Genomic DNA, 72,089 nt, shown 5'->3' on the forward strand with positions numbered 1-72,089 from the left:
TATTTAAGTGTGTTGGAAAATCTTTCCCTCCCTTCTTTATGTATTTATTTATTTATTTTATTGCATACATGCTATACGTTCCTGTGAAGCCTCTTCATTACCAAACAAACACAACTGCTAAATGAAGGAAGTAAAATTTTCCACAAAGTGTGGGACGTGAACACCTTCCAGGACCCCACATCAAAGATATATTTTTAAAAATGGTGTTAGATAATTCATTTTCTTAATGATTTAATCCCTTCTGACTACATAATTAAAGGGTCCAGATTCTTCTTTTTCTAACAAGATTGGAAAATTATGTATGTACTTTATTATGTATGTACTTTATTATGTATGTATTATCTGGACAACATTTCTCTGCCTACCTTCTCTCCTTCTTGAAATACACTGTTTCCACAAAGAGTCAGAAGTGTCCCCAGGTGACAAAGAAACATGACTTCCATTGGCTTCTTTAGAAGCTGGGAATGAACCAGACCACCCAGAATCAGAATCTTAAAGAACAAGATCTCTTCACTGAAGAGAAGCTTATTTCAGGCTCCTTTCCAAGTAGGAAGTGACCTTTAAAAATAATCTAACAAACCACTCATGCATTGCTAACTTAAATAAACACTATAGCTTCAGCTAAACCAGAGAGTATACTTCCTTCCTGCTGATTTGTTGCCAATTACATGTTGTAACAGAGGGGAAGTGGAAGATCCTCAAAGGAAGTAAGCAACAGATGCAAGATGTTTGGAAAGTTACTATGATTTGAGTAAACATTATCCCTGAATAAATCAAGTTGTAGTCAAATAAGGGGCATAAAGAATATTCATAACCAGCAAAGCTGATCCATGTTACAAATGTGGTTGCTTTTCCAAAACAAAAGATAGGATCCCATAAAGAGTCCCTTTGCTTCCACTGAGTCACTAGAAATTAAGAAATGCCCTGAGAAGGTTGCAACTTGGCATGCAGATAGTGGTCTCTCCAAGCTTCCCAGAGTGAGAGTTTCATACCTAAAAAAAATGTTTCATTTATACTGGAATTTATACTGAAGAGTTCTTTTTCTCTTCAGCAGGTAATTGCATGTGATCCTTCAATCCTTTTTTTTTTTTTTTTTTTTTTTTTTAATGACCAATTAAAAGAATGAAGAAAAATATTTACTTCTCTGAAGACTTAAAATTGGTTGGAAACCTGGGGAAACAAATGGGACTATGACAAGACATCACTATTCAGTTTCAGTACCCAGGAAATATTCCAATTCATGGAAGGTTACTAAGTCTTTTTATCAGAAAACTGAAGTTCACTATGAGGCCTTCAGACCTCCCCTGGAATGTTTGTTTTTAGACCTTTATATGTCCAAAAATATTGAGATAGTACTTCAAAGACATAGTTAAGCCCACACTGCACACCAAATTGCAGCTCAGTCTCTCTCAAAGGAGAGAGAGCTCATCTACTAAAAGTCACTAGGTTGCAACAGCATGGAGTAACACCAATTTGTGACTGTACATGAATAAGGTAGCTCAGAAACCTTGACAGCAGCCTGGAAGCATAGTTAAAGGAAGCAGAAAGCTTGGTGTGCTCTGTCCTGACCAGCTTGTCTTCCACCCCATTTTCAGTGGTTCTCAGGTACCTCTTCAACATGTCAAGCGCTGAACTCAAACACATCAGATTGCTCATGATTTGAAGCACAGTTTCTGGTTAGATCTGCATCTACCTTTGTGGTCTGATAACCCTCATGACAGTCAAGTCTTTTTTTTTTGTTGTTGGTTTGGTTTGGTTTGGTTTCGTTTGGTTTGGTTTGGTTAGTTTGTTTGTTTTTGAGATTTCAGGGCATATAGTGTAGAGCTCTGGTAACTAAGGTATGAGAAATCTTACTGATATGAAAAGCTTACTCTAGTTCCGGTAGCTTTGCAGGCCCCTGTGGAATAAAATAAAGCAAAATTAACAGGCTTATTTTTCCTACATTATACCTCCCATGGACATCTACTATTCATTTATGGATTTCACTGGAAAGCTGCAGATTGACATACTAGATTCTAATTACACCTTTAGTACAACTGAAATCTTCTATTTACTACAAAGCCAAATTAGTCCTAACTAATATGGATCCTACACCAATCTCTGTCTGTGCACAGAAAATATTTATGCATTTATGTAAAGAAACTATAGCTATACTTGTAAATAAAACAGACCCAGAGCTGTTTTTTAATCAATGGGCACAGAAAAGTTCATGTTGAATCTATTAAACTCCCTTCCTCTGCAAGAGTAAAGCAGACAGTAAGGACCTGTAAGGTTGGTGCAGGCAGCTGCTTGGGAAGAGGTGAGAGTGTGCCAGGAGGCACGGGCCAAACTCACAGCTGAGCAGAAAGGACATCCATGTTCCACTGCCCAGGAACATTCCCAGACACTGTTTAATTTACCATAATAAAGCTTATATTTATTTTGTATCTGCATATCTGTATTTATTTTAGAACCAAACCCCAGTTTGTGTAATGTCAGCTTTAAATCTCAAGTTCATCCATCAAATATTATGTAATTAACAGCAAACACATAGGGCCCTCTTCTTCTGTCACTGAGTACAGTGGCATAGCAGTTGCTCTGAGTATAGCAACAAACCACATTTCTGCCTTGTCATTCCTTATCTGCTTATCATTTGATTGATTTTGTTGGGTTGAGTTTTTAAAGCCATTTGGGTTTTCTACCTTTTGGTTTGTTTCTTTTCCAAAGGAAAAAGCAATCACAAAACATACATGTGTGCTTGTATATGAGAGCACAAAAACATATATACATCCATACATTTTTGATGAACATATTAAGTTTTTGCTATTTTATTAGAAACAGGCAGCCAGGGAAAACAAGGTGGTCTGTGGGTCTGTGTAGTTCTACCTAAGAAAAGGCTTCATAAAGCCTTTAGTATGTTATTAGATACCAGTGAAAGGAGAAATTCTGCTTCTCATTCTCAAATAAATGGAAAGCCTGGAGCCCCAATAAAGAGAAAGTCATAGGAAATTACCAGTCTGAGTGTGGTATTTGATTTGGCTATTGGCTCCTGTTTTATGCAACTACAATCTTGAAAGAGATGTCTGATCTTGATACCACAGTATCTATGCTGGCCCCTGTACATCACAACACTGCAGTTTCTCTCTTGAAGTCCATTGTAGTCTAAGAGAATGGTATTAATTCACTATAGGTCACTATCTTAAATATTGTGACTTATGAGTAGCTCAAAAACTCTCCCACATGCTTAGTGACAGGACGAGGGGGAACAGGCTAAGGTTGTGTCAGGGGTGTTTTAGGTTGGAGATTAGGAAGAACTTCTTTACTGAGAGGGCTGTGAGGCATTTTAATGGGCTGCCCAGGATAGTGGTGGAGTCACCATCACTGGAGGTTTTTAAAAGACGTTTAGATGTTGAACTTAGTGATATGGTTTAGTGGAGGACTTGTTAGTGTTAGGTCAGAGGTTGGACTCGATGATCTTGAGGTCTCTTCCAACCTAGACAATTCTGTGTTTCTGTGATTCTGTGAAAGTCAGAAAATCACAGGAAATACAAAATGCTAATTTAAACCTATCTTCACCCTTCAAGAATAATATTCTTGACACACAACTTAAAAAAGCTGCCCATCCAGGCTCCACCTAGCACACTGAGATTAAAGGCATGCTCCAGAGAACACCTCTTGTTCCAGAATTCAGACACAGGTCTCTTCAGATGAGAATAACAACACTATGGCTGTTCCTCTTTGCGGGCTCCAGCAGGGATCAGGGTAGCAATCTGAGATGCGATGCCTCATTTTGAGATAGTTGCTTAGAAGGATCCCACACTGATATATTTTTTTTCATGTATAAAAAATTAGCCAGTTAAAAGCTTATTAAAAACACACTCACCATTAATATCTGTCTGCTTTACAGATACTCTGCTGAAAATTAATAGCCTGCATTTTTTACCCTTCTTGTGCACATATTGATTTGCCAGAAAGAGTAGAAAGTTTGTCCACAAGGTAATTTATTCTTCTTTCTTTGATATATTTAATTTAATCCACTATTTTTTATGCTATTTTGCATTTTAAACATATTGCTTTTTTTTTTTTTTTTTTTTTTAAGAAGTATGAGGGCAACATCATTAAAAAAGTATGCAACATCAAACTAACATGCAATATGTGCTTTATTAGTATGCAGAAAACACATGAGTAGTCATGCAGAGATCAAAATTGAGAGCTGCTCCCTTTTTTCCTCTCAGCTTCTCAGTGAAAATTTCAGTCAATAAGTTTACTGAGAATGCTACTGAATTATACCATCTCATTAGTGCTTTCATATGTTCACCTGACCCCTACTTTTGCTATCTAATTGCTAAAATTGTTACCTATAGTAAGCTTTTCTCTCTTAAAATAAATTTTATTCCTGTTTCACACACACACACCAACAGTCTTTACTGAAACAAAACAAATAAACTGATCTTTTTTCTTGTTGTGCTTAAAGTAACATTTGTGACTTTGAAGCTTTCCCTTTATGGAATATTTCTTTATTCCTCACATAATTTTGCTGTCAGTTTCCCTTCCACATCACTGATGTTTTCTGGCAATGCTTTTACTCTGTACAGTCTAAACTAATGAAACCCCATTCAACCTGTAATTATTGTTTCTCTTTAGGCTATTAATTGACTCCATTCTTCTCAGCCTCAAGAAGGGGACAGTATAATATTGTGAGAAATGGCATAGTCTTCAGGAATAAAAAATTGAGTGTGAAAACAGGAATGCCATTGTTTCCTTACCTGGATTGAAATACGGACTCATTTGTCCTGAATAATCCCCTCTCAAGAACACTTTTCTGAACTGATTTTCCCATGTGTCAGTTGAGGATAATGTATTTTGTCCCAGTGAGGATTTGGATAATTAAAGCCTTTAATGAAAACCTTATGTAATAATAATTGAGCCTACTTTAATGAAAATGTTTTAAAGATGTAAGTAACTAATAACTAGTAACAAGTAACTAATCAATCAACAGGTTTCAAATATACAAGGCAATTCTTTTTTGAACTCTAGCAAAATAGAAACTTCATCAGAACAGTTGAATGAACTGACTTCTGGCTCACCAGATGAGCCAAAATAAAATGTTTAAACCTGTTTTTTTTTTTTTTAATTATTATTATTATTATTATTATTTTGCTTTTGACTTTTCTTTTCTGGAAGATACACTCAGATAAAACTGAAAATTTTATTTTGAAAACGAAAGATTAAATATTTTTGTATTCTGAAATTCAGCTTTCAACATGTCCTTCCCATTTCATATACATACATCTGACATTACAAATCTGATGTTTTAAACAAACACAATTTTATTCAAAAATTGAAACCAGTCATGTTCATCCAAAAAAGGCTTAAGACTATATTAATTCCTGGAACAATAAAAATTTAGGCAGGGTTTTCTTTTTATTTGTCTGACTGAGTCACTTTTTGAGTGATTATTGTAATGCTGCTGGATTACTGTAATCACTGTTGCGTGATAGGGCAACTAATGTCTTTCTATTATTTAAGTCCAAATAAGCAACAAATAGAAGTTAATAAATAACATAAAAAATGTTAACAAATGAAAGCAGCTGTGTTACACTTCACTATATAAAGCAAAATTTTACCAGCCTGAACATTTTTCTTGCACCCTTCAAACTTTCATAGAAAGTACACTTTGGGCTGCTAAGTGAAATGCTGTCAAAGCCTCCTTTGGATCACTAGGACAACCTTTTATACCACACTGTGATGGCAACAGCTAAAATCATATTTCAGTGGAGTTGGGAGGAGCAGTTTGAGGGGCCTGATCAGTGTCCCTTGCTGTACACCCACCTCCATCCATGCCAGTGCTGTAATTCCTTTGGGATGCTGAGGGGACTCTGCATTTCCCAGTGGGGTCTGCCTGCACAATGTCACGCCAAGGAGGTCACCATGCCTTGCAGAATGTCCCTGCGGACAACCAGATTTGGGTTTTCAGGAAGGAAGCTGCTGAAAAGGTCCTATGTCGGTATGGCAGTGAATGAGCTCATCACTACTGGATTGAGTGTATTTGTTTTTGCCAGAATTTATATGATTCATGAATTGCTTATTTTTTTTACTATTGGAAAGAAGTGTTAAATAAACAAAGCCTGTCTCTTTCCTCTGACTTCAGCCCAGCATCTAGAATATTCCCATTTTAGAAACCTTCCTGGAATTTCTGAGTTTGTGGACAGAGCTTTGAATTGTGTGAGGTAGCCTGAAGAACAAGGAAAAAAAAATATATATATATAAAATAAATAAATAAGGAAGACGCAAACCAGTGCATGATTTTCCACCACAGGGCAATAGTCTCATTTGCAGGAGCTTTCATGTGAAATGAGACGTAAGCAGTGCTTTACTGATAGGCATTCCTGCATGAGAAGCTCCCATAGCAATATGCAAAGATTTCAATTCTACTGACTTTTGAAATTTGTTTCATTCCAATTTATTTATTTATTTTTGTAATTAGTTCTAAATATCTCTTCTTACTAACTTTGCTGATTTTATTTTTATATCCCTTACCACTGATTTATAATGGAAAGGGTCAGAGATATCACAGGACCTAGACACCTAAATATATTGCCTATACAGCACAGGAAGAAAAAAAATAATCTGAAAAAGACCCCTAAAATCCCTAAGTAGTATACAGGGAACATCAGACTTTCAGAAAGAAGGGAGTTTGAATGAATTGTATCCTCAGGTATGTGGCTAAACCAACCATGTCTGGTGATTGATGGAATCACAAAGCTACATTTCACATAACGTAGCAACAGCATGTTATGTACAGAGAGACCTGACAGCAGACACATAGGTCTTGCGCTTGCTTTTGCTCGCTATATGATCAAACTGAGCTTGTATTCTTTCATGCACCTTTTCAACAGGAGGGCCAGACAGTAGTTTCTATCCAAGATAACCTGAAACCAAGTTTGCCAGTGTCTGAAACTCCATTTTGGGGAGGATGAACTTAATTCTGAAGGGCAGAGTAATCGAAACCTGTGTGTAAAGTGAATTCTCTCTTCTGCACCTCAGGAGGAAGAAGGCCTACTGCTATATAATACACTTTTATTCTCTGGTATTAGGATTAGGCATTATTTTATTGCCCAACTTTCCAGCTCAGTGAAAACTAAGGTACTTCTGGTACTTATGCACTTAAAGAGCTTTCTCCCATCTTCGTATTTCTTACTACCAAAGATAAATTCCAACAGGAGTTCAGAAATAATCAGGTTTTGACATTCACTTGTTTTCTCAGTATCTCATCTTTAGAAATGTGGTCTTGGACTCCCTGTGTGTATCACTCGTGGTGCGATCCCTTCCTTACAAGACATAGGTTACTGTCTCTGTGCATTGCAGCCTGAGGATATGTTGGAGCATCTCTGCACTACACAGTATAGAGGAGGCCATCATTTCAAACATGGTATGCGGTTAATCAGATTTTATGAAACATTTTCCTATTTTGAAATACGAACATGCCAATGTCCAGTACAACCCCTGATAATAAGCTTAAATAACAGTGCAGCACCCCTGCCAAGTGGAACAAGGTATAAATGCCCTAAACTTTCATTTTATTAACACTTCTTGACATGCTCTTTGTATTCATATTGATTAGTCCCAGCTGAATTCAGAACAACAATTTACAATAGCAAGCACTGAATTTGAATTTTGCAGGGGAAACAATGTCATCAGCCAGAAGAAACTGATATGGAGGAATTGCAACACAGCACAGTCTCATTCATGTATGGATTAATTGTGACAAGGTGTAATTTAATAGGCTAGTTTCTGTCCCTCCTCAAGCCAGCATGGTTATCTGTTGATAGCAAGGTTAGGTTTGCCATGACCTTTAAAAAATTGTTGAGATTTTCTATCACTGTGTCCACGACAATAAGCAAATATGAAAACCTTTATATAAAATATCCAAAATACTTTAACCAGTCACTTGACCCTTCCATAAAAGTAGGAAGTCTTTCCATCTGCTTATCTTAACCAGGAAAATATTTGTCCAGATGACCTGTGCCAAGATGACAGAGGAGAGCAACTCTGTATGGTTTCTCTGGGCTCTTCCAGCCCTCATGCTTTTGTTGAATTTTTAGGAAGACCTTGGTACATAGTGACTTTAACAGATACACGTTCATACTTTTATAGGAGTGCATATTTTAACAAGCTTAAAAATACATGCAGAGTTGTGTTGAGTTTTCTCAAACCAAGGCTTTAAAATGTCATATCTCATCATATGAGAGAGCCTGCCAATATTGAAATAAATGAGCACCTTGCCATGTCCTCATTTCTACTTCTTTCTTTTAAAAGAAGTTGCAATGATGCACAGTCTTTCCTCATTAGTCCAATTAATTTTATGTTCAGGCACATTCAAAAAAATGAGAGAAATGAAATGAGAGAAAAGGAAAAAAAAAAAAAAAAAGAAAAAAAAAGGAAAAAGAAAAGAAGAAAGTAAAAGAGAATAAAAAAGAGAAAAGAAGAAAAAAGAAAAAAAAAAAAAAGAAAAGAAAGAAGAGAGAAAAGATAGAAGAAAAAAAAAGTTGATTTTTATTAATCAGCTAATCTTACCTTTCTATCCATCTGTAATATCAAAATCCTTCCTATCTCAAAGGGGGGCATAGGGAATAACAGCTAAAGCTGGAGCTAAAGACATAGGAAAGTATTATAAGTACTATTGTATGGAGGAATCTGTGAACAGAGGCAAAAGAAACAGGGCTCCCGAGGGCTCTGGACTCAAGCCTTTTTGTGAAGATTGTTGAAAATTTTGAGGGATTGGCAGAGTTTGTGAGGTGAACACATGGAGTTCAAAGGTCTGTCAACGTGTCTTACCTCCTTCTTCCAGAGGATGACCCAGTTATCAAAACTGGGATGATCAATTGCTCTGAAAAGCTGTCCAACAGAAAGGGAAAACAAAACAAAACAAAACAAAACAAACAAACAAAAAAACCAGAGAACAACAACAAAAAAAACCACAGTATATTTAAAGGCGATAAATATGAAAGCAGCAAAAAGCTCAGAGAATCAGAGAATCTGAATGTCAGAGCAGGGAGATGAGGGCACATCAGGACTACTGTGCTAGAAAATGAAATTTGCACACACCCTCAAAGAGACAGTGAGACAAGATTAAAAAAAAAAAAAAAAAAAGTAAACGGCTCAAGCATAAAGCAGATGATGATATGAGCAGCTTTTCTTCTGCTGGAAAAAGAAAGCTTTGCCTTGAAGAGAGCCATGAAGCAAGTAAAATAGAATAAATATGCCAATACATTTTTATAAAAATTGAAAGCACATGTGTTTAGTTAAAACATACATTTTAAAGAAAACTTAACTTATAGGGATCTTTCCCTTGAAGGAGAAACTGGGCTGGTCCTACACCAGGCTGGTAGCAAGGACTGAAAGTGATCTGCCCACCACCACTATGGCACAGGGGAGGCCCCTTCCCTGCAACCCCACAGATCCATTGCAGCACTGCTCTGCTCTGCAAGGAGCCGCAGTCCTGTCACCAGTGCCTGAAGGAAACACGGGGAAGGGAAAGCTGCAGTGCTTGTGGGTTTTATTAAAAGTACTACAGTTTTCTGCTTGTCCATATCACACCAATGTGACATATTTCTTCAACTATCTGGCTATATGTATGCCATGATATAGCAAGCTCAAGTCCCAACTCACCAGCTGGCCACTCTCTGCTTAAGTAGAGGGTAGAAGAGAGCATCAATGGAATGGGAGAAAAGCTTGGTTCTTGAGGCAGGACCCTCTCTCAGCCTCTGTGAAGACACCTGCAGCACTATGTTTCTTCTGGTGCAATCCAGGTCCTCTCTTTGCCCTGGAAGCAAAGATATGTCACTGTCACCAGACAGAGAAAACAGCTCTGGGTCCAGCCAAGAACAGTCCTGGTGGTGCCTGCTGTGAGACAGATGGGAACTGTAGTCCCTGGACACCAATGTCCCTTCTATAATCAATATTAATGTATGGACTCAAGATACCCTTAGCACTTCACCTCTGTGAAATTCAAAAAAATGTAGTCAAATTTGATTGCTTTCAGAAGTCAGCAGACACAGCAGTGCATCTCAAGACAAGAGATTTTAATGTATTTTCCATAGATTCTGCAGAGAGCAGGGAGAAGGGGCTGTTTTGTCTGAAAACCCTCAACTCGGGTGATACATTTAAAACTTCTTTGCAGACATATGCTGAGATTGCCACAAGCAACATTGTGGGGCTGTAGGAAAGTGATTTGTACCCGGAAGTCCAGATGTAAATGCAGTCCTTTATGAGCAAATGAATCCTACTGAAAGTGCCAATTAAGCAATTTATTGCCTTATAAAAGCCTATCCAACACCAAACTCAAATCTTGTGCAAACACAGTACAGCATATAGGTTGAAATGTTACAGTACCACCTTACAGCTTCTTTTGCCCCTTGCTCCTCTTTAATCTCTCTCCCAAAGCAATTTTAATGTGTCCTCACTCGGCCTAAGATAAAATATTCTTCAGGCTCAGCATTGGCCCACATTATGTCTAGTCTTTAAGTTTCCACTGGTTTCAGACCCAAGGCATTATGTGTCTCCATCTCTCTGTTACTTCAGTATTTATGGCATCCAAAGCTGGATGTCTCAAAGTTGCTTAAAGTTCAATTCCACTCCCATAAAAACTGGAGGCCCTCCTTTGGCAAAAGGGTCGGCTTGTCCACAGCTCCTCCCACCTTTCCATTCAAATGGGAATCACTGCATCGCTACTGAAGGAAGCAGTCATTTTAACACTCAATGAAACTTTCGATTCAATGCCACATGGGGTGCTTAAAAACAGTTTATATTACTTTACCATTTGAGAAAGAAGGCCAGAAAGAAATGGGTTTTCCTCCCTGCTGTTGCTTGCTAATGATGCCGGTTTATCACATCACCAATTTACTCTTAGGCTGACTGCTCCATGCTAACATTTGGCTCCTTGGAGGGCAGGCAGGAGGCTCCAGCCAGCTCAGTACTCAGAGGCAGGTTAATCACTTGTTCAGGAAACTGTTTTTGCTTCAATCATTTCTCGTCTTCCTTTTCATTTAGCAATTTAGCTCGTTTACAACACCACCTCCATCCTTATATTGGTTTCTATTCCTCATTTCTAAGTGGAAAACAAAGACATCCCCTCCAGAGCAGGCTGCAAATATCACAGGTCAGGTGGTCAAACCTCATCCAAGACTCCAAGTCCTTTTTTTCTTTTTTTTTTCTTCAAAATATTTGAGAACCCTAACTGTGGTTCACAGTTTTTATTGCTCCAATTGTCCTTCTCTTTTTCCTACAGAAAGTTGAGAAGTTAACTAGCATACCAACTACAGAAAGTGTTGTGTGTGAGCAATATGGAATTATTCACAGTATATCTGATGTGTGGCATTTGGTCAGCTTATGCCTCAGAGACCTGAAAGGTTTTGTACCCCACCTGGAACCGGCTGCCAGAATGCAGCAGCATGTCTGTGTCTGTATCCCAGAGCAGATCCTTTCCTACAGCCAGCTCTGGGCTCCAGAGCAAATCCAGCTGATACCCAGAACAAAACTCTGTTGTTTGCAGGACTGGAGGGTACACAAAATGTTAAGGGGAGGTGAATATTATTGGGATAATTAAACATGGGACTGTCCTTAAAACCAGGACTAGGAAAAATCCTGTTCTGACTTCTAAGTATTAGAGGACAAGTTTATTTACGTATATCCTTTGATAACTGTATACTGAGTCATTAAGAAATGAAAAATCTGAAAGATCATGATTCACCTGTGAAGGAGAGGCAAGAAAAGGACTAGTTTACAAGAAATCAGTACAGTCTGGTCTTTAAAGAAAAAGATTTGGTGTTTCTGAATGAGAGCTGAGTCCATAATTATAGAATAATAAGGGAAAGTGCTCTAAAAGTGTATTTACATTATATTAAAAAATGGAATCATTTTCCTTACTGCTTATTGTGAGTCACAAAGAGTGTTGTTTGGGATATTTCCATTTGAACATTTTATTACTACAAAGAGCTTTTGAAAGAGTAACTTATTTAGAGAGAAAAAAAAAAAAAGTATATATATATATATATACATATATATATATATATGGACCTGTGCAGAGCTTGACACTGATGTCCACTAGCACCAACAGGCACAGTCAGTCCCTGTCACAGGCAAGGCCCAGCATAATTTTCCATGACTTTGAACTTTGCATCATTGCTCAGACAATTCACCCTCTTTCTGCCATTGCTCTTTACCATTACCAGAAGTAGCAAAAAACTGGTCATTGAATAGAAGACAGTGCATTTTACTTACCTGCTCTACTACTTTTCAGAAGTAGTAGATATTGTATATGCATGAATAGAGGTTCAAGAGGTTCCATCCTGGAAACCAAAGGGAGAAAAATACAGTAGCTTAGTATCTCTACATGACACTAAAATTTGGTATCGTCTTATACACAGCCATGTAAGGAACCCTAAGGGTCTCACTGACCTAGTGGATCAACAGCCAGCTCCCTTTGTTTTTTCTGGGAGCTTACTTACCTGAAACCTTATCTACAGTTCATTTCCACAAAACTGAACAGTATGGCTAACCATGTAGGGAGATTCCTTTTCTCCTTATCTTTTTCACTGGTTTTATGTAAAGTGTCTTTTCTACCACAGATACAGAAGGTTTAGATCATAAGCACAAAACACTGTCCTTTTTGCCGTGGTGAAATGGCACAAAATTAGTGCACTAACAAACAAAAAGCAAGAATCCTATATTTCCACAATAGCAGCCTTGCAGAGAAAATTCTGAGAAATTTTTGCAGCTGCTTTTTTCTTGGTATTTTAACTTTTATGTTCAAATTTCATCCAGGTAAAGAGAAAAAAAAAAAAAAAAAAGTCAGCAGAACTTCTGGAACAAAAACTAAACTAAAATAGCAGGCTCAGAAGCCCAGACTGAAGATTATAATAAATGAAAGAAATAAACAGATCAGTCTCTTTGCATTCTTTTTGACGTTGTTGTTGTTGTAGGTTGTTTTGGGAGTGGGTTTTTTACTATTATGCACAGGTTTTCATATTAAAAGCACAGCGGGGGCTATGCACAGCATTCCCAGTTTTGTTTGTTTGTTTGTTTTTTCTTCTTCTTTTTTCTAATTTTTTTCTTTTGGTGCACCAACCACAGCTTTTTCATTTCACAGGTCATTACAGATTTGATAGGGTGATTATACAGAGACAAATGACCATATCCTGCCACATTTTCCACATGTAGGTTGGTTAAAACAATTATTTTTCTTGTCTGGGCTGAGGGGTGTATTGTTCAGAGGGACCTGTAAGTGGTGATAATGTATATGTTCTTTTGGTAGGATTAAATTTCATAGTGTTTATTATTACTTAACTAGCAATCAGTGTTGAGTTTTTTTCAAGTTAAATCGTAGCAATATCTTTCCCCCACTATTACATATTAAAAAACAACAAAAATGAAAATATATGAAAATTAAAATGAAAAATAATAAAAAAATTAAACTAAAAGTAAATAAAAATAAAAATAAAAGAAATCTTAGTTAAATGATGTAATAATTACAACTAATTTATGTCTTCCAGCTCTGAATTATGTCCAGTAGACTGTAGTTATGGTCTTTCTTTTTTTACTGGTAATTAATTTTACATTTTCTCTAATAGGGAGCTGAGTTTCAAAGGTGAATTAGACAAATTTAAAACTGTCATATGAACACAGTGAATAGTTCAAATAAATCATTCTGTGGACATGGAGATACCTTAAACTCAAACTTTAACAATTTCTCACAAAATCACTGAAATTTCCTCATTATTCTTCTTCTCAGAGTGGAAAGAAGAAATAAAAAAAGGAAAAAAATAAATACATTTTCTCATTTTTCCAAAGCTGCTATAGTTCCACATATATGAGAGGTCATTGGAACTGTTATACAAAAATACCTTGAAAAAATATTAATAAAGGCACTTGAGCACTTGGCAACAAGTTGGAAAACATTCATAGAATATTTCTTGTTACTGAGATAGCAGATTAACATAGACTCAGAGGATTTTGTCATATCATGAAGCTGGTATTTATCAGTGATCTTAAAATGACAACACAATGTTATTTAAAAACAATCAATTTTAAAATCATCAAATATTTTTTTTTTTTCAAAAGATTTGTAAACTGCAACTAAAAGCATAACCTACAACAACATTACTTCGAGATGAAAATTCTTCAATGCTGTTGAAATGCACTGAGCTTATCTTTAAGCAGAAGAGCTGTGAAGATTGTACCATGCACTTTGGAGGAAAAGTGGGGGTTCGTGTGTACTGGGTCTGGCTGGGATGGCATTATGCAAATGCTGTTCTAGTTACAAGTGCAGAACATAGCACTGTATGGGCTGCTGCAGGGAAAGTTAACTCCATCACAACCAGACCTGGTACTTCATGTTACTGCTGAAATACATGTAGTATCATACAGCTGCTGCCAATCATCTTACACAAATATCAGTTCTTGAATTTAAAGTCAATGCTATTTGCTTTTTATAGGAAAATGTATTTCTATGTCATGTTCTGTTACTTCAAAAGTATTGAAGGGCAATAAGATAAACACGTTGTGAAATCAAAGTCAAAGACTATGGTATTTATTGCCTATAACATTAGCAATCCATGCTTTTTTTTCTTTTTTTTTATTGGTTTGGTTTGATTTTTCATGTCTGGTCTTTATGGCTTATTATTTATTTATATGGTGCATTAAGGGGCAGTATCTCTCTTGATACAGGGAACTTGTATATTTTTTACAGCAACTCAAGAGTACTCCATGTCTTTAAACTAAATCAAATTAGCTCCACCAGAAGCGTTGAGGATGTAGTTATTTGTGTCAGATGAGAAATGAGCTTCGGGAGGGAGAGGGGGAAGACCCAAACTGACCTCCAGCATAACAGATCTCATGAAACAGGTCAACATCAATTGTCCGGTCTGAGGCCAAGCTGGGTGCTTAATATGGCTCCTGTCTGTCGCAGGGCTCTAATTTCTGAGGAAACCAGTGCATTTGGGACTACTCTGTACTCGAGCCTCACGCCAGCATGGAGTAAGGGGACAGCCAAGGTGTATACTTGAGAACTCACTTGGGAGCCCAGACCTAGCCACTGCTGGCAGCACAGTCATTTAACACACTTACTCATGTCATTATGTGCTTTTCTTTCCCGTCTCCAGCAGTTCAACAGTATCTGGAATCTTATGCATTGTTTTCACTGAGAGCCAGGTAGCAGGATTTTCCTTGATACAACCCTGCTCATCAAAGTAAACAAATATTGAATCCTATTTGCCAACATAAATATTGAGAAGAGTGTCTGTTAAAATAATACATTTGTTGTATATTGTCCATGAGAATGCACAAGTTGTGAAACAATGAGGTGTTTGGCAGTCTGCACCTTCTGCCCATCACTTCCCTCACAAATGCCTCCTGAGTGTCAAATGGAGCATATCTGCAGCAGGCTCCGTGTCTTGGTCTTATGCATGCCGAAGGAAGGGACAGTGGATTTGTAACTGAGAGATTAGCAGCATGATAGAGTACCAAGAGGACACTGTGTGCTTCTGCTGAGACCTTTCAGTGTGAATTTAGCTTGTGGCTTATCAGTTGCCTCAGTGAGAGGGTTGAAGGATCGGTATTTGGGATGTTGGGTTATTCTGAAGACTGTGTGACAAGTATCCTGGGATAGGGAACAGAAGAAATTCTCCACGATTCAGGTGGAAACAGTTAGAGACCTGCTACCCCACCTGGACTGTCACAAGTCCATGGGGCCAGATGGGATCCATCTGAAGGTGCTGGCAGATATGATTGCTGTGCCACTTTCCATCATCTATCAATGGTCATGGTCATCTGGAGAGGTCCTGGAAGACTGGGGACTTGCTAATGTGTTACTCATCTATAAGAAGGGTCATAAGGAAGACCCATGGAACTACAGGCCTGCCAGAACTGTGCCAGTGCCAGTAAAAGTGATGTAACAAGTCATCTTGAATGCAATTTTGCAGTATGTGTGGGACAACCAGGGGATCAGGCACATTCAGCATGGGTTCATGGAAGGCAAGTCCTGCCGGACCAACCTTATCTCCTTCTATGAGTGGGCGACCCATCTGGTGGATGAGGGAAACAGTTGACGTAGTCTAGCTAGACTTCAGCAATGCCTTTGACACAGTCTCCCACAGAATTCTCCTGGAGAAACTGGCAAACCATGGCTTAGACAGGTACACTCTTTGTTGGGTTAAAAACTGGCTGGAAGGCTGGGACCATCGAGTGGTGGTGAACAGAGTGAAATCCAGCTGGTTACTGGTCACCAGTGGTGTTCCCCAAGGATCAGTGTTGGGGCCCGTCCTCTTTAATGTCTATTGATGGTTTGTATGAGGGAATTGAGTGCACCCTCAGTAGTAAGTTTGTAGACGACACCAAGCTGGGGGGAAGTGTCAATCTGCTGGAGCGTAGGAAAGCCTTGCAGAGGGACCTGGACAGCATGGGTCAATGGGCAGAGGCCAATGGGATTCAATGTGGCTTAGTGATGGGTCCTGCACTTTGTCCACAACAACGCCATGCAGTGCTACAGACTTGGGGCAGAGTGTCTGGAAAACTGTGCAGAGGAAAAGGATCTGTGGATGCTGGTTGATGCTCACCTGAACATGAGTCAGCAGTGTGCCCAGGTGGCCTAGAAGGCCAACAGCATCCTGGTTTGTATCATGCATAGTGTCACCAGCAGGACCAGGGAGGTGAGCATCCCCTTCTATTCTGCTCTCATGAGGCTGCACCTCGAGTATGGTGTTCAGTATGGTGTTTTGAGCCCCTCACTATAAGAAGGACAGCGAGGCCCTGGAGTGTGTCCAGAGAAAGGCTACGAAGCTGGTGAAGGGCCTGGAACACAAGTCCTATGAGGAGCAGCTGAGTGAACTGGGGTCATTTGGTCTGGAGAAGAGGAGGCTCAGGGGAGACCTTATTGCTCTCTACAACTACCTGAAAGGAAGGTGTGGGGAGCTGGAGGTCAGCTTCTTCTCATAGATAACCAGTGATAGGACTAGAGGGAATGGCCTCAAGTTGCACTAGAGGAGGTTTAGGTTGGAAATGAGGAGAAATTTCTTCTCAGAAAGAGAGATCAGGCATTGGAACGGATTGCCCAGGGAGGTGATGGAGTTACAGCTCCTGGGGGGTGTTTAAGGAAAGGTTGGACCTGGTGCTTAGGGACACGGTTTAGTGGAAGATATTGATGGTAGGGGGTTGGTTGGACCAGATGATCTTGGAGGTCTTTTCTGACCTTAATGATTCTCTGATTCTATGATTCTATGCCAAGTAAGAGAGCAGCCCTTGCAGCTGGTGGCATAAAAGTTATTTTTTGTCCTGGATCTTAAACATGATATTATTATTATTATTATTATTATTATTATTATTATTATTATTATTATTATTATTATTATTAAAGCCAAAAAAGACTCAAGAATCAAGTTTACAAACTTGGTGTCAAATGTTAGCATTTAGATGGAGCTACAGAGGTAGCTGGGGAGATCTGAATACAGCCAGAGCAAAAATATTCTTTTCATCAGATTGCCTGTTAGGAAAGATTTCTAAACTTGATAATAGTAGGTGGAAGACAGCTTTTAACACAGATTTTGGTAATAAGACTGACATCGGTATAACTTTGAATAACGCATACTAACAACTACATCATAGCACATGCTAGCAACAACATCAACAAAACATAATGACTGGAAGTTGGGTGAACTTCTCATAGCCTGGGGACATATTTAATAATCTAGTAAGAAGAAAAAGTGGAAAGACTCTATTAGATTAAAGAGTAACAGGTAGATGAATAAAAAGCAATCATATGTGTAGCAACTGAACATATGTTTTTGTGATTTCAGTCCAAGAATTTTACTTCTCTGCATGAGTTTAGCCATCATTTCTGTATGTCATTATATGTGTACCAAGAGACTTTGCTATGTGAAAAAAATAAAAAAATAAAAAAATCAAATAATTTGAAGTACTTATTTGAAGTACCATTTTTGAAGTACCATTTGAAGTACCATTGCAAAAATAACCTTAATTTTGAATTTTCAAGTGCAATATAACTGTATGTGAATATGTACTCATTTCTTAAACAAAATAAATTTCCATCTTAAAAAAATAAATAAATGAAAAGCCTCTTTTGAGCAGCTTATATCATTCAAAGTCTTAAAAGGATTAATTTTTCTATATATGTGACTGCAGTTTGTCTGAGACATGGAAATCTTATTGAATTCAGCAATTTAAATACAATGGTATGACTGACTTTTAATTAAATATGCAAATTAACAAATAAAAGACCTAATTATAAGTTTTCTTCAGAACTATACTAGGCAAACATCTAATTTACTGCAAGACATCATAACTGTAAATACCAGTATATCTGTATATCTGTACTTTTTTTTTTTTTTTTTTTTTTTTTTTTTTTAATAAAAGGTTTTGCAAAGAGCAAACTGCTGTTTATTTATTTAATTAGGAGAATAGGCCTTTTGTATGTAGAACGCCAAAGAGAAATGGAAGACGAGAGTGAAATCAAGATAATATTTTCCCTGGCACAAATAAACAAGTGTAGTATTTTCAAGGCATTTATTATGGAAATATGACTAACCAACAGTGATATAAGTAATGTTATAGATGAGTGTCTAAATTGTTTATTTTTTTTTTTTTTCAAGAGAAATGCTTGCAAACTACTTTTTACCCCCTTATTTGTGTTTGGTTTCAATCCCAATGGCTAGGAAAAATTACAGCCCTCTGTAGTGAAAAATAAGCTTCTCACAAAATCTGGTAAAGGGCATACACACAAGATGAGTTAGACTTTGAAAATGATTTTGTTTACAATCATTCATTTATGAACAAAAGCGGAAATGGGCCTTCACCAAAACCTTCTTTTCTGCTCTTCTCCCAACTTTGAGTATAGCTCCAGAGGGAAAGCATCCTGCAAGATTACAAGAAACAAATAAGGTCAAATAACCTCACAGAATCAAAATTGTTTTTCTCACCCTTAACTGGGATCAGAATTTGAAGTATGGCATCATCTTCCTTAATGGAAAAAAATAATAAAATAAAATTAAAATAAAATAAAATAAAATAAATGAAATAAAATAAAATAATAAAAAAATAAAAATTAAGAAGAACATAAAAAATTCTCATTCATTATTTCAGTTGCTTCTTGTTTATAAAGTACAGGTAGGACTCATTGTTCTAAATGTTGATAAAATACAATATTAATAACGTTACAATAGTTCCAAGTATGTGATGCTTCACGTTGTACAGTCTATAATGAAGTCTACATAGAGAACTAATATGTGTGCTGACCACTTAAGCCACTAGAAAGCTGGGAATATTACTTTCATGTGAATATTTCATATTTTCTCGTTTGTCTTTGATCTTTTAATTTTCCTTAAAACAAATGCTGCTCATACATTTTCTTTTCTTTACTAATGTAAAACGTGAGTTGTGAGCCTCTGTGACCAGACTGCTACCTTTGCAAAGACAGGCTGTATTACAGAAGAAAATGCTCTACATTTTCTGAAATTTCATAGCCACATGAAGGATGACATTTCTTTCCAAAACTGTTCTCTCCCTTCAAGTCCACTGCTAAACCATGCTACTAAGTTCTACATGAATATGTTTCTTGAAGACCTCCACAGATGGTGACTCAACTGCTTTTCTGGGCAGCCTACTCCAATGCTGCACAACCCTTTCAGTAAAGAAATTTCTCCTAATATCCAATGTAAACTTCCCCTGGTACAATTTGAGGCCATTTCCCCTATCATCCAGTGAAAAACTCAGAGAATAGAAGGAGTCAAACACATTTGCTGAGTGCAGACGTAATGGCAGTAGCAGTAAGTGTTCCTCATCAAAGCCATAACTATTTTATTTCTGAGATTAACTGGGGTCACAAAAAGGAAAAAGACTGGGTGAGTATCAGAAATGTGCACCTGGCGATAAGGGGCCCTATATTTTTGGAGACAGAAAACTTTATATATAGATAGAAACAGTGTATGTATCTTGCAACAGCACATAGTAACACAGGCCACAAAAATCTCTGGGGAAAAGAAAAGCAGTGACAGTAGTGGGATTTTGTGTATCACTAAAGGACCTGAAGCTAACACCTTGGGTCATGGTTAAAGGGGCAGGCTGAGCTAGCAATGACCTCCACAGCAGTCCTCACTTTCTTCGGCTACCAAGTCCTCCTGCCCTATGCAAGCTTCTTGTGGCCATGAGAAGAAAAACAATGAGATCTCCAACCTCACAGCATACCTCTTGTACCATGCTGTCTTATCTACCACACAGATACTGTTAAAAGATTGCAATTTGGGAGTGCTATAGCTGTTGTTATATCAGCATGTTTCATTGTTTTACAGAGGTGTACTTCATACTGATACAACTGTAGCCATACTAACATTGTACCAATACAAATACCAACATAAATAAAAATTATATCCTTCCATCTAACAAGCATTTCCTATTCAAAAACGTACTCACTGAAAGTGCTATAAACATATTGGAGAGGGTTCCAGATGATGACACAGCAGAGAGACACAACTGCAATGGCCATGGAATTAGCTGGACAGTGAAAATTTTAAATGAAAAATAATCAGAAGAAAAAGATTATCATTCTGAAATATAATCATGTTTTTATGCAGGCATATCTTGCAAACAAAATGCAGAAATCATGCGGAGAAGGCCAAGGCCTTTCTAACACTGCATCTGAAATTTTTCTGAAAACAGAAAATTTTTCAGGAAGATATCCCTGAGGTGTCAACACTTCTTTATAGCCATAAAAAAAAAAAAAAAAAAAAAAATAAATAAAATAAAATTGGAGAGAAGTTTAACTGACATCACAACAGGATCTGTTACTGGGACAAAGGAAGAGAAACTCCACAGTTGCCGGTTTGCATGAGGAGATGAATTTTCTTTCTATCTGGAACTGATGTTCCAGTGCCTTTAATCCTGGGAAGTTGATAGTACCTTAACTCCAGCTAATCTACCACATACTTCGTCATTGCCTTGACTCTCTCCTCACTGAAGTTTATCAAATTTTTAAGTGAGAGTTGCATACCAGCTTTTGTCTCCCCTCAAAACTTCAGCAGTGTTACATCTTTATATAGTCACTGTTCTGTCTGGGTATAGATCTGTTGTCATCGTCTCTGCCAAAAGAAACATTCTGTTGGACCTTAAACTGCCTGTTTAAAGCAGCAAACACTTACTAATGTAATGCTTGTTTAGCTAAACTAAAAACATTTTTTTTTTTTGCACAATGGACTGGCATTGTTCTGCATAGTGTCTAATATGATGAGAGCCAACCCTCAATGCAACTGTAATTACCACTTCAGCATACAATCATAACAAATGTTAATTGGATGTTATAATTGTCCTTAATGTCTAACAGAAATTTCCTATTCTGAGCCATTTCACTCCGGAATATTTAGTTTTAACTAGTTCGGTAGTATATATAAATATTTTTTTTTTTTCTCAGAAAGGATGAGTACCAAGGACCAAAACCTGCACAAGTATAGTTAAATTTTGACAGTGTTAGTAGACAGAAAGCACAACATTCCACATTGAAACATCTTGCTCTTCATGGCTGTGATACATTGATCATCATTACCAGCCAGCCACCAGCTGTTACCATAACATTCTTGCTGGAGTGTCACAAAAATATATGGAAATGTCCCTGAGCAAAGTTTCCTTCAAGCAGACTGAACATTTTAACTTCCATAATATTTTAACAGGGGCAAAATGATTTATTCTAAATAAGTTGCAACAGCTCGGAAGAGTTTCAAACCAAGAGAGGCCTTGTGAAGAACACATTTTCAAGTTTTATATCTCTTCTTTTAGCAAAGTTCTCAATTATTCAGCTGCCAAAGTAGAAATGCAATAAACTCAATACAAGAGGCTTAGTCATGAGATAGCTAAGAGAGAAATAAATCACAAAAAGTAATGGAGGGCACTGAAAAAGACCCTTGTGTATTGATCTTTCACTGCCTTAGAGTGCTATCAGTATTGAGTCATCAATATAAGACTAGTGAAGGCAACCATATTAAGGGATTACCAACAACAGAAGTTGGCTTCTGAGAATCCTAAAATGAAAGCAAGTAAATCCCCAAGGACCCATCTAATCTACATTAGTTTCTATTTTCATGTTCCTATATTCCCTATAATCCTTGTAGAAGAAAAAAAAAAAAAAAAAAAAAAAGACTAAAGTGAGCCATCCCGTATCTGCAAATACCTTCTCTTTCGGCTGATTTAAATAATGCAGACCAAATTATATTCATTCATGTACATTAAAGATCACGGTTTGCTCTGAATCTCAAATGGTTGTAGCCAAATTAGGATTCAACCTTGCATGTTCATAATTTTGTATTAGAGAACAGAAATAACTGTAGTAGTCTGGATCCTATCAGCTCTTCACAGCCCAATAATCCAGAGCAGGGAACTTCTGGATGCCACACAAGAGCCCATCTACCCACAGGGAAGAGCACGGAGATTCACAGCTGACTTAGAGTAGTAGCCTTAGCACAGCTGACACAGTAGTCTTAGAGAAGAAGTAGGATATTGGGAATCTGTCTCAAAACCTGCTGCAGGTCAGCAGGCCAGGAGGGAATAGTTAAGTATTCTGTGTTCCCAATATTCATTTCCTCCTCCCCTTCTCTACCGTTTTTCTCTCCTCTTTTATCATCCAGGAGGATTTAATGCCACACGCAGAAGTTTCCTCAAGACTGGGCTCAGTGCATTCAGCCGTGCACTTTTAATTCTATTTCTAATTGACATTAAAAGCACCTACTCCCCCAAATCCCCAAAGTATTGTATTAGGTTATCAGTGGTGACAAAATAGGATTCTGTGACATTTTTCTGCTGCCGGAAGATGGCCTTATGTTAAGAATTTTCAGTAAACTGCACAATACAGAGCTTTGGAATTTGTTCTCCCCTCTCCCAAACATATCAATTTATACAAGTTACACATAATTTATTGGCATTTAACGTGTATTTCAAAGTCCAACTTACATGGAGCCAAGAAGAGAGGGAAATTCTTGTGGGTTTCAAAGTACTACAAAAGAAAGAAATACAAGAAAAAAAAAAAAAGATCTGAAGTTCGTTCTTGAATTTTTATTTTTTATTTTTTTAATAATAATTATTGTCATTTTATTTTGACATAACATCTTTCAATGCCTGACAAGAACTTCTATAAGTTGCTTGCACTGATTTTGTATATGTGAGTCATATGTGGCTTTTTCTTTGAGGTATCTTAATGTAATCAAATTGCCCTGCTGAATGAATCAACAGTGACATCAAATTAAATATATTCTCCAAATATTTTTCACTTAAATTTATCTTATGGAGACAAAAATAAGTTTAAATATACTGAAATAAATGCTTCAACATCATAGCTCAGCTGTACATAAAAGATGTAAAAGTGGGAATAAACATAAATGTAATTACATTACCATTTTTACTTTCGTGCCCTTAGATGCTAGACTGCACTATGATTACATATATGTAGAAATGCTTTTATGACTTTAAAAAGATAGTATCAACTTGAAATACAGTCACTTAATATTAGACTATATTATATTAACAAGTTCAAGTCTTGCTACTGAACCTTAATTAATATGTACATATAATGGTAACAATTATTGTCTTTTAAAATTCTTCTTTTACCACTGTTTGAGAAATTTCAGAAAACAAGAGGTAAAAGGAAAAAGTTACAATCTTGTCATAAATGCCATGAAATGTACAAAACACACAAGCAAACTGAACTGTCACAACATTATTTTATCTATAGATACCTTTAAATTATTCTCTGACTACTTTTTTTTTTTTTTTTTTTTTTTTTTTTTTTTTAAGTTAGGAGTGAGCTGAAATATGGAGCTGTGAGGTACAAGGCAGAAACCTCTGAGTGTTGGGATGTACTGTGTATGCATATTATGACACATGCACAAACAGAAAAATCAGCAGAAGGCAACCTAACTCATTCAAAATACCTTTGTCAAGATAGCAGTCAACCAATACCATTTTACTGTCACAACCATCTTTGCAGAGCTTAAAATGAATTGCATTATTCTTTCTTTTATAAAGCAAAAGCTAGCTAAGAAAGACTTGGTGTGCACAGAGTGGAACAGATACTGTAACCTCAGGGTCTGTAGGCAAGGTTTTGGCAACCTTACTCACAGTGGTACAATCAGAGACTGGCTCCCATGGCCTTCTACAGACTAAGTCTGTACTTGACTGTTTTGTGAAGCTTCTCAAAAATCTTGTTATAATCACATCTCCAAACCTCTCTTCTCTGCTGCTGCTCTACTTCTGCTAGTCTTGACATGGGTCTCACAGGATCCTAGTGACACAGTGGACTTCACACTGGTTTTCTACACTAGGTTCTATATCCTCTTTTATGCCTGGATAACTCTCCAATATGAAAGCAATTAGAGCTTAGATTACATATGCAGGAGAAATAAAACTTTCATGTTGCTTGTAGTTCTCATTCAAGCAAACCACTGCAGAAAACTGGAAGAAAATACTTTACCTAATCTGTGTACTTGCACTCCTGCTTCTCACTCAAGCATTATCACTGCAAAGATAAAGTGTATCTTTGTGGATGAGAAGCAGCAATGTCAATAGAGCTGCAAATACTTCCCATTACCCAAGTCCCTGTTGAGCAGGACTGAATGCTGCAGAGAAACCATGGCATAGCAAAACTCATAGTATTGCTCCTATGAGAAGCAAGAACATGCACAGGAAAGATACAGGACCTCAGAAAACTGCTTTAAGACCACAGTAGTTCATCATGCACATGATCTTAGCTTGGCCCAGGTATGCAACATTAAAACATCCACTGGTATACAAGCTGATGACCTTGTTAAGCTCAGTCACACTCTTATTGATGGGGTCCTACTTATGCTTAAAGGGATTCATATATATAACTGATGTTATGTATTTAGATTTCTTCACAGGTAAGTGAAAGACCTCATGAATAACAAGAATTTCTATTGAGGTTTCAGTTAATTTACAAAATTAAATAATGTGAATGTCCATTGATTATGAATGCACATGTGAAGACATGTACGATCTTCAGCCTTAATGAGTACATCCTCCTTACTGCTTGCTTGGCGGCTAGCAGGTCTTGTGCTGTGGCTACAGTGTGCCTATGAGTGCGTGGTGAATGGAATGGTATCAATATTAAGACATTTCAGAACATGGAGTTGGATGGAGGAGACAGGCCACTCTTCTCCCAAGTGTCTTCATAAAACACTACATATAAGTACCCTGTCTTTACATGTAGCCAGATGGAGATATCTAGTTTAGCTATTGAAAGTATCAAAAAAAAAAAAAAAAAAAAAAAAAGGCAAACAAACAAAAAGTCACTGGTTACCAACAGTAAAGTAAAAAATATTCAGCAGATCTACAGCATGCCGCAGATTCAAAATTACAACTCTTCATGCCACAACTAAAGAAAATGGTAAGATTATTTCATCATTGTTTTAAGAAGAAATACATGCTGTATTTGACATAGGAAGAAAGATTTAATTAGCGTAGTGAAGTCTGAGTTTTCAGAAAAGAATTTCAAAACCTCTGATCCCATCAGGAGATTCAAAATTCTTTCTGATGTCAGCAAAAGTACTTGCAATAAGTGAGAAGACCTTTATTCCACAGAGGATATATAATAAACCTCTTTCTAGAGATAGAAACAGAATCAGTGACATCTCTGGTTTGCACTGCTTTACATGCCTTCAGAGTCTCATTTGTGCAAAACATCTGCCTGCAGTGTGTTACCTTATTTGTGGTAGAGCCCAGATACTGATGTGATTGCTGATGCCATACACTTCTGGAAGGTGGATGAAATGTGGCTCAGATTTCCTGGCTTCCCACAGAATTTTATCTTCCTAGAAACCAGTATGTGAGACGTTGTGGAAATAAATAAATAAATAAATCTCCCTGCCTGAGTCAGAAGATACCATTAGGAGACTCGGTTGGAAAAATTTGTCTTGACTGCAGGTGAAATGTTCATCCACCCCAAGAGATAGTTAAAGGCCTTCTAGACACACAAAAGACCCCTGAACCCTGAAGATGAGGCCAATGCATTCATGGTAGACTTGTCAGAAATCTCACCATTGTTACTTTACCTATAAACCTCTGTTTGTTCATTTTGGCTTATTTGTTACCAAAGAATTTATTTTTATAGGTGAACTTGGATTTTCTGATACTTTAATAGCATCTTTTGATGTAAATTAAACCATTGACTTTCCAACAAGAAAGGCTAGACACATAGTAACTACTACTGAGAGCTATGGTAAACTGGTAATGGTTTCAACTTGTTGCTAAGTCTGCTGCTTACAATTGCCTTCTCCCTTAGTAAAAACCAGAAAACAGCAAGGCTGAGGGAGAACCATAAACCTTGTGCCCCCATGTCACAAAAAGGGTGGATTTATTCATTCTACCACTAAATTCTTAGCAGATGCCTACGTAGTTTTGCAACTGCCCATCTGTTAAAGGCACTTTCCCTCATTAAGACTATTTACATGCAAAGTTTAAAAATGCAGCTGCTTTTGTCATGACACCATCAAAATATTTGGAGTGATTTATTTATTTATTTATTTTAATGGGGGGAAATGTATTTTCCATTTGCGCTTGGCAAATGGAAAATTACTGAGAATTTCTTCTGGTAAAAATCAAGCTGAATTTGCTGTGGTGGCACTTGTGTAGCTAACAAAGTTTGGCCCAGCATTGTATTCCTAATTATGTTAATATGTTTCAGAATCCTTTTATGAACTGAAGAATGGCCACTCCTTTTGTCTGACTAGGACAGAAAAGAAGAAACTCGCCTATACATCTGCTTTCCCATTCATATGCTCCATACTAAATAAATGTTTCCCTCCTGAGATTGCAAACCTTAAGATTAGTTTCTAAGTTCTGAGGTACATATTTAACATTTAACAGAACAATCTGTACCCTTTACAGTATGAGCAACTGTATTTGTGAGTATTCACCATAACACATAATAAAAAGGAAAGTTTGTAATTCAGTATTAGTTGTTCTTAAAGGTTGAATACACTACGTAGTTTACATATGGCTAGCTTAACAAACTGCGTTGTTGTGCATGCTAATAGTAGTTAACTATTAGTAGTAGCTAACTAATAGTAGTTAAAGGTTTGCTTTAATGACACAATAGATAGATAGATAGATAGATAGATAGATAGATAGATAGATAGATATTCTTGCTAGTCACCATCATGGTAAGACTGGGGGAACATTTAACAATACTTGTAAAGAAGAGTCAAGTTTTAAAGATCAACTCATTTCACAGTATTTGAAACAGATAGTAGAACAAAAAAATATATTTAATATGTGTTCTTCACATGAAGAACAAGGTCCAAACTCTCCAGTCTGGACAAACAGCAGTGGAAAAATGACGCAGGAAGAGAAAGGTGTAGATGGTGTGAAGTTCCTTGAAGATCAGATGTGGCAGTTAGGAAAGTTCTGGAAAAGCCATGGATACACAAGACTACCTTTACCATACCAGTTTCTTCTTTTGGGACCACAGAACACAAAGAGGCAGAGTGTACAGTAGAACTGATAATATTTTCCCTACATCCCAAGAGTGATGCAAAGATGTTTGCATGGTAACTGAAGAACTTTTTTAACTAATTTGTTAAATGACAATAATCAACAACAACAAAAAGAATAATAATTATTTTGATTTTGATTTCATTAGATATTTAAAACTTCCTCCTCCCCTAGTAGCTCCAAGCAAATGAAGACCAAAGTTATAGCATGTCATATATTCAAAACCATATCTCAGTCCAGCTGTATAACCACACACAAATACAAGGGCATCGGTCATAAATACTGTGCAGTTTCTTTCAATGTTAACAACAAGGTAAGGGTATCATTGTCTGTTGAGTTTTGCCACAATCTATGATATACATTCAAAATTTCTTTCATAGAACATTGCTAGTCAAGAGACTACACTCTATTTTTCTAGTTTAGGATTTATTTATTTATTTATTTACAAAGGGAAGGGGAAGGAGCCAGAGTCATTGCCATAAACAGTTTTAGAAGAAATCTGTTGTGACAAGATTTGTGGAAAGTACAATTAGAAATGCAGACAGTTTACCAATAAAGAAGTCTAAAATATAGCTATTTTTGAAAATGAACAAAAAAAAGATACTGTATTTTCACACTTAAAATGCATACTCCAAAACCTGGAAAATGGACATTAAAGTGTTGAATGGGAGAAGAGTCCTACATAATGCATCACAATGACTGGAACATTTAAATTGTAAATTATACATTTAGACATAGCACAGAGGCATCAGTAAAGAAAGATATATACTCAAAATATGATTCTTCAGTTGTGAGGCTGTAGTCAAGCTGGGTGATGGCTGTTCTGCTGCTGGAGGAGCTGGCACAGGGTCATATTTTTACCAGCAGACCAACAGGATCGTTATCAGTATTAATAGGCTGCAGAAGCTAGTCATGCAAAACCTAAAGCTTCCTAAAGGAGCCTTTTCCACGGGCCTTTCTGATCTCACCCAGCAATCAACTTGCTCATTTTAGTGGCATTCATTTACCTAATTACTCCTATTTCAATGTCTTCAATGTCCTTTTCTCCAGTCTTTGAGAATGCCAACACAATATGCTCTTCACTTATGGCTTGGCCTATTCCTTACCAGGCTTCAGGCTGTGATTTAGCAATGAAACACTCAGAGAGCTAAGAGGAACAATCCCTCCAAGATCTAGCCCACACACAAATATCAGTTTGCTCAGAGCCTTTTACACTATGTTTGCCTGTCTATAAGAGGCAACAGATTGCAATAACCCAGATTATTTTTCTTTGTTGATTTTGGAATGATCTTGGACAGATGGGATGAACACATACTCTGCTAATTTAAAAACACAGAACCAGAAATGTGTCTCAAATTACAAAATTATGCCAACCTTCTTTTCTTTACAGAACACTTGTATAGATCATCAGCAGATTTAGTTTTGGTAAAGAATTCCAGTGCCTGACAGAAATATATATCAACACAAAAAGAATATTATTGAGAAGAACAATATAGACACTATTGAGTCTATTGACTCAATATATTGTCCTCACTATTGAGGACAAAAGGGGTTCGGGGGTCTCTGAACCCCTGCAACTCACTTTGGGTGAGCTCAAGGATGAAGGGCTTCTCCCTTCATCAAAAGTTAATGAGATGAGTATATTACTTTTTTTTTTTTTTTTTTTTTTTTTTTTTCCTCTCAGTGTGAGCCAGAAAATTCAGATTTTGCCACTAATAAAACTCAACAGAATTGAAGCCCGTGATGTATTCTGACAGGAAATTTCAAATAAGCCCCTAAATATTATCTTTCTCTAGGCACATCATGCAGCTGAAAGTTTTAATTAAATAAACATTTTATTGATTTATAATCTCAAGCATTCAGATACAAAAATCCAGAGACAGAGAAAAAAAAATCCACCATGCACATACAATATACTGAAAAACAAATGAAAGATGGTCTTGACATTAAAACTGAAAGGGGAGCTTTCCTTGTTCTTTATGTCTTTGTCAATGTGAATCCTTCGAAGTCAATTAATGATTCAAAAGCTCAGGTTTCCTTCTTGAAGACCTAGATAATAACTAACCTGTTCAAATTAGGTAATCTCATTTTGTATAATAAGTAGTGTTTAGACCGATCCAAAGAATCTATTTCAGTTGATAAGAATCTCTCAAATGTTCTATATAGAATATCTGTGAGACTTAGGTGGCTAAAACAGTATCTACAATTTGTTGAGCACTTTGAGCTGAGTGATAGAAATTCAAAGATTATGTAGATTTATATTTTCAAATGCAGATTTCATAAACACAAAGAGAAATATTGGAATATTTCTAGGAACAGGTGCATATATACTTCAAAAATTCCACACTTGGTCTGGTGATGATTTTACTTTGGCATGATAATTAAAATGAGGCAATGAAAGTCAAATTGTTCCAGTGGGAGATAAAGATGGGATAATTCATCTTTTCTAGTTTACTGAGAAGACAACAAAATAAAAGTTTTCCTAACCTTTTAACACAGAAGTCTCATAAGATGCAAAGTGACACAATGATGCAGAAATAATATTTCTCAGGAACCTCTATTTATTTTAGCCTTCAGGAAGTAGGAACACGTGGGTTTTTTGTTTGTTTTGTTCTTCAAGATATTGTTAGCTTATAAAATTTTCTTTCTGTTTCACAAACAGTCATTCAAATGTGTGAAGAAAATACCTCTTAAAAAGAAAATTGAAAGTTGTGTCTATGTAAATGCTACAGAAAGTTTCAAAGTATGAAGAGAATGGAGCCAGAGGACTTAAGCAGTCATCCATGGATGTATAAAACCTGACCTCTTTGTGGAAAGCATGTGAGATTCCCATCCAGCAGCTCAGAGTCAGAGAGGCACTAAGCTGTCTGCAGCAGCCAGTCAGGAGAGTAAAAGATATTTCCAGGATCTGCAACTTTAGTAAGTGGTTTTGCAGGACCTGTGTGACAGTTTTTAGTTATGCATTGTTACAGTTTAATAGTCAGTCTGTTAAGCCTGAGGGTGATTCACTGAAGTCAGAATAACGCTTTGTTTCAGGAATGGGCCTGAAGCAAACCATTGTATTTATTCTTTATGGTTTTCAGTGTTTGGTTTTTTTTTTGTTTCTTTTTCTTTTTCTTTTTCTTTTTCTTTTTCTTTTTCTTTTTCTTTTTCTTTTTCTTTTTCTTTTTCTTTTTCTTTTTCTTTTTCTTTTTCTTTTTCTTTTTCTTTTTCTTTTTCTTTTTCTTTTCTTTTTCTTTTTCTTTTTCCTTTTCTTTTTCCTTTTCTTTTTCTTTTTCCTTTTCCTTTTCTTTTTCCTTTTCTTTTTCTTTTTCTTTTTCTTTTTCTTTTTCTTTTTCTTTTTCTTTTTCTTTTTCTTTTTCTTTTTCTTTTTCTTTTTCTTTTTCTTTTTCTTTTTCTTTTTCTTTTTCTTTTTCTTTTTCTTTTTCTTTTTCTTTTTCTTTTTCTTTTTCTTTTTCTTTTTTTTCTTTTCCTTTTCCTTTTCCTTTTCCTTTTCCTTTTCCTTTTCCTTTTCCTTTTCCTTTTCCTTTTCCTTTTCCCTTTTCTTTTTCTTTTTCTTCTTTTTCTTTTCTTTTTTTTCTTCTTTTTTCTTTTTTTTCTACCCCTTATATCACTTAGGACACCTACATGAAAGCAAGGTCATTGGCTTTAAGAGCTTATTTAGTCAAACAAACAATTATTTACCAGATATGAATAAAATACCTCATACTTTTGATGTGATGTACAAATAACTCATGATCCTCTGATGTTGCACTTAACAGTGAGGAAATGAGTTACACGTGGCAACAAAATGATTCTAGAGTTCATTTGGGAAGATAAAATTAGTGGTTATGACAATAAACTATTTCTGATTTTAGAATAAAGAATAAGCAAAGATAATTATTGAAGTAGAATATTGCCCTCTGTGAGTGCACAAACAATTAATTTGGAACAGAATATCTACCATTGTTTTGGTTACCTCCATTTCTCTCTCTTGTGTGTTTGTGTATGGGGGGGGGGGGGAGAGAAGTTGTTTGTTTGTTGTTTCCTTTGTTTGTTTGTTTGTTTGTTTGAGATGAGATATGAATATGTTTTAACACAGTAATATAATTTTTGGCCCTGTACTTTTGCTGTAACAGGACCTTAAATAGACAACCCAATGAGCTGCCTCTGCAGCTGTGGGCTACACAGAACAGAGGTGATTCAGGGAGCCAATTTATGGTATCAACAGATAATAATCAGTATCTTCGGTTACATACAGAAGAAAGAAGAATTCAGCTCAAGATGGTCGGCAATACTTGCTTCTTCTCCTTGGCTGTTTACCTGTCTTTTCTCCCTTCTCTAGCAGAGGGTGCTGTGTCTAAGTAATGATGTGAAACCAATGAAGTAAAGTCATTGAATAGCCTTCATGCACAAGTCAAATAAGAAAATCTATACAGTTTCTAAGGGTAGGATCCAAAACAAACCCATTGTTTCACTGCACAGGGCTTTGACTCTATAAGTTGCTGACAGCCCTCAACCTCCACTGCTTTTAAAGGGACTCTGATTTTTCAGGGACCATAATTCCTGTCTAGGAAATCCTATGCCACAGAGGTCCTGAGTGTTCAGAAGCTAGCAGGATACAACCGTCCATTCCTACTGATTTACCCAGGTGCACACAGTTCTTCACATCAGTGTCTAACTCATGGTGGTCATTAAGGGTCAAAGCAGCTCGTACCTTCCGTAAGATCAGCACATTCACATGTCATTCTACACATGAACAACTCCTCCCAGTTTGTATTGTTTTCAGGCTAATCAGTGTGACTAATTGCTCTATTTCAAAGCTCTGCCAGGGTACACCAGTGTGCTTAGGTCTGAGTGGGCAGGAACAGGTAATTCAAAAAGGAATGTGAAAGCTTTTAACTCCTAATCTTCAATTAAAATCTGGCCCAGATCATGAGCAAAGGTTTGTTTCTGTATTGGACAGATGTTTGGTTGTCATAGTGAAATGAGCTGAGATTCTCATTTTGGTTCCTAGCAAGCCCATCTTCATATGCCAGAATACATCAATTTAGCAGGAACCAATTGTGATGCTGTCTCAGGAGAAGCCAAAACCCAAATGGGCATGGCAAGAGGATGGAAATGGTGTGCTTTACTGGCATAGGGAAGCACACAGGCTGCTACACACTCTGGTTAATAGGTGCTTCAAAGACATAAATCTCATACCTACAATTTAAAGTATAAATCAATTGCTATTAAAGAAGTCTAAGAAAGGACTGAATTTATATATGATCTGTATATATATACAGGGCTAGGTGCCAAATTTCCCTCACAAATTTTCTAAATGCCCTTTGGTTATGAAGATATGGTAAGATATTTCTTGGCCCAGAGAGCTGACATTTGTAACTACTCTAATAGTTTTTCTCTTAGGTGCAAGAAGTAATACCAGTCTGACCTTTCTTTTCCAGTATTGTTCTCCTAGATTTTAAGCTAAAACTGTTTTATTGGATCAATGCTAACCATGTCTTTTCTTTCTTTCTGTGTCCCCAAGCTAGCTGGTTCTTCTCCACCCTGCAACATCCTTGGATGTTCCTTCTGGGGCCATGTTCAGTGGTTTATCTGTACCCCTGCTGTTTATCAGTTCTGTCTACTCCAGGCATGCACTGAAGCACCAGTACAGAACACTCCCCATACCCAAGCCCATGCTCCAGCTGCCCTACCCACCTTCCTCAGCTCTTCACAATTTCACCCTGCCCCACAGCTGCAGAGCTCTCACCAGCTCCCAAATCACAGTGGAGAACTCTTCCTGATCCACCATAACTCCTTCTTGTGCATGGGTAGCATCCAGGCAGTGAGACATTCAGAAGGACTACCTTGAGCCCCGAAAATATTGTTTTAATCCAGACTGTGGCATTTCCTTAGGCCTTTTCCCATTCCCCAACATATTTAGAAGCAGCTTGCATTTTCTGTCTATCATTGCACTAGGGGATATGACATTGCTTCATCTTTTGAAACAAGTGGAAAACGGCTAGTGAGCCTAGTGCTTCCAAATGGGTTTATGCTAAAGACCATCTACAGGCTACCATTATCAAAATGCTGTTTCATGGTAATGTAGAAAATTACACTAAATACATTACTGCTATATGCACAAGATTCAAAGGTGTCATTTAGCAGAAAAGAGTCCTTGTACAAGGTAGTTTACATTTCTTGGAAATATATTACCAGCTATCTAATTGCATAAACATTTCAGAAGAGATCCTACCCAACATAAGGCAAAGGAAATTTTCTTAACTTCTCCTAGCTCTGATAGTACAGTTGATTTCATTTATTTTTTTTTTTTCTGCACAGAATGTGACTTTACTCCCTTAAACCATTTAATTAAAATATTTCCCATAATCTTAAATAATCATAAATTTTGTAATAATTGTACTTTTCTTGGAAAATGGAAAAAAGGAAAATGAGGATACTGTCTCCTTTGGGACATCAGAAACAGCATTCAGAAGCAAACTGACTTTTCTAGAAGAAAACTAATGTAACATGGATAAAGACTTTGTATATAAACAGGTTGATTTATAGCTCTGACAATATATTAATAGAAATGTTATAAAAAATTTATCAAAAAGATATACAATTAGTCAGTATAACTTCATTAGAAGATGGTCACCATCAGCCTCAAGATTGTTACACTTAGCTTTGCATCTCACTGCTGTAGATAAAGTGTTTCCTTTTTTCTATCCCTTCTTTTGTAGCTTTAAATTTATATTTTATAATCAAGAAAAAAAAAAAAAAGCTGAGTAAATAATGCCATAGATAATGGTCATCTCAGTAGCTGATGAGCACTAGGGCAGTAATATATAGGTGCAGAACTTCCCAAGCAGCCAGCAATTCCTCAACAAAACGTTCTCCAACCAGTGCTGATAGTGGTGAAAGGGGAACAGCTAATAGGGAGGTTTGTGTTTCCTGATGAAAGAATACAGGTCACACAGGGAAAAGGGTCAGAGAAGGAATGGTGTGTTGCCCAAGAGAGGGTACCCAGGCAAGAACAGCCAACATTATATACAATATAGGTGATGACCTATGGACCCCACAAGTGCCCGTCTCAGCTCTCTGAGTAACATAAAGCATTTCTAAATTTGGGGGTTGGTAAACAGTTTAGATCTAGTGTCTAACCTTAAATAAGATACCTCTATCAGATCCTTGAGATTTTGTAATTTAAATTGTTTGTCTATTACATCTTCTCAAAACCGGGACACCTTCAGCACAATGGGACACTTTATGGAACACTATAAAAGTCCTTCAGCTGTTCAAAAGTTTAGAAATAATAAAAACCTGGCTATGTTAAAATAATTTGTTTAGACTCCATGAAATCATACAAGTGAATATTCTTTGGTGCATGATTTTACTTTCAGCTAAAATTTGCTGTTCAAGATATTTTTTCATGGGGGTCTTCTGTTCTGTATCTCACAGTTCTCAGAGGATCATTTCTGAAAAACTCACCTGAAGTAAAATATTTCTAAATAAAATGTAGTGATTCAAGTTTCTGACTTGTGAATTGCAAAGAAATGGGGAGAAAAAAAAAAAAGGGGGGGGGGGGGGGGGGAGGGAGTGGGGGAAGAGGGAGGAAAGAGAGGGGGAGAGAGAAAAAGAAACCCATGTCCTGAATATTGCAGTCAAGATATTGCCTCTTCCAGTCTACAGAAAGCAGATGGAGTGTGGCATGTTGTGTGGCTGGATCACCAGCGGAGCACAAACTGTACAGCTGTGCATATCAGACAGCCAGATGTTGTGTTTAAAGCACGCTAATTAACCAGAACATTCCCGGAATAAGGAGAAAGAAATTGCCCAAAGTGATTACACAATATTTCATTCTTGTTCATTTACCCATTCAGCTAAGCAGTTCACATGCCAATAACTTCAAGCATTTTTAAAGAATGTGGATTATTGGTCCAATTGTTGAAAGATCTGAAGGTATTTCTCAAGTATTTGTAGCTATCAGTAATTCCTGGTCAGTTTATGCATTGCTTTTTCTCAGTTACAGTATGTGGATACTAAAATTAAAATCAAACTAATGAAATTTATTCACAATCATAGACCAGACAGAACTGGCAGAAATCCCATTAAAGTTACCGATTAAAAGAGGTGCTTTCAGAGCACCTTTTCTGTCCAAAATCTTTTAAATGATGGTGCAACCAATCCTCTCTCTTCAAAGGCTTACAAGTAGAACATGGTAAGTCATAAAAGCATTTCCATTTGGAAATGTCAGATTGCTCTGTGATGACATAGGATGAACAAACCTCAGAACATTTGGTTTAGATCCGTTTAAGTAACAAAAAGTGTTCACGCTTATTCCAGTGTTTCAGTTTGTAAAAACAGGGATGCACATTCTTTGATAATCACATGTCATGCAAGGCATATTGTAAAGCTGGAAATGCTGCTAAAGAAAGTCCTCATGAGGCTTCAGCCCCTCCACTTTTAAATTATAATTCCTCTGATGTTTTAATAAAACTATATGCTGCACATATGATATTTTTAACATCCACCGACTGCAGAAACACTTTGGTTGTATAAATGATCCAACCTTGACTATATTTGAACAAACTTGTCCTTACTGGGAGCCAGAAGCTGCTCACTTTCAGAATGATCTTATATTAGACGATGAATGTCTGGACCCCTGGAAGCATGAATTGAGATTTTTCTATAGTTAATTCACTCTCCAGCTGTGGCTATCATCAACTGCCATTTCATTTCACCAGCAGCCACAATATATACATCTTCATTTAAAACTTTAAAATCAAAGTATAGCCAGTTTGGAAAGTAATGCCAGACACCAAGACTCTTTCATGACAAGAATTTTCTAGCAAACATATCCATAGCTAAATATAATACAATTGTACCATGGAAGTATTCATCTATGCTTGTTCATGTCCAAACTATCATAGAATTTCTTTTTCAGCCAAATGGTTTGCTTACTTACCTGTCCCAAAGGTTTACACGGACAGGAGAAACAATCAGGAGACTTTGTGAAATTATCTTTCATTGAGAAAGGAGAGAAGATACATAGTCAAGGTAAAGTTGTTTTTGTTAATTAAATTAATAATAGCAAGCAGGTTTATACAATCAGCTTCTGTCTAATCACGCGCAACATGAACTTCAAGTACAAAGGAAATGATCTTATAGTCAGGACTTTTCATAAATATGAACATTTGCAACTGCCTTAGCAATAAACAATCCAAACTGTAAAAGGCCAGCTCCTAGTCAGTATAAATCAGTGTAGCTCAATTAATTTAAATAAGGCAACATCAATTTATGGTAGCTAAGGACTTGACTTCAAATGAAATTGAAACTGTGGAAACAACTATAAATAATAAGCAACTAGGATGAATAACAGCCAACAGACAACAACCAAATATGTATGGTATGTAGCCAGGCAAGTATGGTACATAGATTAGAGAATACATGTTTGTATGTGTGTATGCCAAAAAAGATCTTTTCAGCCTCAAAATAAGCTGCTAACAAAGGCCTCACAAAAGCACAGGAATGGTGATTGTAATTAGAGGAATCAACATGGGACCACCAAGTCTGGAGAAAAAGTATTAAAGGGAAAATTAAATGAAGAAAGGGATCCAGGGATCAATCTGCTCCTCTCCTGGCAGAGCTGCTGCCAGGAGATGCTGAGATGCTGCTGCCTTGAGGGTTTTGAGTGCTGGTGGCTTGGTGGTTCCTCACAGAAGGGTGGTAAACACAGGAAGCAGTAAACCATACAAACGATGCAGCTGAGAGAGAAAGGGGTTACACAAAGCTTTCACAGCAGCAGTCTTTGTTTCTGCAAAGATTAGGAAGATGCTACTTTCAAAAAGATTAGCCAGACAGCCCAAGATTTTCCAATGAAAATCAAACGATATTTTTTCAAATTTGTAGCTGATACCCCTTTTTACTTAAAGTGATCCAGGACTGCTGTTTTGAGGTGGTGATCAGCATATTTCTTTGTAAGAAAAAAGCTTAGAATCTGCTTCTATTCATCATATTTCACACAAGATTAATGTGTCCCATAGTTATACCACCATATGTGGTGGTACCTGTGATGACTGAATGGGTACTGGACCTAGCCCCACCACGAGGTGTGTTAGGAACACTAGTCAGGACCATTTAAATCCTCTTCCTGCCAGGTAATGTCATGGTGGGGAAATGTATATTAATTTTGAATAATAATAATACCCCATAATTAATTTAATAAGCTGAAAGATAATGCCTCAACAAAAGTCAATACATATACATATACTTTAGTTCTGTCTTCCTCTGTCTTCTCCAAGATTTTTCCTACTCTATTTTTCCTACTCTAAATGGCACCTGACCTTCCCTTGTTAGCCTTTCTGTCATCCTGTATGCTTGGCAATGGTGTCCTCAGGTTTCTCAAAATCAAGGAAAAAAAAAAAAAGATAAAAAAAAAAGATTGAAAAAAAAAAAAAAAAAAAGATTTGTGCATCAAAGGAAATTAAAAGATACTTATCTGGTAACACCAAGTTGCCAGCTAGTGAACTGTAATTGTTTCAGTAGGCCACCAGAAGGAACTTTTATCAAGCCAGAAAGCCCAACATACCGTGAGAAATGGATTCCAGCCTGTGCTTATCTCCCAATCTCGGTTTCTTTCTCCTCATCTATTTGTATCTCTTGGTCTTCCCCAATGATCAATAGTAATTCTCTGGTTCTACCTTCGGTGCATCCTTGAGAAGACCTATTTCTAGTTTATTCCAGAACTCCTATACACATCTATATATGTATAACTCCTATACATATATATATAACTCCTATACCGGCAGAATTTTGGGTTCTTTGATCACGGGAAGGTCTATGCTACACTGGGCCTGATGGCACTGGATGGGATGCACCTCTCTCGGAGAGGGGTAAGGATCTTTGGTCAGGAGTTGACAGGGCTGATAGATAGGGCTTTAAACTAGAGTCGAAGGGGGAAGGGGCTAAAACCAGGCACGCCAGTGAAGACCTAAGGGATGGTACGCTAGAATCAGAGGGGCTGTGTGCCAGTGAGGTCCTTCGGTCAGATCCACAAGGTGCTGAGTGTAAGGAGACGCACCTGAGGTGCTTCTACACAAACGCACGCAGTATGAGGAATAAAATGGATGAGCTAGAAGTCCTGGCCCAGTCCCGCAACTACGACATCATCGGCATAAGCGAAACCTGGTGGGATGAGTCCTGTGACTGGGGTGTTGCGATAGATGGTTACAGGCTCTTCAGGAGGGACAGGCAGAGTAGGCTAGGTGGTGGGGTGGTGATGTATGTGAAGCAGGGGCTGGACTGTGTGGAACTTCAGGTCGGCAATGGCAAAGTTGAGAGCCTCTGGGTAAGGATCAAGGGACGAACGAATAAAGGGGATGTCGTTGTGGGAGTCTATTACAGACCGCCTGGCCAGGACGATAGCGCCGATAAATTATTCTTTACAGAACTAAAAGAGGCCTCGAGGTTAACTCCCCTTGTCCTTATGGGGGACTTCAACTTGCCAGACGTTAACTGGGAGTGCCACACGGCTGACACGAGCAAGTCCAGGAGGTTCATGAAGCACCCAGATGATAACTTCTTGGTGCAGGTGCTAACGGAGCCAACTAAGAAAGGTGCCCTCCTAGACCTGTTGCTAGAAAACAGAGAGGGTCTGGTGGGAGATGTGATGATTGGTGGCCGCCTTGGTCATAGCGACCATGAAGTGGTTGAGTTCAAAATTTACGGTGACAGAAGGAAAAGTGCCAACAAAACCTCATCCCTAGATATGGGGAAAGCGGAATTCAGGCTGCTCAGGGAACTAGTCAGCAAGGTCCCCTGGGAAACTGCTCTTGAAGGCCTCGATGTCCACCAGTGCTGGTCATTCTTTAAGCGATGCCTCCTAGAAGCACAAGATCGGGCAATTCCTCGTAAGGGGGTGTCGAGAGGCAGGAGACCTTTTCTCCATTAACACCAGTGACAGGACCCGAGGGAACGGGGTTAAGCTGAGGCAGGGGAAATTTAGGCTTGACATCAGGAGGGGGTTCTTCACAGAGAGGGTGGTTGCACACTGGAACAGGCTCCCCAGGGAAGTGGTCACTGCACTGAGCCTGTCTGAATTTAAGAAGAGATTGGACTGTGCACTTAGTCACATGGTCTGAACTTTTGGGTAGACCTGTGCGGTGTCAAGAGTTGGACTTGATGATCCTTAAGGGTCCCTTCCAACTCAGGATATTCTATGATTCTATGATTCTATGATTAAGACAGCCACAAAAAAATGTTAAAATTAAATGTAGATGCTTTTTCAGGTAAGGGCCTTTGTATATCCAACATTAGAAGGAAGTGTACATGGAAAGGAACTAAAGATAAGAGAAAAAAGGATACTGTAAGTATGGGTGAAGAGACCCTGACTCCCAAATGAGGTCTCAGCCAAAGGTGCCTGGAATTTTTGAGAATGCTTCAAATGCACCTTGATGTGTAGTCCTGGACACCTCCCTTCCAAGGCCCTTGGAACCATGGAGTTCCAATTCCCCTAACTCCCTCTTCCCATACCTTCAGAGCTATATTTCCTGTTTTGATGTCTTTCCTTTGGTGTCTTCTTGTTCAAAACTACCAGAACTACCACCTTTACACTTTCTCCTGTCTGTTAGTATCCTGTCTTTACCATTAGAGAAGTGCCATTGAAGTGCCCGTGACTCACCTTCACCTCTGAGAACCCAAACCCTGTCAGGAGTCCTATCCTGAAACAGCATGTTTTTTTGTTTCAGCTCCCCAATGATACCACACCTCCAGTCACCACTAACACAACTGACACATAAGATCTCCCCCTTCTGCTCTCTCTTCTGGCTGCTACACCCAGCCTAAACTGCTAGCCTTAAGATCATCTCTGGTTTCTCATTGGAAAGAAGGAGTGAAGTCCTGGCTCTTTATTTTATTATTATTGTTATTTTTACACACATTGTGTTTCAGGATGTAGTTACCCAAAGGGTATTTGGAGCTCTAAAGGGAGATCAACAGGGCACAAAACATCACAACCCAAAGCAGTTCCTTATTTCCAGTCAGGGCCTTACTTTGTACAAAATTATATGAGGATGAAATTAGATTTGACTCAGCTCAAGTGAATTACTTTAAATGAATGTAGACTTCATGCCACAGAAAGAAAAAATCAACCCTATGAGTTATTTTAATGAGGACACCATCCAGCACATTGTAGCATACACTGTGACAGTTCTCGTGTCCTTGGTACATTCACGTACTACCAGAACAACCTGAATAGAATGAGCTTGAGGTTATCAAAACTGTGTTTTTGCCTGCCAAATCTAACTTTACATGCTTCTGATGAAATGCTAAATCATTTATAAAATATTCTCATTCCACACAGATACTTAGGAGCTATTTCAGTTGCAATGTTTTCCTTCTAAAACGTCATTCCCTGACTGAGAAAACCATTTGCTCAGGAAAGTTTTGGGCAAAGAAAATCTCATGGGTGTACACTATAATTTCCCAAACAGAACATAAACCAATAGAAATGTCTTCACTTTTTTTTTTTTTTTTTTTTTTTTTTCCCTGTTGGTAGCAGTACTCAGCAAGTCACATAAACTGCATGAAATAAACTACTGTTTGGAGTTAGCCTTCAGCTTTAGGCATTTCTATTTCATAGTCAGTAAATACTGTACAAGTCCCAATGAACTTTTAGCATTTCTTGTGATACATAAACATGGCATTTTAAACAGAAGAGTCTATGATGCACATTGTACAGCTTGCATAGGAACCATTCTTTCACCACAGCCTTTTGTATTTTGTTTTTAACTCAATTAAAAAAAAAAATAAAAAATAAAGAAAATAGAGCAGAAGATTAAATGTACATCATGCTGCCACTTGACTGCTATATGATACTTGCATCAATCTCTATTAAGCCTGATGCAAAGGGTCTGTTTGCTGCAATGCCAGGCTGGAATAGCACTGCTATATTCCTCCTTTGTTGAGACCTTAAACTGTAGTAGCAGTCCCAGCATGAGATGCTCAGTAACCACATAGTTATACACTAGGCCTTAGTCATAAAGCAATACAATAGATTCAGCAATTTCTTGTTGTAATGCCTGCTAGACACATGCAGAATAAGTTCATATTCTCTACTTCTCATTAAATGACTTTTGCAAGGCCTGTTTTATCTAAGCATTGTAATTATTTTAACTGCAATTGCAACCAAATACAAATAAGTCTTTTTCATATTGCAGTCCAGCAGGCTACATTATAATGTAATATTCATTAATATTTTTCCTCAATACATTTATAATTTCTATTAATCAACTTTTAGGCATGTGTATGTATTTTATACATGATAATTTTGTCCCTTTGCTAGTACACAGTAGTAAGAAAACATTTTAGAAGACTTTTAAATATGCAACATTAAACAATTTTTGTGGGCTCAATTATTCCATTTGAGACCTTGAATGTTTATTTCAGGAAACTTTACACACAGTAATTTTTAAGACTAGCTAATCTGAGAGGACAGTCTAGTATAAAGCAAACTTTCTGTGGTGTGGTGTCAGTTCTGCAATATGAAGACAACAGTTAAGGATCATATGCAGCAGAACTCCGAGGGGAAAAAAAAAAAAAAAAAAAAAAAAAAAAAAGAGAGAAAAGAGAGAAGAGAAGAGAAGAGAAGAGAAGAGAAGAGAAGAGAAGAGAAGAGAAGAGAAGAGAAGAGAAGAGAAGAGAAGAGAAGAGAAGAGAAGAGAAGAGAAGAGAAGAGAAGAGAAGAGAAGAGAAGAGAAGAGAAGAGAAGAGAAGAGAAGAGAAGCTTTCATACATATATGTGCAAATGTATAAATAATATAAGCATAAACATAAACATAAACATAAATATAAATATAATTATTTCCAGTTACCCTGTAAAGATATTGTAATAATAGCTAGATTTTGCATTTAGTTCTCCTCAGCAGAAATGCATGAAAATCAATGATTGCTTAAATTAAATGAGAGGATCTGTTTTTGTCTGAATAATCCTATTCACAAACAGCTCAGATTAACCATGACATCGATAATTTAGAACAGTTATACTGACATGGATCATGTGAACCACTGAATGATAAAACCCTTGTCATTTTTTTTTTTTTTTTTTTGTAATAAAAAAGGGAACCTTGGACTTGCTGGAGTACTCAGTGACAGAAGTTTTAAACAATACCAGAAAGAAAGGCTGAGATCTGGGGCTTTGCCATTTTTTATTGTCTTTGAAATAGATCCAGAAAATAGCTCCTCTTTTGGCTGTGCAATATTTATGAATAGAAAGGAAAGAAACAAACAAACAACACTGAGTTTAGAAGGACAGGGACATTTCTGCAACCAACAGTAAGCTAGACTTACATTTTTTTATGTTAATTCTTCTGAGCCATCAGAATAAAATATGCAATTGTACCACAAAAAATTGCTTAATTATTTAACAATGTAGGTCAAATTCTTCTGTAAATGAAATTATGGTTTAGGTTTTCAAGGCCTGTGTTTGTCCAAGAATGGAGTTATATGGATATAGTGTCTAGGAAAATATGGGTTTACCTGGCATATCACAGAACCAGGAAGGGCAACCAGGTAGGATCCCACTGAGCTCAGGGCAGCTGAGAAATGACAGCTCACAGCAGGTCAAAATGATTGTACTGACCAGGCTCCTTCAAAATTAAAACTAGAGAGTAAAAATTAGAAACAGAAGTTTTGAGGAGTATAATGCAAGATTCCAACTTTGTGCTCATACTTGATTCGCATAGCTACATTTAACAAAAGAGATGAAAAAAAAAGGAGTTTGAAGATTTCAAGTATTTTACTGATTCTTTTCCTAGTAATGCATTTGATTACTGTAATATTCATAAATTATGTAGGAAGAAACTGGACATACTAATAGGATTTTAAGTTTGGTGTATTCCCCATTTACAAATTAATTGATTGTTTAAATTTCTTAGAGGTCTCTTCCAACCTAAATGATTCTTTCACTTTAAAATTTCAGATGTAAGCACAACTATCCTAGGGAAGTAGTCTGATGTTAGAATAGAGCTTAAATGTATCTTCTCCAGGAAATAACTATCCTAGGAGATACATGATGATTGCCTATATATATAAGTAGGTGCCAAGGAGAGCATTTATCTAATAAGAAATCCTGAGCATGAAAGTAAATAATTCCTGCAGAAGACTGGAAAATTTTCTCCCACATATGAAGGGGTCCTGACTTCCAAAACACATACGGCTAAAGTCCAATGATTCTGCAGATAAAACTATTAACCAAACATGGAAGATTAAAGAAATAAAAATGATGACAGTAGGCAAAGGTTCATGGTTCATTGGAAAATGAATCATGAATCATGGAAATGAAAATATCCCCATTAAGAACAACAACAACAACAAAAGGTCCAGAACTCAGCCTGAAATATTGATGCATATTCCTTTTTAACAAGAACACTCTGAAGCCTTCTGAAAAATAAATAAATAAATAAATAAATATGGGGGTGGAGGTGGAGAGGTAAGACACAAAAGAATTCAAAAGACTCATTTCTGTCTGACAGGATGATTTTGGTTGAAGGATCATGAGAGATCATTAAAGCAGAAAATGAAGGACTCCAGGGAGAAGTACAGATTTCATTGTAAAACCAGAAAATTTGATATCACAGTATCACTAATTGAGTTCACTCATGTTCTTAAAGCTTGGTCACCAGATGTGGCCATTAGAATAAAGACAAACAAGTTAAACTGTAACTTCAAAGTTATCTTGAAAAACCTCTTATTCACTTCTTACCCAGTTAGCAGTGGCTTTGTAGTCAATTTTATTATTTCCATAGTAATACACTACAATCAAGTAGTGTAATACATAGTAATACAGTACAATCAAGAGTTTCCGTGACCCTAGATATCGCAAATTGAATTAAAACCCTTAATAAGAATAATGTATTTTTACTATGAGTTGAAATATGGTAAGTAAGAACAGAGGGACATTCAGCATCAAATAATCTTATTTATAAGAACATTCTGCATGACCCATTTGTTACTCATATCTCAGCCCAGTGCCAACATCACTTCTCAGCAGAATATATGTGTTCAACAGCTGTTAAACAAAATAAGTCCTACAGCTAACAACCAAGACTGAAATCAAGTGATAAGTAATTCTGTTTGTTTCCAACCACAAGTCAGCATATGAAGACAAATGAGAGTTACTGTCATGACATACCAAAGAACTATGGTCAAAAGACATTTTTGCAAAACAGAACACATGAAATTAAGAAAAGCCAGAATTGAGGCTTGCCAAGAATTCTGTTAGGTATGATAGTATGATAGTTAATTACATAGCCACATAAATATATGTACAAGTGTATATACATTCTACTCTCATGTAAGGACATACCAATTTGCAATGTATGTACAGAGTAGAAAGGTGGAAATACTCCTTCAGACTTTCTAGTTAAATCTCTATACAAAGTCTTCAAGCCATTGGTTTTACATGTTTCTATATTCGGTCATGAATATTTGCACAGAAAGTAAGATTTTGCTGTCTTTTACTGGTCTCAATTATATGACATTTTTTTTTTTTTTTTACTAATAAATTATTTGCTTAAAAAAAAGTAAAGGTAATATTTTTAAGGAAGTAATCATTCCTAAAGTTTTGCACATTGTTTAATGCAATTTCATTCTACATTTTATTATTTTTGAAAAACAAAAAAGGACTAAAAATTATTTAGGTAAGGTAAAACGATTTAAAGCTCTATTACTTTTCAATCTGTCAAAGCTGTTCAATGAACAGATGAAAGATTTCTCTAATATAGTGAGGCATAGATAAGTGAATCACAAAGTCCAGGTTCAGGTGCAGTTCAAAAAAGCATTACAAAGCTTTACTACTTTTCTGATTTTTTTCTGAACTGCTGAATGCTCAAAATTACCTGGAAATTGCACATTCACTAATTGTCTTGGGTGACCATTATAAAACTAATTTTAAAAGATGAAACTCATAGCATTTTTTTCATTCTGTTGTATCTTAAAGTTATTTTAAATTCCACATATTGTCTTACTACCAACATATCTACGATGCAAAGAAATTTACTGAAGTTAATTGTGTGTGGTGTGCAACTTTGCATTTCAACTCCAAATACTTGTAAGTAACTATTTGAAAACAAAACAAAGCAAAACAAGGACAAAAACTGTATTTCTTGATGCATTTAAGTTCTTGGGTCAATAGCACCTGATCTTCACAAATCTTTTACATTTTGTTTACAAGTTAGTAATACACATTACCTGTTAGTTTGTCCTGTATTCAAGTTTAGTCATGAAGGACCATTTCTACTGTGAGGAAAAACGTTTTACTGAGATTTGTTGCCAACTGTATAACTGAATGAATCAATTTGTAAAGTTAGACAGTTCCTTGTTCCTATAAACAATCATTCATTCCCCTATCTTACATGAATTTTGTTAAAATTTTCCTAGTCTTGCTAACAGATTCTCCTCATATTTCTAAGGTTTCTATCCAGAAAGAGAGAATTGCTTGTTTTTCCCATTCTCTATATTGTAGAAATCAATGTGATGTTCTCCATGCCACAAGGTTTGATGCTTTGACATGGGTTAAAAAAAAAAAAAAAAAAAAAAAGTTTTCTAAATCTCTTTGGTCACTCTCCCAGTCCTCCTCAGAAGTCCCTTGAGGACCTTTTCTATTTTTATGCAACAGATTTGGGAAAGGTTTTCATTTTTCATCCAGTGACAGATGAATCTTCTCTTTATTCTCAATTGTTAAATACAGTTCAAATTGAAAAGTACCAGTCATGACTTCTCAACGGTACTTTAATTTAACCATGTAGTTGAAAACTGTTGGCCTCATTCCTGTCATGGCCATTTTCCTACTGAGTAGTTACACACATTTTAAAAGGCCAATTCAGTTAAGAAAATATTATAGTGAAAATAAGTTTGAAATGACGTCTCTTTCCTCCAAATTCCTGCTGTCAGTTTCTATTTTCTACCCAAAAGGCTGTAACAAACAATTTGTTCAACAAATGTTGAGATCTCACAAAACATTTGTCACAAAAGTCCTTCAGGAAAAAGAGATTTTCAGGTACAGAAAGATGTGTTCAGAAAAGCACTTGGTCAGGCTCAGACCCTGCCACCCCGAATTCCATCTCAGTAACCATGATATAGGATATCACGTCTGTATTAGACCTACTAAATGCTTATTATATGGGGAAAATTTTGTATCAGGAATTGTTAGCATTATCTGGCAATAATTATAGATATTGTAACTATTTGGGCTAAAATAAATAAATAAATAAATAAATAAAGTGGATTTAGTTAACTAAGAAATCAGCTGGAAAAGTCAGAAAATGTATGACAAAAGTGTTTTCATTTGTATAAGCATACACACTACATAAACATACATGCAAGCAATTGTTTTTATTCTGGCTGCTTCCCATCTCCATTTCCACTGGTCCCAGCTATACTTCCGCCATATTAATGTAGGTCATTCATGTGTTATCATCACTAAAGAAGAGCTTGCTCCCACTAGTATCAATTAGAAATTTTTCTACTCCCTTCAAAAATTTGAAATCAGTGCCTTGCTGTCTAGTAAGCCTCACATACATCCTTAACAAACATACACATAAATTGTGATTTGGGATTACTCAAAAGTCTACCCTCTTATCTAGGAGGACTCCCCTAATGATTTTAATTATAAGACAACCCTGTTACCAACAACAAGAATGAACAGTTAATTGTTGAAATGGGTCCTTAGGAAGTAAAGTGTTAAGAGACTTTATTAACACTTTATTATGTGTAGTGAAAGAGGTGAAAATTACCTTTGTTCAGGGTCAGTTCAGCCTGAATAAATAAATAAATAAATAAATAAATAAAATAATAATAATAAAAAATCATTCCCCTTCAGCAGGTGTTAATGCTTAATTCAGAAAGAAAATAAAACCTAATCTGCAAGCATTGTTGTCTAACATACATGTTAAAATACAGGTATCTGCTCTTGTAGGTTCTCCTTTCTGCATTTCGGTCTCCACTTCACATGTTTCTTATTTGAATTATCAAATGACAGCAATGATAGCAATGAGCCACAAACAAAACATCCGTTAAATCAGTGGGAAAGTTTCATATATGTTTCTGTTCTTTGTCTTTGGGAAAACAATCATATCCTGGTGTTAGGAAGTCTGGCACAGTACCATAGCGTTATTTTCATCAGTGTACATACAGTAAATAACCTGTTGACCCAGCTTGCAAGGTGGTGCAATGCTACACTTTTATTATATTAACTTGTGGTATTGCCTTGAGAACTGCTCTTAGGCTTTTAACAGTACCATTATGGTCAGATAAGTGACTATATTTTCTTATTCAGAGGATCCTTTTTCAATTTACATTGAGAATGTAAGATACTTGCTTTAGTTACTGAAGATTTTGCTGTTGTTTTAAGCTTGTTGATGTTATGAGACACGGTTCTCAAGAAACATGTACAGGACTCTCACTACTCATATCCGTTCAGGAGAGTTGTGTTGGTTTCAGTTACTATCCATTTACAAATGCTGAGATGTGAGCCAGAAATGCCAAAGACTCTTTTTGGCAGGCAGAAAATTTATCTTTTTACTTATGTATTAAGTCCAAACTATGTTGAAGCTATTGAGAGACAAGCATGGAAGTTTCTAACATCAGTGGTATAGTGTGCAGGATGTAACATACACTGAATGTATAATCACTTTAAGAAAGGTGATGCCGAGAGCTTTTATTCCTTCTTTCTACCTTGATAGTAGCTGTGCCTCTTCCATGGCCCTTTGGAGTGGTGGAGGAACAGCCAACTAAGAAGATGGCAATAACTACTTCTACTGTCAAAAGAAATCAGAGAAGTTGTGTAGACACACCTGATGGGCTCACTTGTGACCTTTTCTTAACAAAGGATCAGTCATCCAGACACTAGAGCGGGGTTTCAGTCACCACAGCACTGAAGGTAAGCTACCCTTGAGATGAGTGGTGAAACTTCAGAACTCATCTTTGCATTTTCAGGGTAGCATCTTCTCCTTCTGCTCCTACCTGGTGGCTCTTAAACACTTGCCCTGGAGGAGAGAGTCTTCCCACTGAACACGAGTACTGACACAAGCATTTGAACCCATCCCATATTAACAGATGGCAAAGTACAGAAAGAAATTGCTAACCTTTCCTTTGTGGCTTTGTAGAGTAACGTCCTACTGATGAGTAATACCTTGAGTCACTAGGTGTAGTTCATCACCTGCCCATGTTTATACCAAAAAACATAGCAGAACCAGCTACATCCAGAAAAATAGAGGTGATTTCTCTGAATGAAGTCCATGAGCAAACTACAGAAAAGACTGCAAACAGATTCATCCCAGAGCCATGCTTTATGAAAAAATGAGTTTCAGTCCCTATCTCGGTTACAGGAATTGCTGCCTGATGTCAATGTCCCACTCATTACTACTCTCAAACTATGCCAAACTGGGTAAAAAAAACATGGGACATTGCACCTATCTCTCTCTCTCTCTCTCTGTATAGATCAATTTTGAAGTGCACTGAGAGGGGGGCATACTGCAAGATGCACTTCCCCCACCCCTCAGGGCTGAAAGCACCTTCTGTTGCCCCAGGAGCTTCCAAGTATCATATAGGTTATCAAGGAAATCTTTGCAGGTGATGTAGAGTTTGCACTAACAAGTGCCATAATTAGAAGAATAGAGTCACATGAACATCCATGAAACTAAAAGAAAATCCAGAAATCACTAAAGGAGAATTAACCAAAACAGAATGAGAGGTTATTTATGTATTTTCAAGTGGAACAAACTCATCATAATGGTAACTCCAAAAAATTAATAAGCAATTTTGGAAAATAAATAACATTACTCCAGCAGTTGCCGTATTCTTCAGGTATTTTCTGCAAGAAAGCCATATCTGTTTATCTACAGCAAAATTGGCAAGTTTTTAAAGGAAGTTTTGCCAAAAGCTTTAGTTAATCATAATATATGAGAGTATAAGAACATATGCCATGCCTTCTGGGCATGATTATAATCTAATTTATAGAAACATAAATCAGGAGTTGCTTAAGAGAAGCTTAAAAGGTTCTGTTGGAAAGAAAATCAAAACCAGAGTGCTCCAAGCTGATTGAGATACAGGTGCAAGGGTGTAAGAGCTCTGTAACTTTCCCTAGTATATCTTTTATTAGGGTGACAAAGATGAAAAAAAAAAACTTTTGCTATTCAGTAGGAGAAAAAAAAAAAAAAAAAAAGCACATGTGAAGAGGCAACACCCCATGAACTTTGCATCTTCCTGTTAGGTTTTCTTCCTGCCCTAAATGACTTGTCTCTTTTAACCAGCTGGTCTTGTACCATGTTAACTGAGTGGGGCCCATGTGTTTAGCAGGCTGTTTTTCTTCCATTACTTCTAAGAACTGGGCTTTAGAACTAACAGAATTTAGAGATGGGCACCATATGTTTGGCTTAGGACCCTTTCTTCACTTTCTCTGTTGATTCTCTATAGTTGAAATTATAATTCCAAGTAGAAAAAAAGTACTTAATGCTGAATCACCCTCATCTCCAAACCCCAGTTTCTTTATGAATGACTGAAATTCTCCTGAACCATGCAATGCTGGAAAGGAAAATAATCACACTCATGATTTTCCATGCAGTCTTGAGAAAACAGCTAAGTTAAAACCTTGGCCAAGATGAACTAACTCAATGGTACTAGTGAGTGCTAAGCTTAAAACAAAAATTATTATTTTACTTTACCCTTCATTGCTTCCCCTTTGACCACCTCCTAGAATACATGGCCTGCAGGTCAGGGTTTCAGTTAGATGACTGTGGTACGAATTACAGTGCCTTGCTTCCATGACCAGTGAAGGATGAAAGCAAAGGGAGTGAGCCATAAGTCTAAGTGACAGCTTTACTACCCCATGGGAGCCACCACAGATGGGCATGGTGGGATCTGTGGGAGGGTGCACATAAAGCAGTGCACAGCCCTATTCTCTGCTCCCCTGCTCAGCCAAAGCATGAGATCTTTTTAACCTGAAGGGAAACAAGTTTAACTTCTTTCTATCCAGTCTTTTGAATCTCAGGCAACATATCTGAATTATTCTGGGAAGAAAAAAAAAAAGGGGGGGGGGTTGGGAGTCTATCAAGCTACGGCATATAAACAGTTTAAGTTTTGTGTTCTCTACAGAATCTGTTCAAGTGCTGTTTTTTCCAAGAGGCATTTCATGCTAGCCACTGCCGCGTATCTTCTCCCTGCAGTAATGAATGACAGCTTGCTCTGGCCGTAGGCCAGCGCTCCACAAGGTCCTTCTCTGTGGCACTGAGGACCGGACCAGAGACACAATCACTTCAAGATGCAAAGTGCCAAGAGGTCCCTCCAAAATGTAAACTCACAAGGGTGAACTCTGTCAAAAAAAAACATCCTTTAGCAACAACTTTGTCACTACAGGCTTTAAACAAGATTAAGCATTTTCTGCACCCTAACAGCCTAGCACTAGCACAAAAATCGTGTATTGTGCACAAGTTAATTTGACAAAAATGTGAGTCTGGTCTCAGACTGGCTGTAGATCAAACCTGCTCCACTAGGTGAGAGGGGGAGGCACAATGCTAGTCCATGAGGAAGCACAGGCTGAGACAGAAGTTTGGCTAGAAGTATGGTATCACTCAAACAGGGTGAAAACATTTTGACAGATGAGTTTTGCACCAGAAAATTCAAGGGAATGTGTTATTTTTTAAGACATTTTTCTGCAAGTGTCAACATCTTTTCAACTTTTTTTTTTTTTTTTTTTTTTTTTTTTTTTTGACAGCATCAGAATATTTTGTTTAGATATGCAAAATTTTTTATTTTTTATTTTTCCCAATTTCATCAGTTGGTTTTATGTCATTCATTTTGACATCACATAGTAAAATGTGTATTTGCTGTAGCTGATAACTTTATATTATGATATGTCAACATAATCATAAAACCCTGTCAAAATAATGTTTCCCAAGTTTTCATTTCACAAAGACTTGAACACCTTTGTTTTGCTTTAATTCAGGATGCAATACATGATATAGTATCAAAATTTCTTATTGGATAAGATTTTTTTTTGTTTTGAACTGCTTACAATACTGCTCTTTCCTTTTATAACGCTGCATTTCAGAGATTCTGTGTAACACAAAAATCCTCCTCTAACTGCAAATAGCTGAGAATGGTTCTTTTTAATGTTAAAATTAAATGAGAACTGAACAAAAAATATAATTGTAAATATTATTTTGAGCATGTCTGAAAAGTCCTGAGTCTGAGATAAGCAAGGTGGTGAACTAGAAAGATTCAGCATTTTAGAGATACTGATGAAGAGCAACTAATATAGAGATATTGTCCACTTTTAGTTCTAGCCTAGTGACTGCTGCAACATCCCTAGCTCTGGATTCTCAATCCCTTCAGTCTCTATTCTTATCTGATTCTGAGGTGGGCTTGGACATGAAAGTAGATTAAGTGGAAAGTGAAACTGAAATCACGTAAAAGATTAAAGTACACTTTGCAAATGGATAAGAAGAGAAGACAGGTGACTAGCATGTGGATTTTTAATTTTAAGTTAATATAAACTTAACATTTCACCTTTTAATATTTGAGTATTAATAAAATGTTTTGAGGGGATTAGTCTTTTTTTCCTATTTGAAGTCATGGAAATTAAAAATAAAAAGACAACTTGATATGAACTGATAGAATCACATCTTTAGTTTTATGAAGAAATCTTCACAGGACACCAAATTAATTGCCAAGTTAGTTTTTGGCTCTATGTACTAAACACAGACAACAAATTCAAGTCATTGTATTCCTATCATCCCTTGCAAATTAACACATTACTTCTCTACCCATACTTATTATGTTAATTGGACTCATTTCCCATTTTTTCTATAAAAGAATGTATTTTTATATATGTATACAAGTATACATTTTCAGAAATGTAATACAATTTCTAGCCCAATGACCTCTCTTCTTACCAAAAAAAAAGAAAAAAAAAAAAGTGAAAATTTGGTCTTTTCTCTTTCTCACACTTTGATAAGACTTGAGAATTAGGAAGTAAAGAAAGTAAAGAAGCAAATGTTAGTCACACTATTGGTTACCAAAATTAAGTGCTTATTAGAGTTACTCCAACATCCTTGAAATTTCGGAACCAGTAAATAAATAAATAAATAAACTGTGCAAAGATGGTTTGAAGAGACAATCTTTAATCGCTTTTTAATTTAATTCCTCTGTTGATTTTGAGAAATGAGGACAAACATTTTAAGAGAAAGTTCTTCCTAAGTTAGAATTTTTGATGTCTTCATTACGCAAGGAAAAAAAAGTTGCACATTCTTGTAGCACAATAGTGACCCTTAAGCTTAAATGTCATAGTCCCAGAGTTAATATCTCACAAAATGGCAGGTACATGCCAGTTAACACAATTGCAACATATGTTTTGGGGGGTTGTTTGTTTGTTTGTTTGTTTTTCCTGGAAAGGAGAAATATACTTCAGGGGATTGTTAGCTGCAAAGAAGTTGTCATGCAGGACATTACGCACCTATTATGTTCATCATGCTCTTTCCTGTGTCCCTCACTTGAAACCAGGCAGATAACCTCAACCAGTTTGTGACTGAAGATGGAAATGATTCCTGTGAGAAACCTGTTCTATTAATCTTATTTTGGTTTTCAGTACAAAAGATAAAGAAAAAAAAAAAAAAAAAGTATTTTTAGTTACTTTTGTCAGGCCCTGGGCCAGCATGCTAACTACTCAAGGAATGTTTCACCATCCAGTAGAACCAGGACTAAAATGGATAAACTTTCCCACAGATTCTGCCAATGTGTTTCAGTTCTGCCTATAATAACAGTCCTGCTATTCCCAGCACGAGGCCTCTCGTGAGCAGACAATCTCAGCCCAGTAGAATTTACATAAAGAAGAATGTGTACTGGGATGTAAATTTTAACTTCATTTCCCTTTTTTTTTCTAAGATAACTATGCAAACACAGTTAACTTCTCCATCTACATGGCAAAAACTTATGGCTTTAAAACAAATGGGAGCTGCTTGCCATCTGGGATAAGCAGTCTAATTAGCTATTAATATTTCATGAAGCCTTGGGAAGATGAGGCAGTGCCCACACCTTGTTTGAGCTGAGCAGAAATTTAGTCTAAACATGACTGAATCAAAGATAATGGGGCAAAGGAGCTTGATATTGTTCCACCTGGAAGAGAATAAATTACCTCATTTTTCATTTTCTGTTTTGGGAATTCAGAAATAACCATCAAGCTTATTAAGACTTTGTCTGAGTTTTGCAAGCAGTTTGCTCAGTTTTCTCAGATGAAGTAAATTGTTATAAATTCAGGAAAAAAATAATTATAAATTTATAACATGTCTAAACTTTCTTGTTTTCATTCAAAATCTGGGTTTTTATTTTATTTTTATTGTTTTAAATTGTAATGAGGATCTGACTTAGCCAAGAACTTCCAGACTATGTACCCTATCCATCTTACTTCAATCTGTCTATGACAATGACCTTCGTTCTGCATAATTTATTATAAGAAAATATTTTTGTATAGTGAGATTAGTAAGGAGAAAAGAGTAATATTGCAAAGAGAAGTGTAATGGGTAGTTCTACATAGATGTGATACTGTAATACAGATTTGAGTTAGAATAGTTTTAAATAGAAAATCTCATTTCATCCTCCTACCTCCACCTATACGAAAAAGCAGGATGGATCTAAAATAACTCGCTCAATGTTCTACACTTTGTTTTAATATTGGGAAATAAAGGGGAAAAAAAAAAAAAAAAAAAAGATGTTAAGCAAAAGGTACTATTTCCTTTATGCTATACAATCATTTCTTAATCCAGCAGGTCAGATTTGCACCTACGCAGTAGCCCTGTTGCCAAATTCCCATTTCCATCAGGATCCAACTAGCAGCTTTCTGGCCAGGCCCAGCCTCCTGAAACTTCCTCCTGGCCTGTTGCCCTTCCCTGGAAGCCGACAGGAACCTTCCCTATAAACCTCAATTCCTGTGAGTCTGAGCTGAAGCGAGCACCACTGTGTGGGAGGAAGGCATGGGGCTGAAGGACTTTCCACATGCATGTGGCCAACCTGGTGTCTGAACTATGGTGCAAACCAGGACACCCCCTGGTATAGTTCGGATGCCTTCCTGCTCCCATCATATGTGGACTGGTTTAATGTGCTATGGCTGCAGGCAGGCAGCCGTATGCTGGAAGATTCTAAAGGTTTCTTGACCTGAGGTTAGTGACCAGCACAAGGTTAAGAAAGCCACAAAGATGTTGTTAAGCTCTCCTTAATTTCCATTTGGGCCCTGTTCCCAACACACCTGGCATGAGCACAGTTATTCAGTGCCACTTAGCATCACATAAGAAGCTTAATTACTTTAACTACAGGTTATGAGAAAAACAAACAGGATCACGGATATATCCAGTTGCGGCCAAAACGTGTTCTGCATCTGTCAACAGCTACGTGCTTCGGGACAGGTGAAGAAAGCGGCTTGCTTGGTGACTCATCCTGGTGAAAGTCTTCATGGCGTATTAGTCTATTTTCTGTATCTCTTTAGCCCTGGTCATGATGTGTTCTTTTGGGGTATGTTCTTTTTCATTTCAGATGCTTTGAGACCAGTCCTAAACCCCACCAGAAGGTTTAAACAGATTTGCAGCAGAACGGCATGTGTCTAGAAGATGTCTCCACAGCTCTGTTTTCTTCATGTCAATCATCAGCTCCACAAAACACAGTGCAGTGCAACTACAAGTGGCAGGTATAGATCTGCCAGTGTAGATAAACAGCTTTTTAGAGTGGGAAGGGGGTGGAGAGAAAAACTCACTATCGAAGATGTCTTCCACACAGGATTTTCTATTTAACATTTGATTACTTTTCACAGAATTTATTCTTGCAGTGCCCTAGAGATAAGAAATGCCAAAACACTGGCTGAGACATTTTCTAAACATAAATCCTACATAGTGCAATCCAAATGTCAGTAGTGAGCTTGATCTGTTCTGCATGTGTGTGCTGCAGTGTAACCCCAAGTGGGTTTGATCAAACAATGAATCCTACTTCTTTCAGGGTACTGGGGGATGGGCTTCTTTCTCAGGACTTATAATTGCTTTGAAACTCTTTATTGTCTAATTTAATAAATACTGTAAGGAGTGGGGGGTGGAGATGAAGATGTCTTTTAGTTTCCCAACTGCTTTCAGGTCTTAGTTTTTATGCTATGCTTGTCTGAAAACAGAAAATATAGGAGTCGAATAAAATGTACAGAGTAAATAAAATGTCATTGTGACAGATGCCTTGTGTTGGTTTCTCAAAATGCTGAAAATGAGTTATGAGACAAAGCTGAAGGACCACTTTGTTCCTCACACCACAGTCAGCAGTACGGCCAACATGAAAAATATTTGGCATTCTGCAGAATAATTTGGGGCAACCTTTCCTTATGCATCAGGAGTGCCTATCTTTCTAAATAGAAGTAAAACATCAGGAGGACCACGTTTCAGGCATGTACGTAAGTGCACATATGCATATAAGTAACAGAGAGAAAGAGCTTATTTTAAGAATTATTTAAAAAAAGGCATGATTACATGAAGATAAGAATGCTTCAGAGAATCTCAAGGATTAAAAAGGGGGTTTTCCCAAATAAAGGACTCAGTTCTTATAGACAGCTTCTATAATTAATATAGCATATTCAAGAGCTTAACATGTAACCTGCTACTGTCTTTTAAGGCGATCTTAAAATGGGAGATATCATTTAAAATTTGAATTTTCTGCAAGGAAAATAAAGCCTGAAATCCAGCCTGTCTTTACATCGTCAGGTGCATTCATTCTGCCTTATATGAAAAGATAAATAAATTATATTTTAATGACAGATCAAATACTCGGATAGATTCTTTTATTTCTTTCACAAAATATCATTTGGTCAGAAAGCAAGGGAGAGGTCTTCAAACACCTGTTTCCAGCTCCCTATTCCCACAGGGCTCTAGCCACAGTCCTGCAAATCCAAAGGGATATGAGGGAAACTGAGGCAGCAGATTCACGCTCTATAGCTTAGGTGGTACAAAGAGAATTCAAATGGTGCCAGGAATTTACCCTGGAGGAGCTAGCTATGCTCAGCACTAATATGTGATCTGTATATTAAGACATAAGACTTTGATACTGATTCTTATTAATGAAACATGAGACTGTATAAATAAAACTGAATTATACTTAAAAGGATTTATGAAGGATCCTCAGTATGATTTATTATATTTTTCTGCTAATACAGAATAAAATTTATTGTCAGTGTATAAGTTACAGACAGGGGAAAAAAAAAAAAAAGTAATTTATCACTGAAACAGCCACAGCCAGATTGCAGTTCACGGTTTATTAGAAAGGAACATCATATAATCTCCCTGAAATGTGAGTATTTTGAGATTCTTTTTTTTTTTTTTTTTTTTTTTTTTCAGTTTTCTTGGTAAAAATCAAAGAAAGAAAAAATCAGGTACAATTCACTCAGCAAGTTATTGCTTTTCAGAAAACCTACTCTTAGTCTGATAAAGAAGGAACAATGCAAAAGCTGAAATACTTTTGATCACTCCAAAAATAATGTCATATTAAAATTAGTTAAGAATAGAGGAGATAACATTATGATAAAAAGATAATCTAAGTGTAGTAGTGTTTTGAACCAAGACTGTCATGGTTCCGCTCGAGTGGGCAGCCGAGCTCCACCACAGCCGCTCTCTCACTCCCCCTCCTCAAAGAGGAATGGGGAGAAAATATGTGAAAAGGGCTCAAGGATTGAGATAAGGACAAGAAAATCACGCAATAATTATTGTAACGGGCAAAACAGACTCAGCATAAGGAGATAGTAAGATTTATTGCCTACAACTAACAAGCGAGAGAAGTGAGAAAACAAAGGAAAAAAAAAAAACAAAAGCACCTTCCCCCCCCCATCCACCCTCTTCCACCTCCTCCCCCCGAGCGGCGCAGGGGAACGGGGAATGGGGGTTATGGTCAGTCTACAGCACTTCTTCTCTGCTGCTCCTTCTCGGTCACTCTCGTCCCCTGTGCTGTGGGGTCCCACCCACGGGATGCAGTCCTTGATGAACTGATCCAGCGTGGGCTTCCCACAGGCAGCAGCTCTTTCAGAACTGCTCCAGATATGGGTCCGTACCACGGGGTCCATCCCTCAGGAGAAAACTGCTTTCCAGCACCTGTATTTTCCCTATGTTTAACAAGATTTCATATCAGTGTCTAGATTTGTTCACTGGATTAACTGATTTTTAAATTGCCCTTCCCATTGAAGGCTAACCATTATGCTAGCATGTAATAATTGCTAAATTCATTGTGTTTGTGCCTTAAACTATTTGTTCAAGCCTTGACATCTACTCCAGTCACTGATATAACAAATCCAGAAGTTTTTATATTGTTTACCCCACATCTTTATTGGATAGGCACAGACACTTCTGAACTGCGAAAATTGGGATTAGGCAATGGGTGGGAAAAGTTATTCACATGTGTTCTGTTAAAATGATAAAAGTGATCAACAGTACTGCTACATGAGGTCAGAAACTGGGAGAAAGACAGGCTTACAACATTTATTTATTTGATGATTTATATATCTCTACATTGCAGCTTGCTGTATCCACAAGCCATTTTGAAGGCAGATGTGCAGGATATTGCCAAATGTTTATGACCTAAAATTAAACTTCTGTACTCTGAAGTGAAGACAGCAAGAGAAACCTGTGTTGCACTGTCTCCAGGGAGGCAATGTGGTATTGCATGTAAGAGGATTTCAACAGAGGATGCCAGCTTCAGCTGAAATGAACCTGAGGCCTCCTCCATATTTTGTTGTCTTTCATTACCAATTAAAGAATACCATAGTAAACTTGTAGAAAAATTACACTCTGGTAGTTTCCCCCTTCCTTCTGTTTTCAAAATTTAAAAGACCATTTGCTCTGTTTCCAAATATGCAAACAAATTATCACTTTATTAATTCTTCAGGTCACGTCCATTATCAATTGAATTCAATACACTCTGAAATATACCAGTTACCTGCTGTATTTCTCCTCTCTCTTGGTGTAATATATGGAAAAACAAAACACACACACACACACAAAGTCTCTAAAAATAATAGAGAAAATGCAGTTAAAAGTCACTTTCCATTCCAGCTTAGAAATAATACTTCCTCTTTTCATTTCCTTTTGCTTTGGACAATATAGTAATAAATCTAAAATGCTGCTTGCTTTTGTAAATTGATTTAAAAAGTTAGGGGGAATTTCTTTCTATAATATCAGTCCCGTAACAAAAGTCACTCTGTCCCATCTACAACCATTGCATTTACTATAACACTTTTTTGTTTGAATCCTAAGCTGTTTTAGTAAAAACTTTGTTGCTCCTTCAAGACATGACACTGATCAACCAGATGGAAAATAGTTTTTTGAGGAAGCAAAGAAATCATATCTTTATAATAAATATATAATTATATTGCCAAGTACATTTTTTTTTTTTCTCCAATATAGGCTTTAATTTGTACCATTTTATTTATTTATTTATTTAAAACTATTCTGAGATTGTCTAGGAATTTTTTGAGAGCATTTGCCACTTTCAATTTTTCACTTATGTGGAAAAAAACTTAAATTGATAGATCTATTAAATAAATATGTCTTTTATAAACACGTATCACAATTGTTTTTTTTTGTTTGTTTGTTTGTTTGTTTGTTTTTTTCCCCCAATTACCAAGCAAATATGCCAGAGGAAACTACATCTCAAGTAAACTGTATGGCTCAGTTATAAAATTACGTAGCTTCTGTTGTTCTCATTGTGCTCCCTCTTTAATGTCAACAAGGTATTATTTTTATATCTTTTCTTTGATTAATGGATATGGCAAATGTAGAGTCATTTCCTCTTCTGTTTGTGTATGTATTTGTACGTGTGTGTGTGTGTTATTTTGGAGGCTTTGAAAGACAGACTGTTCCCGAAATAATGGTCTCTGGACCTAAAAGGTGACCCACTTTCTATATCTGAGCAGCAAAGAAAAGCTGACTTCCTTTATAAGAGTAGACAGTAGAAATAATGCTTTGTCTCAAATGCAATGTCTGAAAATTGATCTAGCCTCCAAAAAGCCTTATCTTCTACATCTTTTCCCCTCATTGTCTCATCAAGGCCGGGATTCATCTCTATGAATGTCTGTGAGCCAAAAGAAAGACATTTGGGTAAGATACTCATCTGGTTCTCTCTATATTCAGCAAAAGGGGATAAAAACCCCACAGGATGATTGTACCACTTTGATAATGTTAGTTTTAAATAATACAGATTTTATTTTATTTTATTTTATTTTATTTTATTTTATTTTATTTTATTTTATTTTATTTTATTTTATTTATTTTTTTTTCTGGAAAAGCATCACAGCTCATGGGGTAAACACAGACATTTGCATTTTCAGTTACTAAAAACAGCAAAATCAATCCCCTTCCTCTACACCACTAACCCACTAATTTTGCTTTTCCAGTGAGTCTTCCCCTTCCCCTTCCCCTTCCCCTTCCCCTTCCCCTTCCCCTTCCCCTTCCCCTTCCCCTTCCCCTTCCCCTGCCCCTGCCCCTTCCCCTGCCCCTTCCCCTGCCCCTTCCCCTGCCCCTGCCCCTTCCCCTGCCCCTTCCCCTTCCCCTTCCCCATTGAAATTAGGGATTATTTTTTTTTCTTTTCTAGCAGACACTTTTCTGCCTTCTCACTAAAACTAAATCTTATATCCTAAAATAGGATAGATTTAGACTAGATATTAGGAGCAAATTCTTCACTGTAAAGGTAGTGAGGCACTGGCACAGGTAGCCCAGAGAAGTTTTAGATACCCCATCCCTGGAGGTGTTCAAGACCAAGCTGGATGGGGCCATGGCCAACATGATCTAGTGAGTGGCATCCCTGCACATGGCAGGGGTTTGGAATTAGATGATCTTTAAGGTCCCTTCCAACCCAAGCCATTCTATGATTCTATCCCTGCTCAAGGAGAAAAATTAAATCACCAGCCTGTCCAGAGCATTAACTTCTGCCTGCATGTGAAAAAGGTAAGGTGAAGATACTTCTCCTTTACCACATTCCTCAGTAAGCTGCCTGGGCTCTGTGGAAAATGGTGAGAATAGCTCTGGAAAGTTTGTCCTGCTGCTGCTTTTCTGGTTACCCACCTCTCATCTCTCTGCACCATTCTGCACTTATCCAGTCTAGCAGAGCCCATAAAGCTTCTTTGCACCTCCTGAAGCTTGCAATCAATTTGGAAGACCACAATTTAATCTCATAAAAACTAGTTTGAACTGAAGTATTTTATATCTATGTATATATATATATATATATATATAAAATGTGTGTTTTATGTATAAATACTAATATGTTTATATGACACAAACATATAGGAATGTGAATTGAAACACATTGCCTGTAGCTAGTGAGACCCAGTTCTTACAATAGTCTTGTTTTGCAGCACCTTCTTCTGTACACTATGCCCTACTGCACCATTATAATGCTTCATTTTAACCAAAGCTTTCCTCTTTACACAACCCTCTAGGTCTCTGGTCCCAGAAAACTTTAGTTAGATATTTAACATATCCTTTTGCAATTGATATACAGTGAATTGAGTTACAGAACAATCACTTAAAATCATAGTTTACCTTTATAACCCTTCCTTCACATTTGTGAAGTTCAAATGCACTTTGCCCACTTAAAAATAATTTATGTAGGTCTCTACAAGATTCCACTTGAGATCTTTTATATTAACTGCCTCAGAAAACTAAATCAAAAACATTTAGAATACTTAAACCTTATAGCTTCCTCTGTATTTAGCAGTTTTGGCCAGCAGATATATAAGTGGTTTAACAATAACCAGTTTACACAAACAGAAATAAATGCAGTTCTGAGGTGTGCAGTGACATTTGCTATACCAACCTTGGCACTCTTGCTTGTATCCTCTTCTCTGCTGTGTAAACAAATGGAAAAAGTGAAAATCCAGCCATTGGAAATATATTAGCTGAGTTTTAGTAATTTCATTCCAAATGTTTTGAAATGTTTAATGAACTCTCTGAAGCTAAGTTCATTGTCTTTCAGATGCTTGACATATTTCTCATCCAATTTAACATTCATAAACACACAGTAAAATAAATTATAGATGTTATATTTGCATGTGAAAACCTGGCTGTACTGTAAATTTGTTTAAGAAACATCAAATTTTAATTAGTGAAGAATAAAAATATGAACAAAATCACTGCTAACAGAGTAAATAAAATTAAAACAAAACAAAACAAAACAAAAAACTAAATATATCTGAACACCCACACACATAACACATATAAAGACAAATAAACAATGGTACTAAACTTTCTGGTGGGAAAAATGTATATCATTTTTGCTAAGTTCTAACATCACTTCTGTGTAATATATATATATATATTTGCAAATTAAACATTATTTAAATACTTTAAGCATTTCTTATACTACTTTTTGAATTATCATACAGATGAGTGAGCAAAATCATTAAATAAAGGGCCTTTTTTTGTGCAGATAAAATAGGAAAAAGACCATACTAATTGTCGGTAGAAAACACAAGTTATTTAACAGTTGTGAGGAAGGAGACAAACATTAATTTATGAGTAGATATTTGTTTATGTTACAAGTCCTGCTGTAGTACTGGATTTCCAACGCAATTACATTTCAAGAAAGACACCATTTTAAATAATCCCTTAATGTGAATAAGACTGAATGTTAGAGCTTCTAATTTTCTTCTGTTTGACAGGGTCCATGATGGTAGGATGAACAGGGTGGAGGACTCACACCTATGTGGGGCCCACACTGTTCATAGACATCCTGGTTAAATGTCATATCTAGAGAATGATTAAAGTGTTTATTAAAACAGCCTAAATATGTTAACTTTGAGTTCCTGGGTTAGTAAGTTTTTCAAAAATAGCATGAATTTTAAAATAATAATAAATACAAATATTTCTGTGTATGTGGAAAATGTCAATCGATCAGATTGTATGTAATTCTGTAGCAAGGTCTAGATATTTAAAAGCGATGGGCAGATCATAAGCATCTGTGAAAGACAAGATTTACCATACAATGTGTTTATTGTACCACACAAGATAGAGACAGGGAACAAAATTAGTAACAGTACAAATTGCACAGAAACAGGGAAAAAGTTATCTGCCACATTCTCCATTATTAGTACCATGCAAAACAACGTGCTCTTTTGTTGTGTGCAAAGAATGCCTTTTACATCATTTTCATGAGTGGTACCTTAATAATAAATGTCTCAGGCTTCATTTTGGGAACCTTTATTTCTCTTTTATGGACACACTTTTGGGTGGAGGTCTCTGAAATGTGAAATAATATGTGATATATTTAGCTTCTGTAATATGTCATATAAAGATTTTCTTTCTTTGTTTCTCTCTTTCTTTTCCTTTTTTTTTTTTTTTTTTTTTTTTTCTTCTCCTTAGCACAGTATGTTCCAGTGAGACACAGGGCTTCCTGTAATTGTTATAATACAAATTACAAAAACACACTAAGCATGCCATACAACAAAGCTTGTGAATGACGCAGCACCAGCATAAAATTGATTCTGACTCATCTGCCAGAGGGAGTCACCCTATTTTTATCAAAGGAGGATGCTTATACACTACCTGGACTAATGCAGGAAGACAATTAAATAATGGGGGAAAACCCATCTGGCATCAGGGATTCTGCCTCTGGGGAGGAGTCACCTATTGGCATCTATGCAAGTGCAGATGGACTCAGCCTCAGCCAGGGGGTGATCAGGCAGATCTGCCTCTAATCTGTGGTAAAATCCCCACAGGAATATGATCCTTTAGGCCTCCTGGGAACCTGTGTCATCCACCCAAACAACCCTAAACTTGTCATAAAGCACTATTCTTCCAGTCAAATGGATGCTGAAATCTAGTGTATGGAACTGGCAGTTTTTTACCTGAGATATCTAATATAAAATGCTTCAACTGCATTAAGATCACCTTCTTCCTCCTGAGATCACCTAAGTTTTGGCTTCAAAGTCAGGCTTCTTCTTTCTCACTTTCCTTCAAGGCATTCAATATACGTGTGGTGTTTAGTTTACTCCTGAAGGAGGTGGGATATGACAGTTTCAGCTATTCCAGACTGAGGAGGTCAGAGAACCCAAAGTCCTTCCTTTCAGGATGACTGCCTAACAACTGATGGTGCTATTTCCTGCATGTAAAAAGAGACCCCTGCTCAGTTAGGCACTTACCTTCAAACAAGAAATGGTGGCATCTAGTTTTCAAGTGTACAGATGTGTCTAATGAACTGCTGACCTCAAAAATCCACACCTTCAGAGGTGTGATATTGCTACTGTTTCTGATGGCCAGCCTCAACTGTCTTCCCACTTAGCAAGAACAGCTCTCACTGGATAACCCTCTGTAGCACTAAGCTTTCTCTCACTGAAGCTAGAAACCAAGGAATCTATCTACTATCTTTGTGTCTCCCTGGTAGGGAGACACTAAAAAATATTTAGTTTCCAGAAATCAAGTGGAAGGTGTCTTCTTCAATCTAGAGACCTCACCAAGGCACAATAGGTAAGCTATAGATATTTCTGATTTCTATGTTTGTGTTTGTCACCCACAAATAATTTAAATATCAACAAAGGAATATCAAAGCATTGTTATAACTCAGGAGTTATAGAAGTGGCTTTCTGCAGTTTACTGATTGTTTGTGGTAATAAAATAAATGTGTGAGAGAGCTCGCTGACATACTAGAAGCATAGTCCTTAGGAAAAAAAATAAGAAAAAGAGAGATATTAACTGTCCAAGGTGCAAGGATTTGTGTAGTCTGCAAGAATGTGAGGAGGACTTTGATCTGCTTTCTCCAGGAGCGTGCACCAGCACAATTATGCTGAGATAACTAATCCATCCATAGGTGTTTCTATGTTAGAGATGGTATCTCTGCAGCCCCTGTCCTGCTGAATGCAGTGGCAGGTTCAACATGCGTGGTGTGGTCATAACAGGTTTGGTTTATTGTCTTGCTCCAGGCTGTGGTGAGAGCCCAGGGAAGCTGCAGAGGTACCCTCAGGAAGCCCCAGTTGCACCATGTGCATACTTTTGCATACCTGTCCCTGTTTCTTGACATTCTCCATCTACTCAGACAGAGTAGACAGATTGCTTTTGCCACCTCTGTCCTCTCACAACTAAACAACCATGATTACTTCTTTCATGTTGGTCTTGATATTGCTAAATATGTAGCCAAAACTAGTGTTTCTGAAACCATTACCTAGGCATTCACGTCTTTGTGTGATATTTCTGGTATGGTTAACTAGATATTCCCCTCCAATTATCTGTGAAATCCATCCATTTCTTACATAACTTTCCCTTAAACATCTGTGAAATCCAGACATCCTTCACAGTACTATCTGTAACCTTTGTCAGGTTCCCACATTGTTATCTGCTACATCCAGCAATTCCAACTATGTCATGTCCAGTGGCTTCTCACAATCAGATAGCTTCACCTGGGGCCAGGACACCATCACCTGCCTGCAGCCCTGACACAATCAAGCTGTCCCTTGGCCTGCATGCAGTGCTATATGTACACTAAATGGATCAGCCAAACAAGAAAGAAAATAAACTAGCTGTGCATGAGGGAAGAATGAAGGAGTTTAGGCATGGAGCATTTGTCTAGTGTTTTTCCATGTTCAAGTCCACAGTGTAAGGGAGGAAGACTTTGTCTTTTCTTGCAGACTTTGTGAGCAGGTTTCATCTCATTTAACATGAGATAGCTAGATGTATCTATTAAAGGTATCTGCATTTTTTCTGGACTCTATTAAAAGAGGCAGATGGATCCAGACAATTTAGATATCAGTTTAAGTGCAAACTTACTCACCCCTGGTGTTGATTTCCCACTGACAATAGGCATCCAATAGGCAACTCAGACTAGTTGTCTAGCTTTCAGACTGACAAAAGACATCCATACAAAAAGAAAAAAAAAAAAAATAATAAGAGTTCATTTGCTCATTTATTGAAGGTTGTACTGCTGTGAACTACTGTTGCTATGGGGAATGGCAGTGCTAGGATTGTCTACTTCAGAATGTATGTACAAACCCAGAACATTTAGAGGAAGCAAGAAGACACCAATGGCATGCAAGACAACTAAGTATATTTCTTTTAGTCTGATTCACAGTCCTTCCCTCACTTATTTGTCAGTAAATAAGCACAGAGAAGGACTGGAAAAAGGGAGAGGGTAAGTCTAAGCATGCAGCAGCTGAGAGAACATGAGCCATCAAAGGCAGAGAAGGTCAAATTTTCTATTTTTTTTTTTTCATTGACATAGAGGAAATTTCTTCCCTGACTGATCAGGAATCACTTTTCCTCTGCAAGCTGCAGGTGTCCTCTGTAAAGCAATGTTGCCTCCTGTGCCATCACTTGGTTTTCACTATGTGAAAAAGCTAGAAGTTAAAGAAAGACAGAATTGGAATCAAAATTTGGGACAGTAATCTGTATTCCTTGCTTCTAGCACTGGGGACAAAGAGAACTGAGAAGGAAGCAGTGGTTCTTTACTAGCTTTGATTGACAGAGCTATTGCCTTCTTGCAGCTTCATAGGTGAGGTCATTGTGCTGAGTGTAATTCTGGGGACAGATGGTGGAATTGGGACAGACAACAAAGAACAGATGGCCAATGAGAAATACCAGAATAAAAACATGTGGTTTGGAGCTGGACGTCCCACACTTGCCACATCAAACAGCCTAAGTGTTAATCTATTTAATCTAAATTTAGGTTTTCTGTTAATGTCTTATAACAGTTATAGCTAGTACCACTCAGACGTTTAAGTTCAGAATATTGTCCTTTGAGGCAAATATTCTAACTCACAAGGGGAAAATTAAACCAATTTTGCCTTTTATTTCCATTGAAACACTAGTTGAAAGATGGGAAAAATGCTCTCTTTTAAGAGAGCTATCCTGCTTCTTCCAGGGATGATAAGGAAATTTTAAAATAGTTTTTAAAATATTCTTCACTGCTTTGGCTGTAACTGATTTCCACTCTGTCCTCTTGCTGCACAACAGAAGACTGGTATCATAGCTACGAGGTGAAGAGAAGAGATATTTGGATATAAATATCCACTTTTTGATACTGAGATAATCATCATTAAGGAACCAGCCTTATTCATTTCAGATTAATAATACCGCCACATAGAGAATAGAGTCACAGTACAATAAAGTGGAGTATCTGTGCCATTCAAGTACAAATCTGGAAGGTACTCTCTAATTGATGCATCTCAATGAGCCTGGCATTAAAGCACTATGACATGGGATAACAAGTGCATGGACCAGAATAAAAGCTCTTTTCAAAAAGAGTCCAATAAGTACTTTATTTTATTATTTTATTTTATTTTATTTTATTTTATTTTATTTACTCTTGAAAATACTAATTCAGTAAATTCACACTGATTTGCATCAGTTTTATTCATGCATACTTTTATACTGTAGTGATTTCACATCTATTCTGGTTACAGAAATTTGATGGAAGAAAGCATTGATTTTTTTATCTTTATTTTTTTCACTGAGGAGAGCAATCTTTGAAGACCTGTAATGGAGTGAGCTGCAGAAGAGCAATAATATTCCTTTCAAAGGTCTCAGACATCTGTATTCACATAAAACAAACTTCATAAAAGTGTCTTTGGTCTTATTTATCCTGCTACCGGGACCATTTTATCTATTTCAGTAAATTCTCTAGTGTTTAGTGGTACACATAATCAGTCATCCACAGAATGTTTAAATGGCACAACCCATTTCTGATTATTAATTTGAATAAAATGACCAAGGGTTTTTATTCAAAACAGAATTAGTGGAAAACAACTGGAGAGAAAATTAATACAAATTAGCACATGTAACTTTGGTGAATTTTAGCTTGAATAGAAGGCTAAGAAGAAATTAGAAAAAAAAAAAAAAGACAAAAAAAAAAAGACAGTAAAGTAAAAAATGTTAGTAAATGACAGTTAGTAAAAAATGACAGTAAAGCCTGATACTATTTCGAACAAGGGGAAGAAAAGATGCAGCTACTTTCTCAGTAGGAACTTCTATACAGAATGAAAATATCACATTTCAGTTGCTGGAACCAACATATATTCCTGGTTCCAGGGCACCTTAAAACTGTTGGGTTTGCTTTTTTTTTTTTTTTTTTTTTTTTTTTTTCAAATTTAGGTTCTGCAAGTGCTCATCTTCTTCTGGAAGCTGTTTTACCCCTCAATACTTTTGCAGAAAAACAAACAAACAAACAAACAAACAAACACATTTTAAAAACACATTTTAAAATGACATTATATGAATTCTTTCATTCAAAAGAAGCACGCATTATGTAATGTAATTTCTATCTGGTTTATAATGACACCAGTGAAACACGATAAGGTTTGCAGCCCAAATCTTGCATTTGGCAACTACATAAGGAATTTAATCCTCAGAAATTCAGAACCCTTGTCCAAGATCTAGAATGAGCGCAGCAGAGTCTCTCCTCCAACATTACAGCAAGCAGAAGACACGTTCAAAATAGGTTAAGTATTATGGCCCACAAACACCCTCCTTTAGGCTGAGAATTGGTAGAGAAGATCGGGCTTTTACCCAAGTAATCTTATCTCATAAGTATGCGGTCCCCTCTGTTCCCTCCTCCTCCAGCTGGCGAAGAACTCTCCATCCTGAAGAACTCTCAGATACACAGTTCTGCCAGATTGCAACCTCTATGCCTCTTAAGCTCTACTAAAGTTTCCAGAGGTGTCAGGGACAAATCTTCTACATGAAAATTACAAATTTTGCTGAAAATTCTCCCCATATTGCAGTTAACACTAAAAGTCTGAAATCTCCTAGATGTCAACCTAGCATAACTAAAGTGGATAATGTACAACATGGGATCAACTTCAACATTAGGATGAAGTCAGGAGACAGGTTGTAATGACAAAGTTGATTCAACAAATCCATTTTCCTACAGGGATTCCATAGTAGAGAGAACAATATAAGGCACACAATGTTGGTTATATAACCTTCCTTTGAAAGAATCCCTCACTTCTCACTTTTATAATTTGTGGAAGTTACATTAATACTTTGATATTCCCCTGAGTCTTTCCTAAATTAAATAAAGTCTCATTTTGGTAATTAACATGATCTCTCTTTGCACACTAAAAATCTCAACACCTCAGTCACCTCTTTGATATACATTTAAAAAACACCAGTTTCTTCTGAGCTTGATAGAAATAGACTTTTCCACTGGTCTGCCAAATTATATAATTCTTTCAATTCACATACCCTTTCAAGCTATATGCATAGATTGACATAGGAATATCATATACTCTCTATTACTAACCTTGCCTTCAGTGTATTTTTCTTATTGCCATGTAGCTAATTTTTTTTTTTTAACTGGAAAGCCTATTACCTATTTATCTAGACTGAAGAATGCATATATGTGTGTGTGTACGTGTGGTGCATATGTGTGGCATATGACCATTTCATTTTTAAAAGACACAGATGGCACAATAACAACATATTATCAACAGCAGTGTAAATTTCTCATTGATAATTACACACATAAGTGGCCTATTTATTCTGATGACAAGACTGACTGTGATTATACAAGTAGACCTGCAAACAGGTTATGTTTTATTGAGAGGTCTGTTTAAATACTGATTATTCCCAACCTTAATTATAAGGTAGATAAGTATTATCATTATTTTGCACATGGTGGAACTGAGACATTAAATTGCTTTTTCAAGGCTATTCTGAAAGGAAATGGGCTAGATTAAAGCATTACTTAAATTCACCATGGACTCAGCTGTTATACCATGCTGTCTAGATTGAGTTTGATGTGATTATTTCTCATAGAAAACTTTCCAGCGGATCAACAGGAAGCTTATAAACAGAAGAAAGATTTGCCATTTTCAGACTATCAGGCTACAAAGATGATTCAGCTGATGAAAATTTAGCTAAAATAAGTAACCATTAGTTCTTGTCCTACCCTTAGAGGACTTAAATGCCCATTTATTTTCTTTGTTAAACAGCCTTTTATATTGTGTAAACCCTGCTGATACTTTAGTCTTCCCTGTTACTTAACATGCGTCAATCTGAAACTAAAGTTTTTTCATGAGATTTAGCCACCCAGCCTGTACCTATGGAATAAACTGTATCTGCATTCAGCATTCATTTGAAACATCATCCTATGGCTGTGAACATCTCAGTAACATCAGAACAATAACCTCTTAACATCACTTCTACATCTCTTCAGCTTCAGGATATATCTTTTCATATCTGAAACCATCAGGATTTTTATCTTCAGCTGCAAAAACAGGGGTGAATGTTACCAATCCCTTTCAAACCATCCCTAGATCCTCACCCAGGGCTGCTACAGTTCATAGGAATCACCAATGCAAGCAAAGTTGCTGTCGACCCTTGGCAACACAGTACAATGTGGGGCTCTTGGATGACTGCACTTTTTGTGGAATTCTGGGACTGTTTGACAAATGAACCTTGCCTGTGAAGAATGCAGTCCTGCAGCCTCTGCCATCAGACAGTTCTCCACTGCATGCCACGAGGACAGTCTGTGATGCTTGCCAGCTAAGAAGGACAACTGCCTGTTCCCACTCTGGCTTTGCAGTTTCTGCCTCCGCCCTCTGATGTCATTTTTCTTCCTCATTTCTGGACACCTACATATCAGTGGAATTCATTTGTTCTCAAGGTCTTTTCCCTCTAGGCATTTCTTCCTGCAGCTTTTACACTTGCTTCCTAAGTTCAGGAAAATGCAACCCTCACATTTACCTCTAGCTGATTTTCACTATCTGGGACACATTTCTACCAACTACAGGGCAGAACTTGACCAAAAATATCCAAGCTTAAGGTTTACATCTAGAAACAGACTGTACACATGCCAGAATAGGCAAAACTAACAGTGAAACTGAGATTATTTTTCCAATTCTTATAATTCTACCTGAAAACATTTGTACAAAGATTTGTGAGGTCTCTTGCCTTAGCTTGCCCACAGTATTGGCTCATTTGCTACACTTCACTAATGCATAGTTCTCCATAAAATGCTTCATTTTAAGCCTCTTTCACTTGGGTCATCCTGCCCCTGTGTTAATCACAGTAGTGATCAAAGTCTACCAAGTAGAGTAGTAATGTGGGAGCCCAATGCATTCTGAAGCTACAGCTCATTCATGAGCTCCCAGGCAGACCACATGGCAAGCCACAACCACCTCTGAACACGGCAAACTCACCTCCAAGAAATTCTTGGGTTTCCCCCCCTATAAACTTCTTCACTCTGTTTCTTAATCTCATGGAGCAATGTGTCATTTTCAATTTGATCCATTCTTCTTAATAAAGAGTTAGGTGGGTTATACTCACACAGCACAAAATGGCTTAGTTAAACGTTAATGGAAAGATGTATATAATTTGCCAGATCCATGCACTTTTTTATTATGTTGCTGTCATGGGTAAGAACATAAAAAATAAAGACAGAGTGACAGGTTTAGGTCCCCTGAGAGGAGCTGTCAATAAAAGCTACAAAATGAGGACCAAGAAAAAAAAAAGAAAAGAAAAAAAAATGCTACCATATATGCTGATAGAGCACATGAAAGATTTATTGGGGGCTAACTTCACAAACTGAATAAGAGGGCTTTTGTCTGGACTGACGACTAATTGACATGAATTAGATTACAAGATAGCTTTCTCAAAACCTCTACAGCCAGAACTGCTGACAGAAATAACATCAGAGGAAAGTAGTGCAGATAACCAGCAAAAATAAAAATATAAATTGCACACTACTTTGTGTCTGACAGTTTTAAAAAAGCCAGCATGGCTCTATCTGAATGGAAGCCAATCCAAAAATGCAGCGAACAAGTTTGTCACGGGAAAACATGAGTTATGTGCATCTGTTGTATGATCATGGCTGGCCAAATTCTTCTCTCCACACATTGAGCTGTATTTACAGAAAGTAGGACAGTTTTTTTACCCTCACAAAGACAGGGTCAGGCAGGGGCACAAAGATAATTTGTGTGAACCTAGGGTGGAACTGCTCTTCCTCAGCACACAGACTGCAGAGCACACAGTGGCCCTATGGAGGGGCAAAACCAGCCTTTGCTGACCCCAAAAGCCTAGAGTGAAGAGCTCACACCTGAAAACAAATGCGTATTCCAATATCTTCATAACTTAGTATCCATATCTTCATATCTTAACAGCAGATATTAAGTTACGAGGAAACATTTCCTGTGCGGACACTCAATATTGTAAAAATAGATGCAAAATGTTTTCAAAAATAAACATTTGGCTTAAAACAAACTGAACATATTTGGCGGGGGAGTTATTGCTTTTGGTATGTTTTGCATATTTCATAAATCCTGACATGAATTTCAAATGTCCTCAAGAGTATTTTTTGATCTCAGTGTTCAACTGTATACTGCTTTCTAGTATTTCATGATAACTGATTACAAAATCAATTCAAAAGGGTGTGTAAATTTCAGTTTCATTGAGATGATTACAATACACAAAGTATCACAGAATCACAGAATCACATAATTTCTAGGTTGGAATGGTTCAGAAGCAGCAAGGAGCTCAAGTGCTGGGGCAATGTTAAAGGTATGCATTGGCTTAGATTTGTGTGTGTACTAAAGCGTTTACCTGCAGTGT

Source organism: Aythya ferina, assembly GCF_964211825.1.
Source record: "Aythya ferina genome assembly, chromosome: 3".
Lineage (NCBI taxonomy): Eukaryota > Metazoa > Chordata > Aves > Anseriformes > Anatidae > Aythya > Aythya ferina.